Raw genomic sequence first — 62246 nt, 5'->3', positions numbered from 1 at the left:
GTGGCAGCAGTTTTGGAAGGATTGCAGGGAAAAACCATGAGCTTCTGCATTTTGTCCGATTTATCTAATTATTGTTTAACCCCTGCCATGTTCCACTTTCCTGACCAAGCCTAATTTTTGCAAATCTCGCAAGTGTCACCTTATGTGGTAATCAAGCGCTTTTAATTAAGCCATGATTTTCCATGACACATCGCACTTCATGTTAGGTCTCATGCACATGACCGTGGTGTGTTTTGCGGTCCGCAAATCGCGGATCTGCAAAAAACAGATGGCGTCTGTACACGTTCCACAATTTTCGGAACGGCACGTACAGCCTTCAATATAAATGCCTATTCTTGTCCGCAAAACACGGACAAGAATAGGACATGTTATATTTTTTTTGCTGTGCCATGAAACAGAGCAATGGATGCGGACAGCACACGGAGTGCTGTCCGCATCTTTTGCGGCCCCATTGAAATGAATGGTTCCGCATCCGAGCCGCCATTTTGGCCTAAACAACGGCCATGTCTACTTTATGGTGCAATCATTTTGTACATATCACTTTATTTTTTAGGACGTTGGCATAGAGTTTTAGAAGCTATTTTTAAAGAGTCACTGTACTTTCACAAAATTTAATTAAATTTACTAGATCATGATGTAACCAGCAAATTTCTAAATCACTTAATTTAAAAAAATATGCCTGCAAAAAAAAAGGCTGTAAAGTGAAGATCACTAGGGGTATCACTTCCGCCTAATTTGCAGTCCACTGCCTGTTGTTAGGCAATATCTAGCCCTGGTGACAGAGACACAGAAAACAGTTCATCGTAATTGGGGGCGTGTCAGCTAGCTTTTCATACGCATTTCATACAACTGTATCATCAGGAGCCTAGTATTTTAACAGTTAACACCAAAGGAATGATGTTACCACACGTATGGTGCGGCGTCCAGCGCTGTGATGGCCGTGAACGCGCACACCAGTGGGCCAGTTCATAAGGGAAAAGATCCACCCCTAAGCGTGGTGGGATGCGCCACGGCTGCCAATCAGGAGGCCGGAGCCGGACGAGCCCCATGAAGCTCCACCCTCCTGCAGACAGCGCTTCATGTGTGCGCTCCTGCTAGACGTGATTGACATGGTGTATGTGGGAATCAAGAAGTGGCTGTCAAATAACACAAAAGACCAGGTAGAGGTGAATTACAATGCGGCAAAATGCGTATCATCCAAATTGTCAGGTAATCGAATCACGAGACCAACGAGGGCATGATCCTAGAAATCACCGCAAATCCTGACCTTCAAGTCTGCTTACCAGCATGCACTAGGTGGTAACCGGGAATCACTATTACATCTGTAACACCCCAGAGTTGTGTTAATACATTCCTCTACCCCGCTATTATCTGTTAAGAGCTTTTATATTGTCATCTGATATGATTTTGCTCATGTCTTCACAACTATGCATTTAAAACTATGTTAAATGTAAATTTCCTTGTAATTTTCCATGTTCACCAGTAGGTGACCTAGGAGAAGCCATATTCCTCGACAGCTAGTCAGTCCCCACAAAGAAGAAGATAAAGAGAAGTGCAGAAGCTAAATTCCTGCCACAGTTTCAGAGCTACCAAGCAGATGTCTTTTCCTGCAAGCTCCAGATTTAGAGTGCAGAAGATTTATTCCTGCCAACCATTGCCAAAACCTGCTGGGCCCAAAGACCAAAGCTGTATTTTGCTTGGATGAAAGTCATCTTCACTAAAGACAAGTTTGAATTTCACCTAAAGGTCTGGACATCAATTTCTGCAGCAAAATCCCTCTATTACTCCTACTATCACTACACTCAATTTATTGCAAGTGAGCCAGGAGCCAGGAGTCCAGCCGTACCCAGGAAGGAGACACCGTTGACACCAATATTATCATCATACAGAGACATTATAGGCAATCACACCACTCTAGCATTCCTAACCTGGGACGTGCGTTATAACACCTTGGGAGGGCCCCGTGGCAGTACCCTGCGCACGCTGCAATTGGCGTCACAAACTACCAACTATTATCTACCCATATCCTGACCCACTGCATAAGTGGCGTCAGCGCGTACCCGTTCCTGGTGATTGCATTTTTTGGCGTCACGAACAGCATCGAACTGTGTGCCAACAGGATGGAATTGTATGCCTATCCCTGCTACAAGGCCTACAGACTGTACCAAAACCCTGAAAACTGACGTTGTTGCCTTTTTTGCTGTGCCAGAAAGCGCTACACGGTGCACACCGGCACTCCAAGGATTAATCCGCCATATTACTGTACTGGTGCAGCTTCTTCATGCCCTCTGGAAGCAAGGAAACACCCTCTCAGGAGCACAAAAATGATGACTTTGCCCCCCTAGAAGCGGGAAAACTCAAGACTGCCCACCAAGAACTCTGCAATGTGAGCCAAGGGAGTGAAGACTCCTCCCCATGGGCTCCACCCTCACTTCCTGTATTCATTCTGACAGAGGAGCCAAAGAAGATGGCGCAGCCCTCAAAGCCAAGATGGGACCAGATGGTCATCGGAGGAGAGCCTGTCTATGAGGACCACCTGCCAGAGATTAAAGTTTCCCAGCTGGTAAAGAGAAGTGGCCCTTCCGTATTTGCTGCGATCCTGGAGGCAGTGGATCCCTCTGCGGCTACCGAGCCCGCAGCCCAGATTGCCGCCAGTGCTGAGAACAAGATGGCCACCGCACTCCAGCCCGCTCCCGCGGAAGCAGCTGCCACCCCTGTCAAGACACTGGAGGAGACGACTGCATCAACCACCTTACCATCTGTACCAGCAACTGACGTCCCGGCCCAGAAGCAAGCCGCGACTCCTGCAGAGTGGACTTCAGCTTCAGAGACAGCCGCGATGACGTCACCTACCACAGAGGTCCCCGCGCAACAGCAGGAGGCATCGGAACCGGCCACCCTGCCGCAACATCACGTAGAAGCAGCCCTGCTCCCTGAGTCCCTGGTCCAGCCCGTAGCTGCCCCTGCACGGCGCTCTGTGGTCCCTGACCTGAACAGGCCCAGCTCCGCGGTGGAGGCAGACGGAGTTTCCACTCTGCCGCCCAGAGGAGACAGCCCAAAGCCAAGCCACCTTAACCAGGAGAGATAACTGCTCACGCCCAGACCCCATGGGAATATAAGACTGCCATAGAGGAATGGGTTAAACAAGTCTTAAATGACCCCCAGTCTGGCGACCCCAAACTCACCAGACGGACAGGGACTGTCCTCTGGTTTTCCGTACAGCAAGGAGTGGGCTTCCTCCAGGACAACTACTCTGGAGCTGAAATATTTGTGGGCCACCGTTCCGTTAAGCGCCCCTACTTGCCGCAGGCCCGACACAGTCTGTATGTGGGTACACTCCAATGCTGTCCTTTCAAGGCCCCTTTGCTGCAGGAGTGACTCTACTCGCCAAACCGTTATCCCCTGCCTTAACCCCAGAGTCCTGGCAGGAGGACCCAGGCTCTACAGGGAGAGTCTGTTCTCTTCAGGAGACCCCAGACGGCTGGATTTGGTTCAGGGAACGGGCCCAGCCAGAACCAGAGCCCCTGATCCCTGACCTGGCCACACCCCCCACACTACGGGTGGGCCAGATTAACAATTCAGTCCTGACCTTCAATCCCAGGGTGCAGTCATACATCCTACCCTAGAAGCTGCCTCAGGCAACCCCAGTTTGCCTGCCAGAACCCTTTCAGCCGGAGGTTCTGTCCACCTCTGCACCGGCTAGGTGATCCCGGCTTACAGCATGTTACGGCTGCATTCACCAGGCTGACTGTGCAGTCGTTACCAAAACACACCACTAGAGGGCAGTGGCCGCAAAGCTGAGTTATTAAAGGCAAGAGTGCCCCCTGATGAGCTTCAGCAGCTCCAGCAGCGAGGAGGACCTACACGTCCTTCTCTAAATGCCTTTCTCACTTTAAAAATAAAAAGAACTTATGGGAGCCACAACATGGACTACACTTGAAGGGTGGAGAGGTGTTGGCCATTTTCTCCGAGTGTGTTGCCCTTCTTTCTTCACCAGGATGGACATGGTTTTTGAGGACTCCCCCCAACTACTTTTACACTTTGCAACCAAGTTTTACATTGTTTTATCCCCTTTCTCAGGTTACTTGAGAGCAGAACTATGGTTCTCATTATGCTGCTATTTTATGTGTTTTTATGACATTTTATACAACCCTTTGTGTGACAATTAACTTTGTTGTTCCTGTGGATTACAATAGACTTTTACCTGTTTCCAGAGGATTCTACATCAAGCACTTCAAGAAAAAGGACGCAAGTTAGAGTTGAGCGTATTATTGCACTAATAAATGCATAATGTTTTGCATTGTTTTCCCAACATATCTACAGGTTATGCAACGTTACAAGCTTGCACCCAAAGAAAGGACTCAAACGTGTACATGAGCTCTTTGTGATATTTTTGCACTTAAATTTACAGGGTGAGCAATGTTCAAGTATTATATGCCCATTGTGTGTATTCTCTTCTAGGTGCCGCAATGTGACCTTCATGCACTTATTGTGAAATTGCACTTAACCTTTGCACTTAGCCAGATATGTAGTACCTTACTTCTGTGTGCCTTGCTTTATAGCTCTTGTTCTCTCCCCCTTTAAACGGGATGCCTATCTTTACACTTAATAGTAATGGCCTATACCGGGTGTTATATACCCATAGGTACCCAGGGTAGGACCAAGTTGTAAGTCCTGGCAGGTCCAGTAACTACACGGGTAACCCCGCTGCTTCAGGAATGGTTAGAGGAGTTTTTGACCCCTCCTTCCCGTTTGTTATTTGTTCAGGATTGCTCCCATCCTGAGGTGTCTTCCAGGAGTTCCATGGGATTACTATACCCTCCTCCTGTGACTGCCAGAAGTGCATGGAGAATCTGATACCTTCCCTTCTGTGCCTTTGCCTAAGGTATGGCGCCTCAAACCTTAGAACCACTTTTAGCTACCCATAGTCACTATAGTGATCGTGCTATAAGCCTTATATTTTGACTTTGGTGCAGGGAAGGGAATACAGGATAAAGTCATCCTTCAATTTGCGGGTATTTCATTACATAAGGGTGGGATTACAGAGTAAAGACACCCCCATGCTTTCTTTGGTATCGGTGGACAATACTTCAAAGCCAGTCAGTAGTAACTGCTTTATGCAGACTTTTGGTTCACTGGGTATACCGAGAGGGAAACTGTTACTTAGGACACCCTACTCATGCGAGCAGGAACCTGAGGGTAGCAGTTTTGTGTTTGTGTGTCTTATATGTATTACATGCAGCACTTTGTACTAATTTGGGTACCCCAGAGCTGTTTCCTCTCCCTCCTAAGCATAAACCGAGGGTGGCTTAACTCAAAGTAAGAGGGAATGTAACACCCCAGAGTTGCGTTACTACACGCCTCTACCCCGCTACTATCTGTTTTAAGAGCTTTTATATTGTCATCTGATATGATTTTGCTCATGTCTTCACAACTGTGCATTTAAAACTATATTAAATGTAAATTTCCTTGTAATTTTCTATGTTCACCAGCAGGTGGCAGCAATGCGTTAGTAAGGTATTAGTTTCAGTTTAGTATTTCTAGGCTGGAATGGTTCATTACAGCTTAGTGCCAACTCTGTGGAGGTGTGGACTGTTCCCACATCCTGCACTTGGGTGGAGAAGGAAGTTAGGGTCACTGTGCCAGCCACCCCTGTTGGGGAAGGCTGTATAATAGCCTTTAGGAGTCCCCCTGCATAGGGAAGAAAGCCAGGATCTTGTCTCGGCTGAGACATTGATCACCTCCCCAGCCTGAGAACCCTCAGCCTCGGCTGGATGAAGAAAGCAGACAATCTCCAGAGTTCCAAGACAAAAGCATTCCCTGTGAGCCTATCTGTGAGTAAAGTCCAGAGACCTAGGAGAAGCCATATTCCTCCTCAGCTAGTCTGTCCCCACAAAGCAGAAGATAAAGAGAAGTGCAGAAGCTAAATTCCTGCCACAGTTTCAGAGCTACTAAGCAGTCAATGACCTGCAGTTGCGAGCGCGCGATTCCTGGTGTGCGATTACCACATCTCCTGGTGCCCGATCATGTGCTGTCGGGAGCACAGGGCTCGCACCATTACGTCATCACCTGGCGCCCAGTCACGTGACGACTGGGAACGCCGGACACACTCGCTTCGCCCGACCCCTCTTTATATTCTGGCTCTCCAGCTATAGATGCTGCCGGACTATCTTCTTAGCAGGGACACCATCACCTTGGTGATCCCCAACCCCTGGTGCACAGCCATACGCTGACCACGGCCACTTAAAGTAAGTGTCACCTCCCCTTTCTCCTTGAGATGATTGGGTCTGAGTTTTTTTTTTACCATTCTTACTAGGTTTTTTTCTTATGTGTTCTATTTTTAGGTTATACAGCAGTGCTGTGCCATATGCCGCCTTGTGGTACTAACCTGTTGATCCGTTTGCCCCGTGTCCCCTGAAGAATCTAGGGGCTCATATAGATGAAATGCGTCGGGACACCACTTTTGCTTCATACTTTTCCTAGTTTTGGCCCCATAGCTGGTACCCCTACAGCCATCCTTTTACTTTGGATAGGGTCTCTGTAGGGTTTCTAGCATAGGTTCAGGCTCCAGCCGGGGCCACCCCTTGCAGGGCTTTGTGGACCCCGCACCTAGGAGTCTATAGGGTGGACTAGGCCAAGTAGGGTGTGGTAGGGTCAGCTCCCCTCCCTCAGGTCTTTTCCTCACCAGCCACCTGTTAGTCAGTGTAAGGTGCCATCCGTGACACTTTGTTCCATTGTGGAAACATACTTTCAAAAATGGTGACACAACAATTATGAATGTTTGTTTGTGTCAAGTAGTCATACTCGGTACCTATCCAGCCACTTTAACGGGCCACCCAGTGCTTTAGACTGTCCTATACCGACGGACAGTTAAGCTCTGGGCCCGCCACACAAGTATTTTTGTTTCTTTGTGTTGTTTGTCAAGTAGGGGCTTTATCTTATTCAGTATCTAAGAACATTATTAAAAGTTACATTTTATCGAGTCACTGTCCCCCTTTTCACGTGCATTTCTCTGTTTTGGAGCAGTATTCTGGGTTGGGCATACGTCTACCCCTCTTCCCTGGTTGACCCCTTCATCTGACCACTTCTAACCCCCACCATACACCACAGATGTGTTGCTACTACACAATGGGTGGCACACACTCTGGATGTGACTTATTTTCTCTACATACACGTGGCCCCATACTTTATACATCACCTATACAGACGTGGGAGCTAGGAGTAGAGAACTCACTGTACTTTGATACAGGCCTGTCCATTGGGTGCCCCCGCCTTTTAGTTTATTGGTTTCTAATAAAGATTGATTTTTTGGGTTCGTTTTTAGCGTCTTGAGCAGGCAGTGAGTTATTGCTGAATTAGCAGACGCACACCCACTCATTTGGTTTTCTGTGAAACATGGCACCTTTTTTCCTAACATCTATAAAAAAAGTCAGTCATTTTAAAAGAGCCTGTCGTTACCAAGGCGATGATAACTATGTCTATTGTTTGGGGGTTTCCCCCCCATTTTTCTTAATAGTAAATGGCTTGAGGGGAGAGAGGCCTTTTTTATACTTTATATTTCTGTACCACTAGAGGACTTCAACTGTTTTTGTTTCTGTGTGGGGGGTGGGTCTTTGATCCCTTTTACAATGCATTACAATACATAGCGTACTGTGACAGTATTAGACATCCAGTTGCCTCTGAGACCCAGCCTGGGCCTCTGTAGCCGGCAGGTGCTGAGGCGTTTGGCTGTCTTAGTATTGACTAGCACCCCTCAATCACATCACGGGGAGCCAATGGGGCGAGATGGCATTGACCGCGACACAAGCGGTTAATCTACAGCATCTCCGTTTTCAGCAATGCCTGCAGGAGGAATAATTACATGTGGGGCACCAAGGGGACTGGGCATGGCTTAGAAATTCCTCTTTGGGCTTTTCAAAACTTGAGAGCTATTCATTTGCATTTCACAGCAGGATTCTGAGGAGAATGAGCACCAGGCCCAGTCACACTGGATGACATCTCCTGAACGAGCCCGGCGCTGCGTCAATGAACACGTTGTGTTCCTTACTAATAAAGTTGGGAGGAGGAGGGAAAAAAATAATAAAAAAAGGGATGGGCGTGTCTACACAGTGCGTCTATAAATACGTAGGACGCCGGCGTGACACTCTCTCTTCAAGTCCAGTCATCAGGAGACAGGATGGTAAGGGACAAGCTGCGGCCTATACTTAATCAGTCCGGTATCGCGTCCATCCCGCCACCGATCCGTCTGTCACCCTCGCGCTTGCCTGTCCCCCCCCCTGGCCCTTCGTATGTGCGGGATTCTCGGGCTCCCTTTCTGGGGCTGTGGGAGCAGCGCGTGTGGCGGCCTGTACCGGAGGCCCGCACATAGCCGCGGCCTCTACGGGAGGCCTGGCCCTGGTTGTTAGCCGCCTTTCCCCCGCCACCTGCTCCAATGGTCGTCCTGTTCTCAGATGATGACGACGTTACCGCAGGGCTGCAGCGTGCAATGTGAACGGTGTCTCAGTCCTGTCTGGCTTATTAGTAATACTTGTGCTTCCCCTTCAGCTCTGTACTTGGCTGTCAGGATGGGGGGTGGTCTAGTCCTGTGTAGGTTCAGTGGTCTTGGCATAGGAGGGTGTATTGTGGTGATTTTCCATCAGATGCATTCATCTAGGTTTATTTTATTTTCCCCTTAGTCTCACCGGAAGTTCTCCGCTCCCAGGCACGGATCCCTGGGCTTCCTGCCACGCAAGCGCAGCAAGAGACATCGTGGCAAGGTCAAGAGCTTCCCCAAGGATGACGCAAGCAAGCCTATCCATCTGACGGCCTTCCTGGGGTACAAGGCTGGCATGACCCACATCGTCAGAGAGGTGGACAGACCTGGCTCCAGTAAGTGATATCCAGCGCAAGTGGTTATCTGGGTGGAGTGACCGATTATAGGGGTCTTACAGGACTAAAAGGGTGGTCTGGCCTTGGACATGAAGCTCTGAACCTATCAAATAAGACTTCGCCTGCCCGAGGTCCCACTGCTGCTCTGTGGCCGATTACAGGCCTCAGTGGTCACAGCAGTTATGTGATGGCTACAGCCGTCATGTTACCCAGCTATTTCCTGGGCAGCACAGATCCGGACCAAAGGGGCTGTCTGCTCCAAGGCCTGACCGCCTTTTATCTTAGGGGTAACGGGGTTGATCAGCGGGGATCTGACTTGTCGTTGCTGTGATCTTCCTTGGCACTCTGCCTACAGTTGTGGCTGTGCCCAGTTCTGCAGTTCAGTCCTGATTTGAGAACTTGGTTTTCATTGCTTTACTTCTGATCGTAATGTGCTTCTTGTACGGAGATCCATGTTCAGAGCAATGAGGTCTGCAGAAGCAGCGTTCTTAAAGGAAACCTGTCACCACCTTCTAAGCCTATTTATCCACTCACTTTTCTAATAAAATTAATTCTGAACGAACATTATTAATGTATCAGTTCAGAGAAAAACCTAAAATGTTCCCACCATATATGTAGATGCACCTTAGATGAGTCCTGTCTCCTCCATGCTTTGGAGAGGAGTCCAGCTTTCTGACTCTTGGTATGAAGCCACACCCACAAACTAATAAGACACACCCTCTGCGATTGCTAATCTCCACCCCTTCTCTTCCAAGTCTCTCAGCTGCGCGGTATACATTGTATGATCAGTAGTGGTGGTGATTGCGAATATTTTAATCGCAAATGTCGGCACTACGAAATCGCGAATATTCTAGATTATTTTCATCAGTGAGGTGACTGGTTCTGCACATGCACGGCATTTGGGACACAAGTTTGAAAGGAGTGTAGGATCTTTAGATTCTGTCACTCTTATAACGGGAGGTGGGTTAGGAATGGGAAGTGATGAGGTAAGCATTCAATTTACATAACTTGAAAAAAGCAAAAGTGGACTGTAAAAGTAGTACATGTAAGTGTTTAACAAAACAAAAACAAACCCTAGGATGATTAGGGTGGGGGGAGAACTCAGGATGCCGATGACACTTAGGGTTAAAACTGGTGACAGGTTCCTTTTAAAGCTGTAGAGGATTGGCACACAGGTCAGTCTGATGTCTTGTGGGTTCTTGTACAAGTCTACAATTTTCCACTGTAGGCAGTCAAGTGGCGATTTACTCACTTAAAGGGCTACACATGATGAAACTCTATCGACGGGCGGACTGATTGACATCCTATGGTTGTCTTTGCTGAATGTCGATTGCTGAACGTAGCTCTTGTAGTTTGACTTGTAAATCTGATATAGCACCTGATGTGTCCATTACAGTTCATATATCTTGGCTAACTTTAGGCAGTATCTCCAGAGCTGTTCCACATTAAAGGGGATTGCCTTGTACCAAGAAGAAGCAGGACCACTTGGGATAGACTTGTAATAAACTACTTATCTGACGGTTCCTGTCACCTTTCTAGTTCTCCTGGTCCAGCTCTGCAGCAATGACGTCACATAATTGACTGCTGTGAACAGTGCATTGAAGTGGCCAATGACTGGCTTTAGTGGTCACATGTTGTCTACGTGATGTCACTGCTGCAGCTAGGAGAATGGGAGTGGCCATATGGACTGTCGGGTAACCTGTTATTACAGGTTGACCCTGTGTTGTCAGATGTCCTCTTGAAACTGAACCCCTAAAGGGGTTGTCTCATCATGGACAATGGGGGCATATTGCTAGGGACCTTCACCTATATCAAGAACGGGGCCCAGCAAGTGAAGGAGGGCGCACTGCGTATGCCCAGCCATCCTCCAATTCATTTTCTATGTGGCTGGCAAAAATAGCCGAGCACTGCCTCGGCTCTTTCGGTCAGCCCCATAAAAATGAATTGGAGAGGGGGCTGCACATGCACAGTATGCTCCTATTCACTTCTATGGGGAGCCGGCTTAGTGGTGGCTGGACTGGAGTCCTCCAGCCACCACCTTGCGGGGCTCCATTCTTTATATAGGTGCGGGTACCAGCTTTGGGACCCCTACCTATAAGACACATTGTCCATGATGAGACAACCCCTTTTAAGAAGTAAATATTTTACAGCTTTAAGCAGGTGCATTTTATAAGTTGCAGAACTAAACCCTGAGAAACCTACAGTTTGTCAGTTCTTGAGGCTGTCAATAGTATATCTGCAGCAGTACATGAGTAATACTACAGATAAGGAGTCCAGACCGCCACAGTCCCAACAGTGTTTCAGTGCAGCTTTAAACGCTGACATCTGGGGGCAGTGAGAAAACAAAGTAGTGGGCTTCTAATAGACCCTAATCATTGTTGGGTGTTCATCTTCGGGGACCTTTTGGGCAGACCCTCCCACTTGGCCAGAACTACAGAGGGAAGTATTGTTACCTGCTCTCTGCCAGACACTGAAGTACTGTGTCAACATCTGCAGCGGTGTAAAGTCCCCTTTGCATCATATGACCCAATGTCTTTATGCAAGGAGGAATGAGTCACTGCTGTGGCCACTGATTAGCTGCAGCACCCATCAAACTGGATGTTGACATGCAGGGACTGAAGTGTTGCTTCTGGGGGAATGACAGCTGAAAACTCTGTGGTAGGGGGCAGTTTAGTATGCTTTTTGTAGGCCCTCCCATGATCGCAGTCTGCCTGAAGGACCCATGAAGATGTAAATCCCCGTAATGAACATTAATCAGTAGGGTAACTGTGCCTGGAGATCTAGAACGTTTGTATTGGCACAGCCTTTTACTAATGTGTTTTGTGAGCTGCTTCGGAGTGGCCCCAGAAATGTGCTGCTGCGGCCTTAGTGTTTGGCTTTCCTTGTGACTTCTATGGAGGTTCCTAATCTACTGCGGCCTGCAGTAAGTTCACACCTGACTTGTCTTGTATACTTTGTTTTCAGAGGTGAATAAGAAGGAAGTTGTGGAGGCAGTGACTGTTGTGGAGACTCCTCCTATGGTCATTGTTGGAATTGTGGGATACGTCCAGACTCCACGTGGTCTTCGCAGCTTGAAGACCATCTTTGCAGAGCACATCAGTGACGAATGCAAGAGACGCTTCTACAAGAACTGGTAAGGGGCTGCTGCTTCATGTTTTCTGGGTAGGGATGACTGAATTTCATGTTATGAAATTTGATTTGTGCTTCACTTGGTGGTAAAAGCAGAATTGCGTTGTGGATTCCTTTACCACCAACCATAACTCAATCCTATGATGGAATGACTTTAGAGGCATTCCGTCATAATGGAAGTCTAATAGTCTATGGCCTGCATAACGGAAACGGGACGGATCTGTTATGCAGGCCATAGACTTCTATTATGGCAGAATGCCTCTAAAGGCATTCTGTCATAGAATTGCGTCATGGTTGGTGGTAATGGCATCCATAACACATTTCTGCTTTTACTACCAAACAAAGCGCAAACTAACTTCAAAATATGAAATTGGCTTATCTCTAATTGTGGGGTGTAGTTAGGTTTGGGTATATTGAGACTATTTGTAGTCTCTGAAGTGAGCAGCAAAAAAATGTAGATTATAGTAATAATGTCTTACTTGGACACAGCTGTTAAGACAGTTTATTTAGTTGATCTTGGGCTCTTAATATTCAAATTAAACCTTTGGTGCAGTGAGGTAATCGCCCAAGCTCCACTCCTTTGTGGCCACCCACTGTTTAGCCCTGTCAATCAAAGCCGCCAGGTAGGAGCTGGCCACAAAGGAGCTTGGTCCCAACAGGTCGAACAGACCATCGGATCAACAAAAAAGAGCACTTTAATCAGGTGAACCACAGATATGTCTGTGCAAACAGTTGAACAGGGAGGCTGCTGCTCAGATTCCCCTTAAAAGTGGTCTTCTGGTTTTGTTTTTTTAGATTTCATCTTTTCAGCCTGCCTCTTGAAACAAATAACTCATCCTTGCCATGCTGTGTCCATATTTGGGTCCCTGGAGTGTTTACTTCTGTGCTCAGCTGCAGCCAATGACTGGCCAAAAGTGATTTTTGCCACAGGTGGCACATCACTGCTGGAGCCGGTCATTGGCTGCAGTGAAGCAAGTGACCATGCACTGCCTGATGTAAACACTTTGGAAAGCAGAACATGGACACAGTAGATGCAGCACGGAGGGATGGAGCTTTGGGGAACAGGTAAGGCTGTGGTAACATGTATGTTGGAAATGATCAGACACCCTGGTCTGGTATAAGTGCCGGCCAGACAGAAACCGCTACATGTATTTGTACGTCCACAGCCTGCCTTCTATGCTAGACAGCGGCTGTTTCCCATCAGTCATTAGGGCTTTGGCGGTGATCTGTTGTATCGGTGAACACTAGCAGGCTTTTCTCTGCCGGAAACGTTCACCGCGGATATTAATGTATTTTGTTTCGGGAGGCAGGCTGTGAGTAATTACCAGAAAAGCCATTTAAATGGCTGTCTTCCTAGCAGTGCTGATGACAGTCGTGAATGTTAACTAATGTGTTCTGACATTCATTTTGATAGTACTAAATACCTGGAATGAACATTGGTAGCTCCTCTCAGCTCTGGCCTTGCATGCCTTTGTCTGATGAGCTCCAGGCTCCGCTTGCTGGCTGAAAATCTCCTTTGAAGCCATGCAATGAGCCCAATCCTTGAAATGGTTTGGTGCCTTCCGCTCTTGTCCTTCTTGTGGGACATGATGAAGGTCCACTCCAACTGGCATGCTCTGCTATTAAAGGTATAAGTCCAAGAAGAAGGCTTTCACCAAGTACTGCAAGAAGTGGCAGGATGACGAAGGCAAGAAGCAGCTGGAGAAAGACTTTGCAAGCATGAAGAAATACTCCCAAGTTATCCGAGTCATTGCTCACACACAGGTATGTAGTAGTCATTGCATATTGGTGTGAATGTTTATTGCTTTGTAGTTTCCTTTAGTTTATTGCTATGGATGTTTTTTTGGGATCGCATATTGATGACCTTTGGTTATGTGGTGTGCATGCGCAGTAAGGGTTAGAGTGCCAGGCAGATGGGTAGACTGTTTCCATCTGCCCAGTCCTGTACTACACATGCTGACTGACTCTTGACTGGCAGACATATTGTTCCTTTCAATATTTGAATGTTGATTGCCTGAATTTACACACTTTTTTTTTTTTTTTTTTTTTTTTTTTTTTTTTTTCTGGCATTAAGATGCGTCTGCTCCCCCTGCGTCAGAAGAAGTCTCATCTCATGGAGATCCAGGTGAATGGAGGCACAATTGCAGAGAAAGTGGACTGGGCTCGTGAGAAGTTGGAGCAGCAGGTGGCAGTGTCTGGAGTATTTGGTCAGGATGAAATGATTGACGTCATTGGAGTCACCAAGGGAAAGGGCTACAAAGGTGAGACTGAAGGATGTAGAGCTTTTCTGTATTGTGGTTTAGGGCTAGTTAAAATCTTAATTTTAATGCTGGGGATCTGCTCTCAGTTCCATTCAATGGTATTAAACTGCAAGCAAACACCTGGCGTTGTTTCCAGGGGAGTTGGTGCAGATACTATGCTAAAAAGGACCTGTCCTTTCTTGGCATGACTATAGACCATGGCCACATGAAGTGCAGTGGAGGGCAGAGTCAGCGCTGCTGCTGGCATCTTCTTGGTGCAGAATCCATGCTAAATTCTGCCACAAATGACTCGCATGGACTGGGCCTAAAAATGCTAATGTGACTGACTTCTACCTTGTGAGCAGCCAATGACTTGTGCACCATGGTGGGTAGAGATGTTTAGAAATGCTGATTTAGGCTGTTCTGTGATGAGGTCATGGAATAAGCACTGGGCACAGTGCCTGACAACACTGGAGAATAATTCCATGCTGCCTTCCTTCTGAGAACAAGCTGTAGTAAGGTGACTAAATAACCCAGCATTGCTTCTTTCTTGACCTGTGTTATCTCGCCCAGGTGTGACTAGCCGTTGGCATACAAAGAAGCTCCCACGTAAGACTCACAGAGGTCTGAGAAAGGTTGCTTGTATTGGAGCTTGGCATCCTGCCCGTGTGGCCTTCTCTGTGGCTCGTGCTGGCCAGAAAGGTTATCATCACCGCACTGAGATCAATAAGAAGGTATGTGTAATCAGGCTTGCTGTGTTGGGGGCTTAAAAATACAGTTGTACTAAAATACTGCTGTCTTTCAGATCTACAAGATTGGTCAAGGCTACCACTCAAAAGATGGTAAACTTGTGAAGAGCAATGCTTCAACTGACTACGATCTGTCAGACAAGAGCATCAACCCATTGGTAAGTTCACGTTTTGGTATTGGAAGTGTAAGCCAATGGTTCTGTAGCAATCTACTGACTGCACTGGGGTGAGGGTTGTGATTGCCACTCAGTATAGGGGTATTTTGTATGAATAGTTGACCTTTGCATTTAGTACAGCCAACTGCAGCATTATAGAACTGGAGCCTAACTTTCAGTATAGCCCAAATGAACTGTACCGTATGTTGCACTTTTAGGCTGTCCATTCTGTATTTTGACTGGTCTGCCTGTCCTGTGATGAAGCAATGGAAATTGCACTGTACAGTGCCTGAAAACCATGATTAAGATTTCCATGCTGCCTTCCTTCTGAGGACACTCCTTAGCACTTGCTTGGCACCCTCTAGTGTAATAATTGTATTGCCTTTGTATACTTTTAGGGGTGCATGGTTTCTAGTAGCCAGAGTGGCATGATGTACAGCATTCTTAGATAATATGGCTGTATTTCAGCCTAACTAGGTTTAAACCTTCACATTCCTGAGGTTGGAAATAAGACCTTTTCTTTTACCTGTTGTGTAGCCAATCATTCAGGATTTTCATGGAAATCTGAGCACAGATTAAAATGAATATTTTTGAAGCCTCTTTTCATTATCTTTCAACCCCACTTAGTTTTTTTTTTTTTTTTGCTAGTTAAGACTTCTGCTTTTGTGTTGGTGACAAGGTAACCTCAGATTAGTGAACTGTAATTTTTCTGTTTTTTGTTAGGGTGGCTTTGTTCATTACGGAGAAGTGAAAAATGACTTCGTCATGCTGAAGGGCTGTGTTATCGGGACCAAGAAAAGAGTTCTTACCTTGCGTAAGTCCCTCCTTGTGCAGACCAGCCGTCGTGCATTGGAGAAGATTGACCTAAAGTTCATCGATACAACATCCAAATTTGGACATGGACGTTTCCAGACTGTGGAAGAAAAGAAGGCTTTCATGGTATAACTCAAATGTGTTTATAGCATTATTTGTAGGGATGAGCAAATTTTTACAGTAATTCAAAATTATACGAAGTCTCATGAGCCAATACATTCTAATACTGTATGGAGCTCATGCTCCATACAGTTACAGCAAAGTTTTATGCAAATGACTGCATAAGCGGCTGAAGTCTATTTAGCTCATTCCTAATTATATGGAAACACAACTAAAACATTGGATATGTCATGACTTGATGATCTAGAACAGGCATGCTCAACCTGTGGCCCTCCAGCTGTTGCAAAACTACAACTCCCAGCATGCCCAAACAGCCTACAGCAGGGCGTTGTGTTGTAATTTTGGAGGGCCACAGGTTGCGCATGCCTGATCTAGAAGTGTTGTGCTACCTGCTTGGTGATTAAATTTTTAGCAGATAACTTATTGTGCCACCTGATAAACCCCATTCCAACAGATGTGCAAATCTCTAGACGATGATATTTTCTGTGCTAATGTCAAATCTTTATTTCACAGGGTCCACTCAAGAAAGACCGTCTGGCAAAGGAGGAAGCATAAATGTAACTATCTTGTCCAATCTACCACCTGGGCCACATTGCTGATTTGATGCACTTCTTAATAAATTCTATAAAAAAAAAAAGTTTGGTGAAAGCAATTTAGGGGAAAACTACACATTTTGTAAAGCCAAAGCTAGGAGTGTATTAAAGTAGTACTTTCTCCTTCAGGGGTTATCTGGGAACTTATATTTGAGTAGGCTTGAGTAAACCGAGCTTCGGATCATAGATCTGAAGTCTATTAGTTAATCTTTTATTGCTGTTTCTGTGCAGCATAAAAATGTGTAGGCTCCATGTAGCCAAACTTTCTCAGCCAAAGTTTTGCACGACTGAGTACAGTATTCCTATTTGCAACTTTAAAAGGGGAATCCAAAGTCTGCTTTTGGTACTGGCTGGTACCAAAGCCCACTTCAGATTCCTATTTTAAAATTCTCTTTAAAATAGCTTGGTGAATGAGTACGGTATTACATCTGTATTTTAAGCGCATTTTAGAAAAAAAATCTGAAGTGGGCTTTGGTACCGGCCAGTACCAAAGCAAACTTCAGTTTCCCATTTCAAAAGGGTTTTAAATATGCAGATAGGAATACTGTACTCATTCACCAAAGATTAGTGCAACTTCGGCTGAGATTAAGTTTGGCTACATGGAGCCTATGCATTTTATTGGGTAAAACTTTTTTTTTTTTGGATCTCTGTAGGGGCAGGAATACAGAGCTTAAATTGCCCCCCCTCCCTCAGTGTTTTACCAGCCCCTACAGGGTTAGGATGCAGAGTTCTCTGGGTGGGGAGGTGAAGATTAGAAAGAATTTACCTTCATCCCCTGCTTCCTTCCTGCAGCATGGACTCTTGGCTTAATGCTGGGACCTGTGCTCCTTTCTGTCTTGCGGTCTTCCTTCCACTGAGTTGGAAGCAGACAGCTAAAGCCGGATGCGCGTGAGAGCTGGTGAGCTTTGATCTTACGGCAGGGGGGGAGGCAGAGCCGGGGCACTGAGCATGCGCCAGGATGAAGTCAGAAACCTGGAAGTGTTTAAAAAGTGGCGCTCATGTAGCTGCATCACTGCCGGTTCTGACCCCTCTCCGGCTGCTCCTACTGTGAGTTCCCCTAAGGGGAGTATGGTTATTTTTACATATAATGTCTAAAAAATATGCTGGTATGTGGTTGCTCTCCTTTTATTCATTAGGGAATAATAGATACGAAGTCTAAATCCCTAAAGTGCACAACCTGTGCCAGGAGACTCCCTGACAACTATAAAAAAATTGTGCAAACAATGCATTTCTGACGTCTTAAAAGGAGCAACCAATTATCTTTTGAGATTAAATCTTACTCCTAGTATGCCTATCCCGCCTGCCAAAAAACCTAGATTATTCATTCAATCCTTCTTTGAGGCTTAGGACACTGAGAATACCTCTGGATGAGTACTCGCAGGAGAACTTTTCTCAGAGGGTGAAATTGTAGAGGATGATAAATACTTTTTCTCCTCAAATGAAATGGAAGAATTACTAAAAGCAGTTAGGTCTACCATGGGCATAGAGGATATTCCCAAACCTTGTACGGTACAAGACGAGATGTTTGGGGGTTTATGTACTAAAAGAACCAAAGTAAGGAAAATTGAAATGTGAAAATATCAGAGATTGGATGAATGGATTGATCCTGAAAAGACTAGGTGTCCAAAGAATTCAGGAACAGACTGATTTGAGCAAGCTGAATGTAAGATCTTTAAGATGCCTAAAATTGATATTCAGGTGGCAAAGGTAGTCAAAAAGACAGCCTTAACATTCGAAGATGTATCGCAACTTAGCGATCCAATGGAGCGCAAAGCAGATTCTTAAGGAAGGCTTGGGAGGCATCTGTTTGGTGTATAAACCAACATTGCAGCTACATCCATGGCAAGGGCCATGTACTTCTGGTTGTCAGAATTAGAAGATCACCTAAAGAACAAAACCTCCAGAGAAGATATCATAAATTCCTTACCATTGTTAAAATCTGCAACAGCTTTTTGTGTCAGATGCCTTAGCAGAATCGGTATGCTTTGCCGCAAGAGATGCAGCAACTATCGCCTTCTAAGGGGAGTTTGTCTTTGGGACAGTGTTAGATAAAATACTGGAAAAGGCCGCTGATAAAGTGGTTTCCGAAGGGGAAAGAAAAGGCCCTTTTGTCAGTTCCCTTTACAATCCAGGCCCTACAGAGAAAGGTAAACTGGTTGCTGGAGCTATTCAAAAAGGTGAAAGGAGTAGAGGATTATTTCCCAAACCCCCAAAAACAGGTTACATCAAATCATAGCTCAGGGATACAGTATAGAATTCTCCTCAGCACTGCCAGAAAAATTCTCCGTTGCCACCCAAAACAAAAGTAAGGGAAAACATTTGGCAAGGTACTCAGGACCTACTCAGATTAGGAGTCATAAAAGTGCCAGGCTTGGAAAAGGAATGGTACTCAGGCCTCTTTCTAGTAAAAAAAAAAAAAAATATACAAATTCCACACAATAATAAACCTAAAGCCCTTAAACAAATCCATAATATACAGAAGATTCAAGATGGAGTTAATCTCACCTATGATTCCAAAGGGTGCCTTTATGACATCAGTAGATCTAAAAGATGCCTAATATCACATACTGATTCATCAGGCCTCCCAGAAATATCTAAGATTTGCAATAAGATATCCTGGGGCACTCCTCCATCCCTTCCAGTACGTAGCCCTCCCCTTTGGCATCTCATCAGCTCCCTGAACATTTACCAAACTAGTGGTGGAACCAATATCATCCCTTACCTAGACTATTTCCTAATTGGCAATTCAAAAGAAGAAACCTCCAGGACTACAGAAGAAGTTGTAAGTACCCTTTCGGGTTTAGGATGGGTGCTAAATCAGAAAAAGAAATCAATACTCTACCCATCTACAAAAATAAGGTTCATGGGCGTAGTTAGATTCTGTATCCCAAACAAACTATTTACCCCAGGACAAAGTAAGATCTCTCAGAAACAAAATAAGTCTCTTTCAAAAATCTCACAGGTGTTCCATTTGGGGGGCAATGAGCCTGTTAGGGAACTTAACTGCATGCATAAACTCTGTTCCTTGGTGTCAGGCCCATACTAGAATTATGCAGTCATGGATCTTGAGAAAATGGGACAGGAACAGGATGATACAAGTGCCATCAACAGTCAAGATGGATCTAGACTGGTGGAAGGAAGAGAAAAAGCTGCATAAAATGCCTCAGAATCCCAGAGGCTCAGGTCATAACAGATGCCGGCTCATCAGGCTGGGGGGCAAAGATAGGCAACCAGTTTTTCCAGGGAGACTGGCCAAACAGCCTAAGGCCGAATGCACCCGGCCGTGAGCGGTCCGTGGTAACACGGGCTGGATTCCTGCTGAGAGCAGGAGCGCACGGTGTCATTGCTTGCTATGACGTGCCGTTCCTGCTGCTGCCGTAGTACAGTGATGCACTGGTATAGATCATACCAGTGTATTACTGTACTGCAGTGGCAGCAGGAAGCGCACGGCGTCATAGCAACCAATGACACCGTGCGCTCCTGCTCTTAGCAGGAATCCAGCCCATGTTACCAAGGACCGCTCACGGCCGGGTGCATTCGGCCAAAGAAAGATCCTCAAATTTCAGAGAACTGAATGCAGTCCTTATGACACTCACAGAAGCAGTAGACCTATTAAAGAACAGGCATCTGAAGGTCCTCTCAGACAACATCACTACAGTGGCGTACCTGAAACTCCAAGGGGGCACGAGGTCCAATTCGCTGGGCCGCCCTTTGAGCCTGTGCCTGTCTGCAGGGCTGCCTTCCTTTTTTTTGTGTCTTTGACTGTCTGGCTGATTACCATGGGATCTGTGCCTGGCAGGCCTCATGTACCTTGGGAGCTATTTGCTTCTGTGTTTATGCTTGCTGGGATTACAGCTCTTGCTGTCTCCTGCTGCTGAGTTTATCTACAGGTCCTTCTAAAAAAAATTAGCATATTGTGATAAAGTTCATTATTTTCTGTAATGTACTGATAAACATTAGACTTTCATATATTTTAGATTCATTACACACCAACTGAAGTAGTTCAAGCCTTTTATTGTTTTAATATTGATGATTTGGGCATACAGCTCATGAAAACCCAAAATTCCTATGTAAAAAAATTAGCATATGAAAAGGTTCTCTAAACGAGCTATTAACCTAATCATCTGAATCAACTAATTAATTAACTCTAAACACCTGCAAAAGATTCCTGAGGCTTTTAAAAACTCCCAGCCTGGGTTATTACTAAAAACCGCAATCATGGGTAAGACTGCCAACCTGACTGCTGTCCAGAAGGCCATCATTGACACCCTCAAGCAAGAGGGTAAGACACAGAAAGAAATTTCTGAACGAATAGGCTGTTCCCAGAGTGCTGTATCAAGGCACCTCAGTGGGAAGGAAAAAGTGTGGCAGAAAAAGCTGCACAACGAGAAGAGGTGACCGGACCCTGAGGAAGATTGTGGAGTAGGACCGATTGACTCTGGAGTAGAAACATCCAGAGCCACCGTGTACAGGCGTGTGCAGGAAATGGGCTACAGGTGCCGCATTCCCCAGGTCAAGCCACTTTTGAACCAGAAACAGCGGCAGAAGCGCCTGACCTGGGCTACAGAGAAGCAGCACTAGACTGTTGCATGTCATTCGGAAAATCAAGGTGCCAGAGTCTGGAGGAAGACTGGGGAGAGGAAAATGCCTGAAGTCCAGTGTCAAGTACCCACAGTCAGTGATGGTCTGGGGTGCCATGTCAGCTGCTGGTGTTGGTCCACTGTGTTTTATCAAGGGCAGGGTCAATGCAGCTAGCGATCAGGAGATTTTGGAGCACTTCATGCTTCCATCTGCTGAAAAGCTTTATGGAGATGAAGATTTCATTTTTCAGCACGACCTGGCACCTGCTCACAGTGCCAAAACCACTGGTAAATGGTTTACTGACCATGGTATTACTGTGCTCAATTGGCCTGCCAACTCTCCTGACCTGAACCCCATAGAGAATCTGTGGGATATTGGGAAGTGAAGGTTGAGAGACGCAAGACCCAACACTCTGGATGAGCTTAAGGCCGCTATCGAAGCATCCTGGGCCTCCATAACACCTCAGCAGTGCCACAGGCTGATTGCCTCCATGCCACACCGCATTGAAGCAGTCATTTCTGCAAAAGGATCCCCGACCAAGTATTGAGTGCATAACTGAACATAATTATTTGAAGGTTGACTTTTTTTTGTATTAAAAACACTTTTCTTTTATTGGTCGGATGAAATATGCTAATTTTTTTAGATAGGAATTTTGGTTTTTTATGAGCTGTATGCCAAAATCATCAATATTAAAACAATAAAAGGCTTGAACTACTTCAGTTGGTGTGTAATGAATCTAAAATATATGAAAGTCTAATGTTTATCAGTACATTACAGAAAATAATGAACTTTATCACAATATGCAATTTTTTTTAGAAGGACCTGTAGTGTGTTGATCAGCGGACAGCGCCACATGGCCGACGGCTTCTACGGCTGTGTTGCATGAGGGACGGCTACTGGCGGCTGTGTCTGTATGGCTGGTGTCTTCTGTTGCCATGTCTAAATAGTGGACCACTCATGCAGCAGTGTCTGGATGAATGAACTTGGCTGTGAGTGAGTATCTGTGTCCAGCGGTGCCTGTGGTGCTGCCAAGTCTTTGTGGCGGTCTATCTTGGTGGCTATGCATGCAGGGTGAATTAGTTCTGTGCCTATGTTTGGTTGTCAATTTGTAGTTTTTAAACTCGTTTTATTAAAGTATAACAAGGGAAGTTGGCATGGTACATACAGTATATTAATAAACTACAGGAACAAGCACAAGTTTACATACAGGACCGATGGCAAGTCATATATAGATCACTTCAGAGTGCATTATTATTTCACTGTAAAGCCGAATAACAATAAAGGAAAAATAACAGAAGGCGTTGCGACTTTATTTTTTACTGTCTGCAATGTGTATACATTCAAGAAAGGGGGTTTCATTCTACAGAGTGCATATGAGCTGGTGATACTGTCAATGGCGAAGAACACCAGGATCCCCAAACCTTCTCAAATTTCTGAGGACATTTTCTATGGGAGAACGTAATTTTTTCCCAGGGAATTACTTGGTTTACTAAGGCTTTCCATTGAGCGACTGTAGGCGGTCTCTCAGCCATCCATCTGAGAGCCACTGCCTTTCTAGCCATGAACAGCGACTCCCTCAGGAAAATACATTTATGATGTGTTAGCGCCTCATCATCAATTACTCCCAGAAGGCACTTTTTAGGACACAACTCAAGGGCTCCTGGAACCAAAGAAGATAGTACTGACACTAGATCTCTCCAGTAGTTCTGAACATAGGTACATTCCCATATCAGATGCCAAAAGCCCGCACCTGGTTGTGCACACCTGTGGCACCCGCTATGCGTCAACCTGCCCATTTTTATATAACCTGACCGGAGTGAGGTAGCTCCTGTGAAGTATAAATAACTGAATAAGTCTATTGTTAAGGGAAGGTGATACCCCTGATGGAGCTTCTAATGCCTCATTCCATTCTTCTGTAGTGAGGTTTGTGATGCACTCCCTCCATCTAGTCTCCGACAGCATAGAGCTTGAGCTCATTTTGATATTCAAGAGGTGTGTATACAAGGCCGATATCATGCCCCTAGGGCCCTGGCTTTTCAAAATGCCAATGAGAGGGTATTTTGAAATGGATTTCTATAAGGATCTCAGTTGTGACTGAAGTGTGTATCGCAGCTGCAGGTATCTGAAAAAGTGAGGGTGAACCACACCCACCTTCGCTTGAAGCTGAGTAAAAGAGAACAAAATCCCATTCTCATAGAGGTCTTTCAGCGTGAGTACTCCATACCCCCGCCAAGTGCCCCTTCCCTCACACTGCATCAGCATAGGTAATGTTGGCTTATCCCATAGTGGCATCTCATCCGGAAGGTCAGAATACTGTTGGAGCTTTGCAGCCTTCCAGACCTGGTGCACCAACTTATGGATAGGCAATGGATGCCCAGAGACTACTGCTAGGTCTTCCAATACAGGCCACAAACTAGATAGCTGCAGATAATATTGTAGGTAGTATTCTGAGTTAGGGAGTTCTACACTTGAGACCCACAGTGCCAAGTACCTCAATTGCCCGGCTAAAGTACAGGAATAAATCTGGAAGGCCTGCCCCTCCCTGTTGCCAGCTCCTTTGTAGGGTCCCCAGTGCCAGTTTCCATCTCTCCTTCCCCCACACAAAAGCGGCCATTAAAGAATTTAAGCAACTGAAAAAGTTTTTGGGGGACTAGGGTACATGTGTGTTCAAGTAAATGCAAGGCTTTAGGCAGTAGTATCATTTAATCAGCAGGTCTCGTCGGACTCTAAGCGCCAGGTGTTCTATTGCTACCGCAAATAATAGGGGAGATAAAGGGCACCCCTGCTTAGTTCCCCTGTTTAATGGAAATGTTGGAGATAAAGACCCATTAACTAAAATATTAGCAGTAGGTTTAGCATATATTACAGAAATCCGCCTTATAAATACAGGGCCCTGTATTTATAAGGCGGATTTCTGTAATATATGCTAAACCTACTGCTAATCTAAGGCTTGTAGTTAATAAGGCCACTCAACTGAGTCAAACGCTTTGGCCGTATCTAAGGCCGCTAGAGCCCATCTTTCATTACATGCGTAACCTATTTGCGTGACAACTCTCCGAATGTTACTGGAAGTGGAGCGGCCTGGGATGAAGCCCGACTGGTTTTCATGTATTATGGAAGTTATTACCTTGTTCAACCTCTCCGCTAAAATTTTTGTTAGTATTTTATAATCCAAATTTAATAAGGATATGGGGCGATACGAACCACATTCCAAAGGTGGTTTATCCGGTTTTAACAGTATAACAATAGATGCCTCATATAATGATTCAGGAAAGAAACCACTCTCCAGCGAATTAGAATACACTCTGAGCAGCTGAGGAGCAAGTATGTCTATGTATTTGGAATAAACCTCCAGCGGGATCCCATCCGGTCCTGGAGATTTGCCTGAAGTTAGCCGTTTGACCGCTTCCTCAATCTCTTCAAGTGTAATTTCCTCATCCAGAAGCTCCCTATCTGGGACTGCCAATTGGGGATGTGTCACCTCCTGCATGTACTCCCTCAATTCGGCCTCAGTATACCGAGCCACAGATCTATACAGATCTCGGTAGAACTCATTAAATCTATCTAAAATCCCTGCTGGCTCATCTATCACCTCACCAGTGGCGCTAGCAATACTCAGTACAGGGGGGGCCCTATTATTTCTATTTACTACCTGCGCTAATACTTTCCCAGTTTTATTACCCTGTTCGAACGACTGCTGCTGCAGGAATAAAAGTTTACGATCTTCTTTCTCTTTAAGATGGTCCATATATGATCTCCCCTTTAACATCCAATCTACCCTATCTGTCGGCTCAGAAATGTACGTTCTGTCCGCATTCCTGCAAAGCTCCTCCAACTCCTCTTCTCTACGTTGCGTGAACCTTTTTATATATGAGATAGAAGACTGGAGACAGCCCCGCAGAAAGGCCTTCAAAGTATCCCACAATAGAGAGATGTTAGTATCCGCTCCATTCATCTCCAAAAACACCCGAATTTGATCTGGGACATGGTCTTTTATACCCATCAATGACAGCCAAAACGGGTGAATGCGTCTCTTAGTTGTACGCAGGTTCACGTCCGACGTGACGGACAGTGCTATGATAGGCGCATGATCAGAAGGACCCTGTGCACCATAATATATGTCTTGCAACAACATATGTATATTCACTGTACCAAACATGTAGTCAATCCTCGAGAGTGCCCCCTTAGAGGGTGTAAAGCAAGAATATACCAATTGGGCTGTTTTTTTCCCCCTCCACATATCCAGCCATCCCATCTCAGATACAAATCTCGCCAAGATAGTGCCAGACGATCTAACACCAACGTTCTGTGATGGGTTATGAAATCCGTCTAAAGATTCATCCAGCACCATGTTGATATCGCCCATACATATGACCCTCGCTGCAGGAAACTGGGCTGCAAAACCCGCTGCTGCTTGTAACAATGAGAGGTTAGCTGGTGGAGGATAATACAGGTTCAACACAACATAAGGGATACCGTTGGCGTGTGCCTAGGCAAAAACATATCTCCTCTCCGGGTCAGACACCACCTGGTGTGACTCCCACCTGACTGTACGATGGATTAACAGTGACACTCAGTATGACGTTCCATACACATTCTCCACCCATTGTACCCAGGGCTTATTAACTCTCCCTCCTGTGTCTTTTGTTAAGTGTGTTTCTTGCAGTCCTAGAATGTGAGGAGAATATTTTCGTATATGCGCAAGTACCTCCATACGTTTCCTAGGGCCTCCCAGACCCCTCACGCTCCAGGACATTACCTTTGGTCGCCATTTGGCACAATTAACAGTATGAGTTAATACCTCTCTGCTAAGTCGTGACACACCATACAAGTAATGTGAGCTGCCCGTCCCATGATAGTTGCATAATCATACCAATCCTCAACAATAGAACATAACATAGCAGTACAAAGGTACCCAGCTTCTTGAATATAGAACTGTGAACAAATAGTTAACTATAGTGGCCATATGCTCGGGGGACCTGTCCAGTGAAGATAGGTGGAAAACTGAGACAGGTAGTGCAGCATATTAAGTAGTGACAAAATACAATGCTATATCCCATAAGACAGTGCCTATAAACCATTTAACCGCCTCCGGACCGCCTAACGCAGATGTGCGGTCCGGAGGCGGCAGCGCTGCGCACAGTCACGCATATATGCGTCATCTCACGAGACGTGAGATTTCCTGTGAACGCGCGCACACAGGCGCGCGCGCTCACAGGAACGGAAGGTAAGCAAGTGGATCTCCAGCCTGCCAGCGGCGATCGCTCGCTGGCAGGCTGGAGATGTGATTTTTTTAAACCCTAACAGGTATATTAGACGCTGTTTTGATAACAGCGTCTAATATACCTGCTACCTGGTCCTCTGGTGGTCCCTTTTGTTTGGATCGACCACCAGAGGACACAGGTAGCTGTGCAAAGTACCAGAAAACACTACACTACACTACACCCCCCCTGTCACTTATTAACCCCTTATGAACCACTGATCACCCCTGATCACCCCATATAGACTCCCTGATCACCCCCCTGTAAGGCTCCATTCAGAGGTCCGTATGATTTTTACGGATCCACTGATACATGGATCGGATCCGCAAAACACATGCGGACGTCTGAATGGAGCCTTACAGGGGGGTGATCAATGACAGAGGGGTGATCACCCATATAGACTTCCTGATCACCTCCGTCATTGATCACCCCCCTGTAAGGCTCCATTCAGACGTCCGTATGATTTTTACGGATCCACTGATACATGGATCGGATCCGCAAAACACATGCGGATGTCTGAATGGAGCCTTACAGGGGGGTGATCAATGACAAGGGGGTGATCACGCATATAGACTTCCTGATCACTTCCCTGTCATTGATCACCACCCTGTCATTGATCACCCCCCTGTCATTGATCACCCCCCCTGTAAGGCTCCATTCAGACGTCCTTATGATTTTTACGGATCCACTGATACATGGATCGGATCCGCAAAACAAATGCGGACGTCTGAATGGAGCCTTACAGGGGGGTGATCAATGACAGAGGGGTGATCACCCATATAGACTCCCTGATCACCTCCATCATTGATCACCCCCTGTAAGGCTCCATTCAGACGTCCGTATGATTTTTACGGATCCACTGATACATGGATCGGATCCGCAAAACACATGCGGACGTCTGAATGGAGCCTTACAGGGGGGTGATCAATGACAGAGGGGTGATCACCCATATAGACTCCCTGATCACCTCCGTCATTGATCACCCCCTGTAAGGCTCCATTCAGACGTCCGCATGTGTTTTGCGGATCCGATCCATGTATCCGTGGATCCGTAAAAAATCATATGGACGTCTGAATGGAGCCTTACAGGGGGGTGATCAATGACAGGGGGTGATCAATGACAGGGGGGTGATCACCCCATATAGACTCCCTGATCACCCCTCTGTCATTGATCACCCCCTGTAAGGCTCCATTCAGAAATTTTTTTGGGCACAAGTTAGCGGAAATTTTTTGTTTGTTTTTGTTTTTTCTTACTTAGTCTCATATTCCACTAACTTGTGTCAAAAAATAAAATCTCACATGAACTCACCATACCCCTCACGGAATCCAAATGCGTAAATTTTTTTAGACATTTATATTCCAGACTTCTTCTCACGCTTTAGGGCCCCTAAAATGCCAGGGCAGTATAAATACCCCACATGTGACCCCATTTTGGAAAGAAGACACCCCAAGGTTATCCGTGAGGGGCATATTGAGTCCATGAAAGATTGAAATTTTGGTCCCAAGTTAGCGGAAAGGGAGACTTTGTGAGAAAATACAAAAAAAATCAATTTCCGCTAACTTGTGCCAAAAAATAAAAAATTCTAGGAACTCGCCATGCTCACGGAATACCTTGGGGTGTCTTCTTTCCAAAATGGGGTCACATGTGGGGTATTTATACTGCCCTGGCATGTTAGGGGCCCTAAAGCGTGAGAAGAAGTCTGGGATCCAAATGTCTAAAAATGCCCTCCTAAAAGGAATTTGGGCAACTTTGCGCATCTAGGCTGCAAAAAAGTGTCACACATGTGGTATCGCCGTACTCAGGAGAAGTTGGGGAATGTGTTTTGGGGTGTCATTTTACATATACCCATGCTGGGTGAGATAAATATCTTGATCAAATGCCAACTTTGTATAAAAAAATTGGAAAAGTTGTCTTTTGCCAAGATATTTCTCTCACCCAGCATTGGTATATGTAAAATGACACCCCAAAACACATTCCCCAACTTCTCCTGAGTACGGCGATACCAGATGTGTGACACTTTTTTGCAGCCTAGGTGGGCAAAGGGGCACACATTCCAAAGAGCACCTTTCGGATTTCGCAGGCCATTTTTTACACATTTTGATTGCAAAGTACTTCTCACACATATGGGCCCCTAAATTGCCAGGGCAGTATAACTACGCCACAAGTGACCCCATTTTGGAAAGAAGACACCCCAAGGTATTCCGTGAGGGGCATGGCGAGTTCCTAGAATTTTTTTATTTTTTGTCGCAAGTTAGTGGAATATGAGACTTTGTAAGGAAAAAAAATAAAATAAAAAAAATCATCATTTTCCGCTAACTTGTGACAAAAAAAAATATAATTCTAGGAACTCGCCATGCCCCTCACGGAATACCTTGGGGTGTCTTCTTTCCAAAATGGGGTCACTTGTGGTGTATTTATACTGCACTGGCAATTTAGGGGCCCATATGTGTGAGAAGTACTTTGCAATCAAAATGTGTAAAAAATGGCCTGCAAAATCCGAAAGGTGCACTTTGGAATATGTGCCCCTTTGCCCACCTTGGCTGCAAAAAAGTGTGACACATCTGGTATCGCCGTACTCAGGAGAAGTTGGGCAATGTGTTTTGGGGTGTCATTTTACATATAACCATGCTGGGTGAGAGAAATATCTTGGTCAAATGCCAACTTTGTATAAAAAAATTTGAAAAGTTGTCTTTTGCCAAGATATTTCTCTCACCCAGCATGGGTATATGTAAAATGACACCCCAAAACACATTCCCCAACTTCTCCTGAGTACGGCGATACCAGATGTGTGACACTTTATTGCAGCCAAGGTGGGCAAAGGGGCACATATTCAAAAGAGCACCTTTCGGATTTCGCAGGCCATTTTTTACACATTTTGATTGCAAACTACTTCTCACACATATGGGCCCCTAAATTGCCAGGGCAGTATAACTACACCACAAGTGACCCCATTTTGGAAAGAAGACACCCCAAGGTATTCCGTGAGGGGCATGGCGAGTTCCTAGAATTTTTTATTTTTTGTCGCAAGTTAGTGGAATATGAGACTTTGTAAGAAAAAATAAATAAAAAATCATCATTTTCCGCTAACTTGTGACAAAAAATAAAAAGTTCTATGAACTCACTATGCCCATCAGCGAATACCTTAGGGTGTCTACTTTCCGAAATGGGGTCATTTGTGGGGTTTTTCTACTGTCTGGGCATTGTAGAACCTCAGGAAACATGACAGGTGCTCAGAAAGTCAGAGCTGCTTCAAAAAGCGGAAATTCACTTTTTTGTACCTTAGTTTGTAAACGCTATAACTTTTACCCAAACCATTTTATTTTTTGCCCAAACATTTTTTTTTATCAAAGACATGTAGAACAATAAATTTAGCGAAAAATTTATATATGGATGTCGTTTTTTTTGCAAAATTTTACAGCTGAAAGTGAAAAATTTCATTTTTTTGCAAAAAATCGTTAAATTTTGATTAATAACAAAAAAAGTAAAAATGTCAGCAGCAATAAAATACCACCAAATGAAAGCTCTATTAGTGAGAAGAAAAGGAGGTAAAATTCATTTGGGTGGTAAGTTGCATGACCGAGCAATAAACGGTGAAAGTAGTGTAGTGCAGAAGTGTAAAAAGTGGCCTGGTCATTAAGGGGGTTTTAGCTAGCGGGGTTGAAGTGGTTAAACAAGGTCAATAAGGAATACCATTCAGATTGCATGTCAGTGGCGCTAGGCAGGATGCTGCGCCTATAACTATAACAGTCCTGGAGATAAAACAGGCAAACATGACCTTTTGGAAACCGCAATGCAGTTCATCTGGGAGGTGACCTTCTTGGCCTCATGGAAAGCCATTCTTCTCTGGGACTGGAGAAGAAAAGCGATTTCCTGCCTGTCGATCACTCTCAGGCAAGCCGGATAGGCCATGGAGTACTGGATGTTACAGTCCCGTAGACGTTTTTTTAATGCTGACAAAGGTCGCTCTCTTCTGTAGATCTGCCGAAAAATCAGGATAAAGGGATATATTTGCAGATCCCAAGGTTATAGTTTGCTTTATCCTGGCTTGTGCAAGTATGAGATCCCTGTCTCTCCAGTTAAGCAGGCGAGCCAGCAAGGGTCTAGGGGGTGCACCCGGAGGTGGTGGCATCCTGTGAGCTCTTTCCACTGCATATGCCTTTGAAAAGGATGCCTCAGGGAAAATGGATTTAAACCAGCCCTCCAGGAACGCTGCTGGGTCGGCACCCTCCGATCTCTCCGGCATCCCTAGGATTCTCACATTGTTGCACCGTGCACGATTCTCCAATTCGTCGCATTTTTGTTTCAGAGAGTCCACAGCACGTTCCACATCTGAAATCCTATCTGACAGAATTCTTGTTTTGTCCTCCAGCTCAGAGACCCTCTCCTCAGTGAGAATGGCCCTCTGTCTTAGCTGCTGCACATCATGGCGCAGAAGTCCCTAATCAACCCTCACCTCCTCTATCTTACCAGTGAGGGATGATTGACAGCCTGTGATCGCCGCCATTAGCCGCTCATGCGATGTCTGCAGGGTGACTTCTGGCACTTCTTCAGACTGCTACGCCGCCTGCCCTCTGGTCTGCTCAAACACGACCGGCCATGTCGGCAGTTGGCCACGCTTCCCGTCAATTTGTAGTTTAATAGTCTACAATAGGCATAGCACTCCAGCAAAGCCCTATAATACTCTTGATGAGCGAGAAAATGGGCTGGACCATATTGCTTGAATGTCCTACATTATGTATGGCGTATCAACAGAGCCCTATATGGCTCCTGGTGGGGAGTAATAAGATGGACTGGAGCATTTAGTCTTGATGGCCTACAGAAGGTATGGTGCACCAGCAAACTCTATAAATACTTGCCGCGGATCTAGAATTCCCAAACTGAAGGGTCCAGTGTGTTCTTTGGACCTCTGGCTGCAGACCCGTGAGCTCCCCTGGGGGATGGAGGCCACGGTAGATTTCCATCATGGATACAAGATTGCGAGGAAGGAGATTTGACATCTAAAGTTCTTCTGGTAGATGTAACACAAGGCCTCCAGTGGATCTTGGATCAAAGCATCTGTCTCGCAATATATTCTGCACCAAAAGAATCTGTGTTCACCAATGATCTTCAGTTGGTCATTCTTTGTCAAGATAAGTACTTCTCTAAGATGTTTTGTTAAAATCGGTTATGATTATTTTGATAAACACTTGATGAGAAACCCATTTGAGATTTCTATTATAAGATTATGCTAGATTTAAGTATAATGTCCGGTATTAAAAATTCCTAGAATGTTATTGATCTGACCCTTTTTTCCTTAGGTTCGGACCTCTAGTTAGCTTTGAGATTCCCTATGCCTCCCCCTGGGTATCCTTACCTTTCATTACTTTTCAAGCACTTCTGATAAGCCCAGGAAGACATAAGTTGCCACTGTCCGGACTTTTCGGAGATGCCTTATAAGTTACCTAGGGGTAACTATGGATTGGAGAAGTCCTCCGCGCTTTTGTTTCCTCTTTGGCATAAATAAGGGTAAGGCGGCCTCGGAGAGTTCACTAGCCAGATAGCTTAGGTCATTTTTTTCTCTGGCTTACATCTCTTCTGGAATCACAGCTAAGACAGTAGCCCGTAAGAGGGTCAGTATAACAAGGGAGTATAAAGTCAAGTATAGAGTATTCACAGAGTACCACCCTAATTAAAACATAGCCTTTATTCAAAGTGCTAAAATTACCCAACACAATATGCAAAACATAAAAGAAATATTAAATCAAAAGGCTGTGTAAACTCGGCAGTCACACAATATGGGATAGGGCAGATTTCTAGGCAGGATGGTGATGGTCTGATGGGGGACCTTTGCCTGATTCTCATCCTATGCTATCTCACTGCCTATAGAACGGAATTGCCGCCCCGATGGGGGAGATCCCGTATTCAGGAACCTCCTAAAAGCCCTTGGAAGGTCCTGAAGACAGATATTCAAGGCACCTAAATAAGGTGTCCTAAGGTGGGTCTATTAAATACCCTACTATAAATATGAAAAATAATAAACGCTGAGTACACAAAAAATATAAAAATGCTAAGTACATCAGAGTAAAAAAGTGCTGAATACATCAAGTTGAGTCATTGCTCAATACATAATGATGAATAGATATCAGTACAATTTCTGCAATATCGAGTTGTATCCTGATTAACACAAAAAACCTTCAGTTTGCAAAAGTCATCGCAATTAATTTATAGGTCCCTCTATTCCAACGCGTTTCCCTCAGTGTGTAAAGTGGGCTCATCAGGGGACATAGATGCATTATTTAGATCAAAGGTATAACACCAGTTGATCATAGGTAAAAGATAGATGTTGATCTTCATTCAGCAAAGGCAATAGTGAGAAGGTAGGGAAACTTTTTCTACTTGCGCAGTCTAACTCTTGGGAGGGGGGGGGGGGGGCTAATGTTTCTATTGTGCAAACCTGTTAGGCTGCCACGTGGTCTTCTCCATCTACCTTACCCGTCACTATTGGCTCCAACTAAATTCTGCCTCTGCTCTTCTGTCGGTAAGAAGTTCTGAAAGTGGTGCCCCCCCCCGGTAAGGAAGGGGTATTCTTCTCCGTAAATCCTCTCTGTGGTGCTGTCGTGGGGGAAGGGAAAAATGATTACACTTACCGGTAATCGGATTTTTTAGACCCCACGACAGCACCCTTCTTTATTTCCTCCCTGATGTTTCTGGTTTCTTGACTTGAGTTGCACAGGGTATGGAAAAAAATTAATAAAAAAAAAAATATATATATATATATATATATATATATACATAATTCGATGAACTAACCTGGGTCGGAGTCGCTCTCATGCTCTGTAAACCACTGAGTTTGGAGAGAGGCTCCACCTTTTTATTCTGCAGGTTTCCTGTCCCTGGGGGCAGATCCTCTCTCTCTGTGGTGCTGTTGTGGGGTCTGGAAAATCCGATTACCGGTAAGTGTAATCATCATTTTTTGCACCGGCCCATAAGATGCACCTAGGTTTTAGAAGAGGACAATAAGAAAAAAAACGTAATTACACCTCAGACCCTCTCATCAGCCCCATTGCCTTATGCCAGATAAAATAAATAAACCCCTTACCTCTCCTGCTCACGAAAACCGCCGCTCCTTCCTCCTGCTGTCGGCTGTGCTGTGAACTGTCGCACAGAACATCATAGCCAAGGACCAGGAAGCGGTGAGTACTGAGCTTTCACAGCTTCCTGGTCCTCCGGTACTAATGAGTGATTCCATAATGGAAGTGCTCATTAGTATTCGCCACATAAGACTCTGCAGCACTGCCCCCCCCCCCCAAAAAAAATGCGTCTTATGGGGCTACATTCCCTATTTCACTGCACAGGTAGATACATTTCTCTCAGAAGTAGTGGGTGTCTCCCTTCTGCCTGTACTGTATGCAATGACTTCACTGTTTCTTCTAGGGCAGGCATGCTCAACCTGCAGCCCTCCAGCTGTTGCAAAACTACAACTCCCAGCATGCCCTGCAGCCTACAGAAGGGCATTGTGGGAGTTGTAGTTTTACAACTGGAGGGCCGCAGATTGAGCTAGTTCTAGGGAGCTCAGATAGCTGATTAGGAGGGATGCATCACTTGCATAAAGTGGGAAGCTTATGTGATGTAGATAAACAGTTTTATCAGACTCAGCATCTCAGCTACCTCTGACACTACCCCCCACTTCCTTGTTATTAAGTGGCCCCATTTTTTAGGCAGGTCCTAATTAACATAAGGTGGGGCAACACAAATAGGCGGTGTCAACAATACCGTGGTGCAAAATACCATCAAAGCAAAACCAAATAACAGTGTAGCTCAATATAGTGCCCCAAAAGTTGGACCTCTGTGGTGGCCAGCAATAGCTACCATCTTCTGTCCTCTTCCTCCAGTTGTCTATGGAGCAGGGGGCTTAGGAGATGGGATGCTGCCACAGTAGTTGATTTCGGGAAGTCATGTGCGGTCGCTGGCAGAGTACACGAGTAACTGATTCTCACAATGTTAATTACTGTTGAGAACTCATTATGTACTGTCAGCGGCAGAGAGAACTTGGTTCGTCAGGAAATTTCCCTGTAGGGTCAATGGCCAATCTGCCCCCTGGCTACCTCCTCTGTTACCCTGGGGCGCCTTCTAGGGGGTCCCTCATCAGTGGATGATGAGGGGGTAGAGGAGTAGAGGAAAGTGGCACCCTCTTCTCCCTCACTGGCAGGATCAGTATCAGAGGCAAGCATGGCGTATGCCTCTTCAGCTGAGTACACTCGTTGGGATGGACAGGCCATTTTTATTTTATTGGGGTGTGACGTGTGAAACGTGTAAACCTTTATTTAGTGTAGGGTGTGTATGTAGTGTTTTCACACGTGAAGGGGCTTATAATAAGTTTGTGTAGCAATTTATTCTGTTTTTGCTTGTTTTACCTGCATGGAGAACTTGACCGCATGTTTACTTCTCAGCAAAATGATCAAAATGCAAGCACCACACCTCAAATCAACTCCAGGCCTTTTATGTGCTTAATTGAGAATGAAATAATGAATGAATTTCCCACACCTGCCCATGAAACAGCCTTTGAGTCAATCGTCCAATTACTTTTGGTCCCTTTAAAACAGGTTGCCACATGTAAAGGAGCTGGAACTCCTAAACCCTTCAACCAATTTTAATGTGTATACCCTTAAAGGGAACCTGTCACCAGGATTTTGGCCATAGAGCTGAGGACATGGGCTGCTAGATGGCCGCTAGCACATCTGCAATACCCAGTCCCCAGAGCTCTCTGTGCTTTTATTGTGTTAAAAAAACGTTTAGCTCCATATGCTAATTATCCTCATATGTGTCCTGTATCTGGAGATGAGTCCAGCGGAAAGGAGCCCAGCACCGCCCCGCGTCCTCCGAATCTCCTCCTTGCTGGCTGACGTCACAGAGCTGGAGCGCCGAAATCTCGCGATGCACGAGCTAGCGCATGTGCAGTGTTGGCATCATGTTCATTCCCTGTGCTGGCATCAGCACAGGGGACGAACTATGCATGCTCTAGCTCGCGCATCGCGAGATTTCGGCGCTCCAGCTCTGTGACGTCAGCCAGCAAGGAGGAGATTCGGAGGACGCGGGGAGGTGCTGGGCTTCTTTCCGCTGGACTCATCTCCTGATACAGGACACATATGAGGTTCATTTGCATATGGAGCAAAACGTTTTTTTTAACACAATAAAAGCACAGAGAGCTCTGGGGACTGGGTATTGCGGATGTGCTAGCGGCCATCTAGCAGCCCATGTCCCCAGCTCTATGGCCAAAATCCTGGTGACAGGTTCCCTTTAAATGAAGCTAAAAAGCTTAACATTTGTGTCAGTGTCCAAATATATATGGACCTTACTGTATATTCATTGTAAGGTGCCCGGGTGTATGGGTGGCATTTAATAGTATTGGATAACCCCTTTAAATTTACAGTATAAATCCCTTTGCAGTGAGCCCCCTCTAGTGGTGGCTGCACAAAATTAATTTGACTATATTAGGAAGCAGCTCAAAAATGGACCTTCCACCTCGGGCCCCGTAGCAGTCAATTGGTCTGCTTCCATACAAGGTGCACCTTCCACCTAGAGTCCTGTAGCAGTCACATGGTCTGCTTCCATACAAGGTGCACCTTCCACCTAGAGTCCTGTAGCAGTCACATGGTCTGCTTTCATACAAGGCACACCACTGGTTAAAGAGGTTCTCCAGGATATATTACCTCATACTTATTTCTTAGATTGTAAGCTCATGTGCACAAGGTCCTCATTACTCTTGAGGGTTGTTAGAGTTTTTTTTTTTTGTACTTAGATATTGATGATAGTTCCACTGTCAGATATGTGGGAGTCTGACACTCCCCCCCCATCAGCTGTTTTTGGCAACCGCTGGTCTCAGAACCTAAACAGTTGATGGAAGACAGTTTCTGGTTCCAGTGTTCTGCAGCTAAGCTCTCATTAACTTAAATGGAAGCTGAGCTGCAGTGGCACACCCATTACTCCGTGGATGGAACCTTGTGCTTCCAGTTCTACCCACTGCTTAGTGCCCAGAACAGTTAATTTGTGCAGGTGCCGACTGTTGGACCCCCACCAATACTACTGGACATTTTAGTGCTCCACTTGCTGCCTATACTATGCGTACAGTTGATATCTGGTCATATGTTCTTTATAACAGGATGCTTCTGACAGTATATTGCTATTCGTTTGCTATATATCTAATACAGGTTATATATATATATAAATTATATTTAGCATCTAATATTGTCTGTAACTTTTGTAGTATTCTTCTGCTGGTTTCTATTTCATTAGGCTTTTGCCACTTTGGGACTAGTCATTTTATGGTAACTTCTATTAGCTTCCAGCTCTATTTTATTTCAGCTGATAATGACCTTTCACTGTATCTACCCACAGCAACATAATTGAAAAAGGTCCACATGGACCAAACGCCTTGATTGACATGTCGCCATACAAGCAATGTTTAATGCAACACCACCTGGGGGAAATTAACCATTTCACTGTACAATACACTCTGCATCTTTGAATACGCAAGCACTTTGAATTAGCTTTTTGTCAGTTTTCTTGCTTCACAAACTTTGCATATGAATCCTCTGGAGAGTGCGTGGGATTTTTTGGGGGGGGATCCGCAATTTGCGGGTCCGCAACACACCACGGACGTGTGAATGGACCCTAAAGGGTAACTGTCATTTTTTTTTTTATGTAATTGGATTGGTCTGACTAAGTTTACCTTAGTTCCTTAGTTAATACTTTTGTATAGGTATTAATTACCTAGTAATTGCCGCATGTCCTTTCCTCCCCCAGGCATTTCAGTGGTGCGGCTAAAACAGCGTTGCTAGGTGTCCTCCGTCTCCTATCTTCTATATACAGAAGACGGAGAATGTAGTAGTGGGATAGTGCCGATAGTCGCGATAAAAATGTGCGATTAGAATATTCGCGATAAAAATTTGCGATTAGAATATTCGCGATCAACTACTCAGGAGGAAGAGAGTGTGTTTAAGTCTGGAGAAAGCCGATTGGTTGGGGTGAGGCTGCGTGTGTCACGTACGGGAGGAGTGTGTGCCGCCATGAGCTCCACCCTCACCTCTGTCCCTGCCTACTTGCAAAAACACAACAAACACTAACATACGATATGCTGGTCAATGAAATAAGACGAATCATAGGCAACCTGTGGCCAGCAGGCTGCTTGTTTAAATAGCCCTGGCTGGTGAGTCACATGACGTGGCCAGCGTCATGTGACTCACAGTACACAGCCCAACACAACTGAGCACCGATCGTCATTATCGGCACTCAGCTCCTCTGCTGCTTGCCTGCTGCCATGGAGACGAGGACGCAGGCTGCGTTCTTGACCCTCTCCTTGTGCAGGGTGCTGCGAAGGAAGCATGCGTCGCCGGCGCCTCGTTACAGCTTGTTCCCGAGATGAGCCGAATTAATTCTGGGTAGTTAGGGAGGGAGGTCTTCGGGCTGTTTCACACGAGCGGATGCCGTGCGTGACATCCGTTCTGTGAATGGCACGAGCATTAACATCGGTGGCCATCCTGAGAAGATAGTCATAAAGAAGTCTTGTGAGGAGCGGTTGCTATGGACTGAATCTTATTAACTGCCTCCGGACCGCCTAACGCAGGATCGCGTTCCAGAGGTGGCTGTCTCAGGCAGAGTCACGCATCTATGCATCATCTTGCGAGACGCGAGATTTCAGGTAAGCGAGTGGATCTACAGTCTGCCAGCGGCGATCGTTCGCTGGCAGGCTGTAGATGCGATTTTTTTAACCCCTGACAGGTATATTAGACGCTGTTTTGATAACAGCGTCTAATATACCTGCTACCTGGTCCTCTGGTGGTCCCTTTTGCTTGGATCGACCACCAGAGGACATAGGCAGCTCTGTAATAAGTAGCACCAAGCACCACACTACACCACCCCCCCTATCACTTATTGTCCCCTTATTAACCCCTGATCACCCCATATAGACTCCCTGATCACCCCCCTGTCATTGATAACCCCCCTGTAAGGCTCCATTCAGACGTCCATATGTGTTTTACGGATCCATGGATCGGATCCGCAAAACACATACGGATGTTTGAATGGAGCCTTACAGGGGGGTGATCAGGGAGTCTATATGGAATGATCACCCCCCTGTAAGGCTCCATTCAGACGTCCGTATGTGTTTTACGGATCCACGGATCCATGGATCGAATCCGCAAAACACATACGGACGTCTGAATGGAGCCTTACAGAGGGGTGATCAATAACAGGGGGGTGATCACCCTATACAGACTCCCTGATCACCCCCCTGTCATTGATCACCCCCCTGTAAGGCTCCATTCAGACGTCCGTATGTGTTTTACGGATCCATGGATCGGATCCGCAAAACACATACGGACCTCTAAATGGAGCCTTACAGGGGGGTGATCAATGACAAGGGGGTGATCAGGGAGTCTATATGGGGTGATCACCCCCCTGTCATTGATCACCCCCCTGTAAGGCTCCATTCAGATGTCCGTATGTGTTTTGCGGATCCGTGGATCCGCAAAACACAGACACTGCGAAGCCGCAAAACACATACGGACGTCTGAATGGAGCCTTACAAGGGGGGTGATCAATGACAGGGTGGTGATCACCCCATATAGACTCCCTGATCACCCCCCTGTCATTGATCACCCCCCCTGTAATGCTCCATTCAGACATTTTTTGGGCACAAGTTAGCGGAATTTTTTTTTTCTTGTGTCAAAAAATGTAATCTCACATGAACTCACCATACCCCTCATGGAATCCAAATGCGTAAAACTTTTTAGACATTTATATTCCAGACTTCTTCTCACGCTTTAGGGCCCCTAAAATGCCAGGGCAATATAAATACCCCACATGTGACCCCATTTTGGAAAGACGACACCCCAAGGTATTCGCTCAGGGGCATATTGAGTCCATGAAAGATTGAACTTTTTGTTTCAAGTTAGCGGAAAGGGAGACTTTGTGAGAAAAAAAAAAATCAATTTCCGCTAACTTGTGCCCCCAAAAAAATCTTCTATGAACTCGCCATGCCCCTCATTGAATACCTTGGGGTGTCTTCTATCTAAAATGGGGTCACATGTGGGGTATTTATACTGCCCTGGCATTTTAGGGGCCCTAAAGTGTGAGAAGAAGTCTGGGATCCAAAGGTCTAAAAATGCCCTCCTAAAAGGAATTTGGGCCCTTTTGCGCATCTAGGCTGCAAAAAAGTGTCACACATGTGGTATCGCCGTACTCAGGAGAAGTAGGGCAATGTGTTTTGGGGTGTCTTTTTACATATACCCATGCTGGGTGAGAGAAATATCTCTCTATAATGACAACTTTGTATAAAAAAATTGGAAAAGTAGATTTTTAGAGAGATATTTCTCTCACCCAGCATGGGTATATGTAAAAATACACCCCAAAACACATTGCCCTACTTCTTCTAAGTACGGCGATACCACATGTGTGACACTTTTTTGCAGCCTTGGTGGGCAAAGGGGCCCACATTCCAAAGAGCACCTTTAGGATTTCACAGGGCATTATTAACACATTTGGATTTCAAACTACTTCTCACGCATTAGGGCCCCTAAAATGCCAGGGCAGTATAACTACCCCACATGTGACCCCATTTTGGAAAGAAGACACCCCAAGGTATTCCGTGAGGGGCATGGCCAGTTCCTAGAATTTTAATTTTTTTGTCACAAGTTAGCAGAAAATGATGATTTTTTAATTTATTTTTCTAGCAAAGTCTCATATTCCACTAACTTGTGACAAAAAATAAAAACTTCCATGAACTCACTATGCCCATCACGAAATTCATTGGGGTGTCTTCTTTCCAAAATGGGGTCACTTGTGCGGTAGTTATACTGCCCTGGCATTTTAGTGGCCCTAATGCGTGAGAAGTAGTTTAAAATCAAAATGTATAAAAAATGCCCTGTGGAATCCTAAAGGTGCTCTTTGAAATTTGGGCCCCTTTGCCCACCTAGGCTGCAAAAAAGTGTCACACATGTGGTATCGCCGTACTCAGGAGAAGTAGGGCAATGTGTTTTGGGGTGTCTTTTTACATATACCCATGCTGGGTGAGATAAATATCTTGGTCAAATGCCAACTTTGTATAAAAAAATGGTAAAAGTTGTTTTTTGCCGAGATATTTCTCTCACCCAGCATGGGTATATGTAAAAAGACACCCCAAAACACATTGCCCAACTTCTCGTGAGTACGGCGATACCACATGTGTGACACTTTTTTGCAGCCTAGGTGGGCAAAGGGGCCCACATTCCAAAGAGCACCTTTAGGATTTCACAGGGCATTTTTTACACATTTTGATTTCAAACTACTTTTCATGCATTAGGGCCCCTAAAATGCCAGGGCAGTATAACTATCCCACAAGTGACCCCATTTTGGAAAGAAGACACCCCAAGGTATTTTGTGATGGGCATAGTGAATTCATGGAAGTTTTAATTTTTTGTCACAAGTTAGTGGAATATGAGACTTTGTAAGAAAAATAAATAAATAAATCTTCATTTTCCGCTAACTTGTGACAAAAAAATAAAAAGTTTTATGAACTCACTATGCCCATCAGCGAATACCTTAGGGTGTCTACTTTCCGAAATGGGGTTATTTGTGGGGTTTTTCTACTGTCTGGGCATTGTAGAACCTCAGGAAACATGACAGGTGCTCAGAAAGTCAGAGCTGCTTCAAAAAGCGGAAATTCACATATTTGTACCATAGTTTGTAAACGCTATAACTTTTACCCAAACCATTTTTTTTACCCAAACTTTTTTTTTATCAAAGACATGTAGAACAATAAATTTAGAGAAAAATTTATATAGAAATGTAGTTAAAAAAAAATTACAACTGAAAGTGAAAAATGTCATTTTTTGCAAAAATTTAGGTAAATTTCGATTAATAACAAAAAAAGTAAAAATGTCAGCAGCAATGAAATATCACCAAATGAAAGCTCTATTAGTGAGAAGAAAAGGAGGTAAAATTCATTTGGGGTGGTAATTTGTATGACCGAGCAATAAACTGTGAAAGTAGTGTAGTGCAGAAGTGTAAAAAGTGGTCTGGTCATTAAGGGTGTTTAAGCTACGGGGGCTGAGGTGGTTAATCAAGTGGTATGTGAACACAATAATTAGTGATTATGGATTATCACCACAGCAGCAACAACATATATGAAAATTGCATTTTGAATGAAAATATGACGGTTATCCTTTAAATGTACATCTGAATCTATAGTTCAGTCATTTCTGCACTGCCTACAGCTCTGCTATACCAGCAGAGATTAACCCCCCTGCTCTGCTACACCACCGCCACCTATATGTGCTAATGCAATATCTACAGTTCTACTGAATAAGCAGCTTCGTGGATCCACCTCAACATCTGGAGAAGAAATTCTTTGGGCAGTGACAGGTGAAGAATGATGTTAGCCATACATCATTATCCCCTGACATCTTCAGGGTGAGTCGGGACACCACCATACACTTTAGCTGGTCGCCCGTTCCGGTCCTGCTAATATAGTCACATTTAAGCTGAATGCACACGGCCGTGAGCGGACCGTGGTAACACTGCCTGGATTCCTGCTGAGAGCAGGAGCGCACGGCGTCATTGGTTGCTATGACGCCGTGCGCTTCATGCCGCCGCTGCACTACAGTAATACATTCGTATGATCTATGAACGGACATGTGCATTCGGCTTTAGGAAAGCCAGTGATCTTTTGCACCTAGATGCTACTTCCAATAGGAATTAATAGGTTTCCATAGTCTTGATGGAAAGAGAGTGCTTCATCAGACCCTTAAAAGTGTATGGAACAGAGGAGCGACACATGCACTACCGCTCCATTCAACGAGGGGACTTAGTGTCCCAGCGGTCGGACTCCTCTTGATCTGATATTTATCACCTATTCTGTGGATAGGTGATAAATAATTTTCATGGAATACATCTCTGTTAGGCTGCGTTCACATCTATTGCAGCAAATCCGGCAGAGAACAGCAAGATTCCCATTGTTCTGTAATGAGGTCTGGTGGTGATCCGGCCGCTTGTAGCGTTTTTTGGTCCAGCCGACATTTGTGCCGGATCAGGCAGCTTGTCATAGATGTGATTGCGGCCTGATTCACGATTACAGCACTCTTTAACACCTTAAATTTTTCTACATTGTTTTTTTCTTTTATACGTATACACATTACCACCTTCCATATACTTTTATACATTTTGCATTTTTATAAATTTTTTATATGTACTAAAATATCAATTTTTACTATTGTACTTTTGCACTATCATTTGCACTACTCTGCACTTTTTTTGCTGAATTCGGGGAAGACTGCATTGAATTACGTGCCCCTGGTTATGTGGGAAATATAATCAGTAACTGTATATCCAAAGATTACGCTATTTGATCACGTGATTTATTTATATGTATATGTGTACCTATATTCATATTCTATTATAACCCCTTTTTTAACTAAATAATTACTGCTCTGCATAAGGCCAGGTGAGGAGTGCTCGTCTATACAGTATATTATATTTCCAAATATACTGATTGGGTTAATCAGATAGATTGTGAGCACCCGACACATGGTAACAATCAGGTGAGCCATCCAAACAAAGTTGTGTTATCAATGTAATGTATACTTCCCAGAATTTATGGATGGTAAGTAACATAGTACACATTTCTGTAGGTATATCTGACATCGTCATTGTATAATAGTTTTTAACCACCAGATGGCAGTGTCACATTGAAAAATAAATAGGCTCTCCAGTGCTATGTGCTGTATTACCAAATCTTTTGGAATAGCTTTAGGGAAGGAGTCCAACCACTGAGTATAAAGGCGAGCATTGTGAACACTAGATTAATTGTAGCATACATTTTAGCTTCCTGTCCTCAGTGTACTTACTGTGCACCAGTTAAAGTTACACATTTCTTCATGTTATACACAATAGGATTAAATGTTTTAATACTAGTGGCACTGGCATGCTAAAGAAGTTATGCACCCCTGAAGCGATGGGTATTATAGAAAGCATTACATCAGAGATGAAACTTGCCTCTATTAAGTGTGAAGTTTCTCGTAGCTATTTTTACGTAACTTATGATTCACTATCTTTTGAATGATAGATGGTTGGTTGGGTCATTTTCATGTTCTACAAGATGCTGGCATTTTTCACACCTTGATTAGATGGAGTCTTTGCCTATGATGCTACATGCCTCTAGGACCTTTAACACGTGGCGGAGCCACGGGGACTTTGTTGTGGTATTGCACAAGCTTTGTGTGGTGCCAGTCATGCACAGCTGTTTCCATATTGGTTCTAGCATTGCTTCGAGGGGAGAAAAGCTGTGTACATAGGGCATCCACTGGAGCATGCAGTAATTATTTCTGTTGGGTTTGTACAAAATCCAGTACAAAGAACCTCCTTGTAGCTCTATATAAAATCAGAGGTTTATGCCCCATGCACTTATGGGTGCCGTATTGTGGCTCTATACAAAATGATGCTGTAATATGGCTGTGCATGAGGGCTTATATTTCTATTAGCTGATAGTGGGTATCTGATCTCCGGCACTCCAGTGGTTGTGAAACTACAACTCCCAGCATGCTCCATTCAGGTCTATGGGAATTCTGTAAACAGCCAAGGAAGTGTGCATGCTGGGAGTCGTAGTTTCACCACAGCTGGAGTGCTGAAGGTTGCTGATCCCTGTGATAGTGGGTATGGAAACCAGCTGCGGGCCTGAGGTACTCACACTGCAGTGCCTCATGCCTCCATAAATCCATACCAAGCAGGTTCCAATAATCACAAGCATAACCATAAGTCTCATGCCTCAGACCACTTCTCTTTATTGAAACCTCTAGCCCGAAGATTTTATACATGAACGAGTAAAGCATCGTTTTATCTACACTGGTGAGGGCCGCCTTTTCTATTGTTCTCCACATGGTCTCTTTATTGAATGGTTGCTTTTCTGTTGCCTGACACACAGCGCCTAATCATGGCGATCCTGACTCCTATCACCTACAGCTTCACGCTCTGAGGCTCCAGAGAGAAGACATGGGACGAGCCATCAGGATCGGCAGGCTGTTGTGTTACAGAGAAACATTATTGTGGTGGGGGACTGTGACCCTCCTTGGCTTAGGGGCCCGGTCACATTTGCTACTGCTGTGACCACTACAGCTATACTGCTGGCTGATGGTGGTTAAGGGTAGTTGTGCAGAACTGGGCCCCCAAGCTGAACCTTTGCCCATGAAGCTTCAGCTACACATCTGCATACTGTATAGATATATGGGAAGGCTGTTAACAGATCAGAGCAGTAGCTGCTCCCATAATCATGTACAAAAATACTTCTTCAATCAAAAAATAAAAACTGATTAGAAAAAAAAAGTTTTACTATCAAGTTTTAATAAGTGAAAAAATCTCAGCAATATATTCCCTTTAAGCTGGCCTGCAATATATTCCCTTTAAGCTGGCCTGCTGACAGCGATTCCGCTAGACTCCCCCGTATACATGCACACTTTGCTTTCCCATCATGGTTTTTATGATGGAAAAAGGAGTACAAACCACTACCAGACACCTCTGACAACTGCTTATCTTCAGCAGGAACAAATAATCTGCAATGTTGAAATCCAGCTGATCCTTCTTCCCCCACATCTGCTATAGAGGGAGTCACCCATACATTAGATAGTGTGTAGGAGGGTCAGTCCTTATGGTTTGCATTGGCCCTTGGCCTCTTACTTGCAGATGAATGGCTTAATGACTGATATAGACACAGCAGGTTTAACAGGAGCAGATGCTTAGACAACCATCATGGTGGTTACAGTTCTCTCCTTATGGGTATGGGCTTATTTGGTACATCACAACAGTTCCTTACAAAGGCACAGCCAATGGCAATTACACTTCCTGGCAGGGACAATACGCTTTGTAGTTACAACTCTTGGCATAGGCACTAAACGTGGCTGTTACAGTAGCAAACACTCCCAAAAATTGGTGAATACACTCAGATTATTAGAAGAAGACAGGGAGTGCTGCGGTATTCTTTATTGATAGTGGCAAACACTCTCTTATAACTCCCATTGCAGGTGTATCAGGTGGCAATCCACTTAGCAGGACTCACCCTAGTCACAGACTCCACAAGGTGCGCTACACATCATCCATGTATAACTGACCCTCTTAACAAAGCTTGCGTGGGGCCAAATGTATTGCTCCACATCTGACCCAGACTTAGCCAGTACTACATGCTAAAGCTGTAAAGCAACAGTGTATATGCAAAAATTGCATACAATATATTTACAGGTGTATGTATCACCCTGATAGCCTGCTGTGCAAGCAGCGCATCATGTAGCACTAGCAAGACATGACCATTGTCAAATATACACATTTAGCTCAAGGATACAGTGCAAGGTAAATAGGCACTATAGGGACATTGGCTCTCCTGAGCACACTAAGAGCAGGTATTTTTATACTGGCACACATTATTGGGGTATTTTTTTGTACTGACACACATTATAAGGAGCATAGTTTGTACTGCCTCACATTAAAATAGGTATTTTCTGTACTAGCCCACATTATAAGGGGTCATTTTTCTACTGTCAGATATTATAAGGAGAACTCTTACTACTGTGGGGGCATTATAGTGAGCTTTATTTCTACCGGGAGACTGTGGGGAACATGATTACTAGTATGGGCACTATGGGAGTATTATTACTTCTGGGGGGCACAGTGGGGTCATTAGTACTGTTGGGGCAATTGTTGGGGCATTATTACTACTAAGTGTAATCTGGCATAGAATTATTACTATTGGTGGGATTGGTTGGGAGCACTATTACTGTGCAGGGTACCTTGGCACAGTATCAGCTTAGCACAATTCTTTTTGGGGGACATTGTGTTTATACTGCAGTTATTTCTTAGGGCACTGTGTGACAATGTTTATTGAAGGAGGCACTATTTGCGTGGTACTATTATTTTCAGGGCCACTATCTGTCTCTGTAGTATAGTATTGAAGAGCACAGTGGACACAGTACTGGGGGAGGCAGGATGGGGTGTTCAGAAGATGGGATGATGATGGACACGTAGGAAACTAATATGTCTGTTTGTCAAACTCTGCAGATACGAGACACGGCAGAAGGAAAGCATCATGGCGGTCTGGTGTGAAAGGAGAAGAGGAAACAGAACATCTACATACGTGGAGAAGTTGGGGGTGGGGCGCATTTCAATTTTCGCCTCAGGCAGCAGAAAGGCTAGGTGCACCCTTGGCTGCCAACACTGCTGGATTGCAGGGTGGTCATGACCCCTGGAAGCAAGCAATTTATAATGTGATGGAAAAAAACGAATGAAGCCAGCAAAGACGCAATATGGACAATCACAATACATTTGTATATTTTTAGTATAACCATAAATGTTTTAGAAAAAGCTAATGTAATTTTGTAGTGTTACACTTACCCTTTATGGAGAAGTGATCTGCTAACACCCAGCCACGTTGATGCAATGACAGAATGACGAGCATGTTATACATCACTTTATCATAGGAAGTGATAAGTAATCAGTCTAACACTCTGCCCACCCACCATGTTCAGATATAGAAAGGCAGAAATGTCACCCTTATTGAGGACTCATTCTGCCAGTGGTAACGCTGCTGCCAAAGCTGTAGGATTGTATTTCTCCTGTCACAGTGCACTTTACTGTGCAACTGGTTTCATGCGCTCTCGCGTACTGGCTGCAGGCTGTGGCCTTCTAGTGTGTGAACTATGGCCTGTGAATGTGTGTACCCCTCATGTCTGCTGTAGTTTCTGACGCTGTTGCTGTGCAGTTTGGCTGCATGTGCTCTTGCGTACTGGCAAGACACAGGTCAGCTCGCGGTTTACACGTGTTGCTGCCTGCCTCTGCCCTTGTATACTGGCTGTAGGGTGACTCCCGTGTCTGCTAGTTGCTTTGGTGGTGCGTGCTTGCTGTTGCCTTCTGTGTGTGAAATTCAGTGAGCGCTGCAGCCTCTTCCTTGGCCGGTGATGTCACATTCATCAGTCACATGGCCGATGTGCAGCTCAGTTCTATTCAAGTGAAAGAACCTGAACAGCAATATTAAGCACAGCCACTATACCATACAGAGCACTGACACAGCTTATTAGGGGCAGTGCCAGGGGTCATATCCCCACCAATCAGATATTGATGACCTACCCTGAAGATAGGTCATCAATATTCTTCTCCCAGGAAAACCGCATCAAAACTGTATCAGAAAAAACGCAATGCCTATTTGATGCGGTTTGCAATGTGGTTGTGGTTTATTCACCTGTAAAAAGTGCAACTGCATCTTAAATGGCATCATTACGATATTGAGATTATTTCAATGAGGTTTAAATTTTAACTGCGCCATAGCCACTACTTGTGAACATACCCTATTTCTCTAAGGATAAAGTTACATTTAAGTAAATATGACCAGGCTAAACAAATACCATTTTCTTTAAAGCGTACCTGAGTTTTCAAAAAAATAAAATAAAAAATTGCATAATGGCTGTGCTTCTTTGTACAATCTTAACTGTGAAGGGACAGTTATGTTTGGGCTTCCCTAATGTTCTTTTCAGCCATATTATTCCTTGTTTCAGCTGCACAGCTAGATGCATTTCACTCAGAAGCAGTGGGTGCTCTCATCTCTTGAATGTGCCAGTACTGTATGGAATGACCTCACTTCTCTTACCACCCACTATGTTTATTTTCTTCTATGGAACTATGGAAAGGTAATAAGGAGAGATAAATCACACAGAAAGGCAGGAGGCTCCTGTGATGTTCAGAAGGAGTTGTTTTATCAGGCTCGGGATCTCAGTTAGCTCTGAAATGCCCCCACTTCCTGCCAGCCATCTTCTGAGTCTCTGTTACCAGGGACAGATCTTGCCTGGCAACAGGAAGTGGACTGCAAGTAAGGTGAAAGTGAGACATCTAGTGGCCATGAAGGTACAGCTTTTTTTCAAATGGATGCAGGAATGAAAGGATTTAGAGATTTGCTAGTTACACTATTTGCTATTTAATGAAATGAAATTGTGTGAAAGTTCACTGAGTCTTTAACGTTACAAAACATGGCGTATTTATTGTTTTGTCTGATAAACTACTTTGGAGCTCTATGGATACGGCCACAGGCATGGCCATGCTGCAGTTGGGAGGTAGCCAAGTACCGTGCTGCCATATAAGCAGCAGTGGGTTCAGATTAAAGGGGCTTTCCCATGAATAATGTGAAAAATAAAAATCTGACCTCATATAGTACATGACAACCAATTTCTAACAAAGCTAGAACCAGCCCTGTACCTCACATGGATCCACAGATCTCCACATTAATTGCTCTGATAGATTTATATGATGCTGGCAGCTCAAGGGGAATGTCTTTTCTGCTGAAGCTCAAGGAGCGTGTCCATGTTCTCCCTATCACAACTCAGGAGGGAGTTGAAGGATGAAACTAAGCATGTGCGACCATCTCTGTAAGCAGATTAAAAAATGAGAAATTAAGTGGCACCATACAGATACATGTTATTGAATAACTCAGTGGATATACAACATTTTTAATTACATGTAATTACAAAAGTATTCAGATCCAGGTGCTGGTTTGAAAACTATAGAATATTTTTCGTGGGACAACCCCTTTAACTAATTGGAACTGCATTTTTTTTATTTGGTGGTTACATAGTAACCCAGAAAAACACATGTCCGTCAACAATGGACGCCAAATAAACTTATAATAATAAATTCTTATCTGTGTGCCGACTGCAGCAAGGCTACGTCTTGTGGTCGTATCCTACTTTTGTCATCCTCAGGCCTTCAGCTTTATGTTGATATTGCCAATTAAGCAAGGCCGCTAATGCAGTATACAGACAGGCTGTTCAGGAAAATGCTTGTCCAAAAAGTGATTACTGAAATACAATAGTCCAAAAACTGTAATACAACTGTACAACTGCCTACCTGTATCCTGCACAAACTTTCTACATATAAGCAATTTGTCACTGATCATTAAATCTAATTATAGGGGTTTTCAGAGACTTTTTTACTGATCATCAGTATTTGATCGGTGGGGGTCCCAAACCCGGGTTCCCTGCCGATCAGCTGTTTGAGAATGCACCAGCGCTTGCAGTAGGGCCACAGCATTCTCTCAGTTTATCAAGCAGAGCGGTGTACATCGGATAGCGGCTGTGCTTGATATTGAGGCCGGCCTATTCACCTCAAAGGGACTGAGATGCACCTAGGCCATGTGGCCTATAAATGTGACTTCACATGGCCTAGGCAAAGCTGGAGAAGGCCTCAGCACTACTGTGAGCGCCAATATCTTCTCAAACAGCTGATCGGTGGGAGGCCCGGTGTCGGACCTCCACCAATCAGATACTGAGGATAGGTAATCAGTTAAAAAATTCTGGAAAACCCTTTTAAGTTACACAGACTACACCACAACTATAAAATGGTTGCCAAGCTTCTACACATGAAATAAAGTCTCAGCCATTGTGTAAGGAATCACAACCTGCTAACCCCCCACATATTAGTAGAAGAAGTAGCAAAACTAGTTAAGCAGCAGGGCTCTGACTGCTGGGACCACCACAAATCCAGTAAACAGGGTCCCGTTTCCCTATCCTGATGGAGCTCCATTCATTGTCTAAGGGACTGCCTGAAGTCGCCGAGCGCTGTGTTTGGCAGTCCCATGGAGAGTGAATGGAGCGGCAGTAGTTTATGCTCGGCCTGCTGCTCCATCAGAATTGGTGGGGGCCCCGGCATCTGGGAAATATTGACATTTTGCATTTTGAGCATAACTTTGGCGCATTCAGCGCCACTTCTAAATGTAAGCCAGCTTCCTAACAGGGAAAAGCTACAGACTGCGGCACAAACGGTTAGAAATCTGCACCTGAAATATAGGCGTATTTCAGGTTAATAAATCACCCCCATAGTTTTCATTGTTTTGAACAAATGGAATTAAAAATAAATCAAGCAATATCCTGTACACAGAACTTAAAGGGGTTGCTCAATTTTGGGGGGAAGGGGACGGTTGGGTAGACCTGCCAAAGGAAGCATACTTATCTGCTTAATGAAGCTGGCACCTGCTGCTCTGGATGTAATCATTCATTTTTTTATTTTTTTTTATAATACTTTATTATCTTCCTTCAACAGGACATACAATACATCCAGAGCGTACATCTCTGAACACACAAAATAACAAAAATAAAGAAAGGCACTACAAGTGCCGCAGACAGTACAATCACAAACATAGGGCAATATGTTTTCCTTAGTACAGAGCGGTCATAATACACAATCAATGTATAGTAGCATACACAATCAATACATTTGCATAGAATCAAGGGGAGCTGGCCAGTGTGAACAGCAGACGACCAAGTGTCCCTTTCAATTGACTCACCAGGTACCATTCCGTGAGTGTGAATGGCTTCATGATCAACTGTATCTCCGCATTTGACATACAATGCTCAATAAACGGTTTCCATTTTTGAAACAACCCTTTTGCCTGTCGTTCCTTCACTTCAAGAGAATTTAACCTTTCTCTATGTAAAACATGTTTTAGCTGCTCTATTATAGACTGTAACCCTGGAGTATCATCTTGAAGCCATTGTTGCAGGAGACTACGCTTCACTATCATGCATATCGTATGGAACAAGCGGGTTACCCCACCCTGTCCTACCTCTCCAGCCTCATAGTGGAATAAATACAATTTAGCTGACAACGGAAACTCCCTTCCCATGGAATAAATCGGGGAACCCTATCCCACACTTCGGGCAACTCGTAATCCTGTCTGGTTTAGCTGGATGAGGGGGAATATTAAAACCATAGATAGCTCTATACATGAGTCAAACCTGAGTTGTCCCTCCAAGACTCATTAACTATATGCCTCCTAACTACCTCCCACCCTTTCACTATCTTTGGTTCAATGTCACCATCCTCCAGTTGCTCCGCCCATTTTTCAAAACATTTATTCCTATCCCTATTCCCATCTTCTTTCCTCATAGCCGCGTAGATCGTAGAAATCGAGACCCTCCCACCCCCCAAGTCCAGGATCTTATCCAGGGTATTTCTACGTATCTCCTTCTGCACCAACACCAGCTGGTTCACCACCACCTCCTTCACTTGAGACCACCGAATAGTCTGAAATGACGACAAAGAGAACTTTGCAATCACTTCTTCTCCAGTCAGCCACCTAGGCTCCGAGTCATGTAATAGATATTTTACACACAAAATCCCTTTCCTCCTCCATTCCTCAAACAACTTGTTCCTAATACCCTGTGGGAATTCAGGATTGTCCCATAGCGGAAGATGCTTGGAGATTCTGTACGACAACCAGTACTTTTTCCTAAGAATCCTCCATGCAGCTATTGTGTCCTTAAACAATAAAGACTGTTTAATCCATATAAGGATCACCTGCAACCGCAAATGCAGCAGCGCCACAGGAGACCATGGAGCACAGAATTCCTTTTCCAACAGTGAAGCTGAATAAAAACTAGATCCATTAATCCAGTCACAAACATGCCTTGCCATGCACGCCAAATTGTAATTCCTAACATCAGGAAATGCTATCCCTCCCTGTTCGATTCTCTTCACCAGGGAACGCATTAATATCCTAGGTCTCTTGCCATGCCACAAAAAGAGTTTGAACGCTTTGACAAGTTTGGAGACATCTTTATGCTTTAACAGAATGGGGATAGTCTGCATAGGGTAAAGTAATTTAGAAACTGACATTATCTTAATAAGATGATTACGCCCCAGCAACGACAGCGGCAGATCATGCCATCTACGTAGTTCTTGAACTATTTTAGTTATTAACGGGTCATAATTAAGTCTATATATAGACTTGGGAGTGATCCCCACTTTAATCCCCAAGTAAGTTATGTAAGACCGAGCAATTGGTATGCCCCCCAGGTCATTACCCATCACCCTCTGCCCCCCGCCCTTTAAAAATAGTATCTCGCTTTTTGATTTATTTATCTTCAACCCAGAGAGAAGACCGAACTCCTCTAGCGCCTCCATAATCCTCCCAATATCCCTTTTAGGGTTAGACAAGAAAATCAAAATATCATCAGCAAACAAAGCCGAACGTAGCTGCTTCTTACCCACCCCTAAACCCTCAAATAAATCTCCCGAGTCCAGCCATCTAGACAATGGCTCTATAGCCAAGTCAAACAGGATAGGAGACAAGGGGCAACCCTGCCTAGTTCCCCTTTGCAACAAGAAAGAATCAGATATACACCCTGTACAGACCCTTGCCTTTGGGCCCAAATATAACCCATCTAAGAGCGTGCAAAACAACCCTTTAATACCCGCCGAATCCAAAGCAAGACCCTGCCATTTCCAATTAATGCTATCGAAAGCCTTTTCTGTGTCTAAAGTGAGAATGGCTGGGTCCTGTCCCCGGCATTCCGCCTTGCCGGCCACAGAGAGAGCTAATAACACTTTCCTCAAATTGCTGACAGCCGCCCTACCTTTAATAAAACCCACCTGTGCAGGGGAGATCAAAGAGGGAAGAACCACAGCCAACCTATTGGCAAGCAATTTTGATATGATCTTAAGGTCATGGTTAATTAGGGATATTGGCCTATAAGACGCCAAATCCTCCGGATCTTTCCCAGCTTTATGCAGTAACGTTATATGAGCCGTATTCATACGCTCCGGCAACAGAGTCCCCTCCACTATGGAAGAATACAGGGACGTCAAATAAGGCACCACCTGAGCATCTAATGCTTTGTAAAAGTCTGCCGTATACCCATCCGGGCCTGGGGCTTTACCAGAAGGAAAGGATTTTACAATTGCCTGAACCTCCGCTGCTGTCAATGGGGCGTTCAAAGTGTCCAACTGTTCCACTATCAGAGCTGGCAAGGAGATACGCTCCAAGAAAGCCCTCCCCTCCTCCACTCTATCCCCAGCATTTTGGTAAAATGTCTCCATATAGCGTTTGAACAACTTATTAATCTGTTGTGGTCTGTGCTCCCTGGTCCCATCTCCTCTCCTCACCACCTGGATGTGGTTCAGAGGACGCCTACCTTTGGCCAAAGAAGCTAGCAGCTTCCCAGACTTGTTGCCAAATCTGTGCAACCGGGCCTCTAGTTGAGATCTTTTTGAAATCTCTATTTTCTCTGCCCATTCTTCAAAGTCTCTCTTAGCCGAGATCCAGTGTTCTTTAGCAATCTGGGTCTGGGCCAAGAGAAAGTTACTATAGGCTTCCCTTAAACATGTACTAGCCTTTTCATACTGATTTCTGGCTATTTTCTTAATAGAGGACACATACGCCATCAACCTACCCCTCAGTACAGCTTTGGCCGTTTCCCAGAATAATATCGGATCATTCACATGCTGCCTATTGTCATCAACAAATTCCATCCACCACCCTTTCAAGGGTTTTACAAACCCGGCATCCCTCACCAAATAATTAGGAAACCTCCATATATACTCACCCCCCCATTATACACTTCCCTGATATCCATTAGGAGAGGTGAATGATCCGATATTACCATGTCCCCTATAACAATATCAGTCACTCTATGCACAATCGCTGCTGATACAAACAAGTAATCGATTCTGGACCAACTCTTGTGCACATGGGAATAGTGAGTAAACTCCCAACCTTGAGGATTGGAGACCTTCCACATATCCTTGAGAGACAACGACTCGGCAAAGTCCCCCAGAGAATGATGACGACAAATATCACTGGCAGTCCTCCTATCCTCAAACTGATTCATTACGGCATTAAAGTCCCCCCCTAACACTTTTGCACCATGCGTATCCTGCAACATTCTGGCACATAATGAATCAAAGAAGGCTTTCAGACCCCTATTGGGTGCATAAATATTGTAAAGGCTAAAGTCCCCAAACGGCCAGAAATATGCAAATGTATCACCCTGCCTGCGTCATCCGCTGTTGCAGAGTGAACAGTATGTGACAAGTGACGACCTATTAAGACTAAGACTCCTGCTTTTCTGTCCACCGCCGCAGAGCCATATACCTCCCCCACCCACAGCTTCTTCATCCTATGGAAGTCCGCCGTCGACAAGTGGGTCTCCTGCAACAAAGCAATATCCGCCTTTAATCTGCGCAAGTGCCTCAGAACTTTCATGCGCTTATTGGGAGATTTCAACCCCTTTACGTTCCACGAGATTATTCTCATAAATGGAATAGTTACGTAAGACCCACTTGTCGGCAGAGAACCCCTCCCCACCTCTCTATCACGGTTTGAATATTGTCCGTTGAAGCACTGCCTCCCAGCCCGACAGCACTCCATACATCATCATACATTGATTGCTCACATATTGCCCCAGAACAGAGAAAAATAAGCCACATAGGAACCATGGCTAAGTAATGCAAGTAAAACTAAACAAAGTAGAACCGCATACAATAGACACCACAATCAGTTTAAGAACTCCCTTTTTTCTAGCATTAGACGCTCACCACCACCGCCTATTAGCCGATACTATCCAGAGTCCCCAAGCATTTTGAAAGTCCCTGTAAGTATTCCTGTCACGACAGAGAAAGATCTCCCTCCCCCCTCCCCAAAGCCATGGAGATAAGTCCCAATATCCGAAACATAACCTGACGCTGGTATCACAGTCCTCCCGTCTGCCGTGCGAACTTTGCTCCCGAAGATTTTGGAATCTTATTCATCCTCTGTGGAAGAGACAAGGAGATTTGATGCACCCGGTGCCATCCATTACCTCCCTGCCGCGTGGAAGTGTCTTGACGGTCCTCCACAATATCGACAGCTTCCGATCTACGATCCACTTGGTTTTGCATAAACTCCTCCGCCTCCATGGGATCCGTAAATTGTTTAGAGCCACCATCCGACAACTGTATCCGCAAGGTAGCGGGATACGCTAACTGAAATCTGGTACCGTTCTTATAAAGGCTAGAACAAACAGGCCCAAAAGCCCTCAGTTTCCTCGCCACTTCTGCAGAATAATCGGCAAAGAGCAGGACTTTAGACCCTCTCAGTATTAGAGGCTCCCGTCTTGCTCGGTAAACCCGCAGAATGTCCTCCTTATTGGAGTAGTCCAAATACTTGCAAATCGCCTGCCTTGGCCTCTGGTCAGCTTTGGTGTTAGCAGAAAGCTAGAAGACTAAACTTGATCTCTCCAGGGTCCCACTCTGTGGGCCCTCTCCACCTTCCGCCCTGGAGCCCCAAGGCCTGTGGCAATTCAATTTCAAAGACCCGGCGTAGTTCTGCCACCAGCACCGATTCAAGCACCCGACCAAGCGCAGATTGCTGCGTCTGGACCTATTTTCAAGGTCCTCAACGCGGTCGTTCAATTTCTCTGCCAGCTGATATAGATCCCGCATCCTCTGTGCGGTGTCTGTCGCCTCCTCCTCCATGCAAGCCACCCGTTGTTCCACCTCGGACACCCTGTGGTCCTGTAAGTCCACCTCCTCCTTTAGTTTATTAAGCGCAGCTTGCAGGGTGGTAGATAGAGAGGCTATAATATCGGGGGCCAGTTGTTTCGCCACTTCAATGGCCAGAGTCTTAACTGCGTGTTAACGATCTGGGCATCTTGTTCTTCAGGAGACGCAGGCTTCGGCGAGGGGGGAGGAAACGGCGCCATCTTGGGACAGGTCCCGTCTGCGCAGTCAGTGTCGGCTGCCGCCTGGGGAATAGATTTCTGTCCACTTCTTAGCAGGTAACGCTCCATACACCCTCCAGGGCTCCACTTCACTAGCGGCGGCCCTCTAACGACTCTCAACGAAGCGATGTTAGCAGATATATTCGGCGGTGGAGCGGAGCAGCAGTCTCCAGCGTCTTTACATGCTCGCGCCGGAACCGGAAGTCGTAATCATTCATTTTGACGCTGCCTGCAGCCAGTTGCGTGCCACAGTGATGACCTGCTCCTGGTCACGTGATGGAAGGGAAGAGGTCGACAGGACTTTCTTTTCTGTCCTGGATAACGGAAACCAGACGGATCCGTTATGCTGCCTATAGACTTCTTTTATGATGGATCAAAACGGAATAAATAGAAAAGAAAATCCCACGGTGCTCCGAAAAGTTGTTCAAAAGTAGTGTTCTTTAACCCCTTAGTGACCACCCGTACGCCTTTTTAAGGCGGTCACTAAGGGGCCTTAGGCTGGCACAGTCTAAGCACTGCACAGGTTCCCTTTGCAGCGGGATGCGTGGGCCCGGCTCTCACATGAGAGCCGCGGTCCTGCTCTAACAGCCCAGACCAACTGGAGTGCCGATCCAGGCTGTTTAACACTTTCCATGGCGCTCGTCGCATGTAAAGTGCTGACAGAGGGAGCAGACTCCCTCTGTCTCCATCGGCACCCCGCAAATGCGATCGCGGGGTGCCTATGTGTGTGAAGACTTGAAGAGGTCTAATATAGGTCCAAGACCAGCCTTGAGTAATTTCCAGCAGGTTGCGCCTCTCTGGCGTAGCCTGCTGGTCAATGTCAGAATAGCACTGACATTAAAATGCAATGCACTATAGGGATAATGCATTGCATTTTAAAATCAATCAAAAAGCTGTCTGTTATAGTCCCCTTGTGGGACTATTACGTGGAAAAAAAAGTTTAAAAACACACATTTATTCAATAATAAAAATCCCATAAAACAAATTACGCTTTTTTTTCCATTGAAAATGCGCTTTTCAATCGAAAAAATTGCAAAAAAAAATACCCCTGTATGTTTGGTATTGCCGAGTCCATAATGATCCGGAGTACATAAATATCATGTAAATTATCCCCTACGGTGAATGCCGTAAAAATTAAATTAAAAAAAGGACAGAATTGCTAATTTATTCTTAGTTGCCACCAAAAAAACTTAATAACAAGCAACCAAAAAGCGCCATTTACTCCACAATGATACCAATGAAAAATACAAGTCGTCCCGCAAAAATCAAGCCCTCACACAAGGAAATATAAAAAAGTTATGGGTCTTGGGAAGCGGAAATGCAAAGAAATATTTTTGTTATAAAAAAAGGGGTTTTATTGCAAAAAAGCAGTAAAATGTAAAAAAAAACTATATGTATTTGGTATCAGTCTAATCATACTGACCCAAAAAATAAAGATATTATGTTATTTATAACGAAAAAAATGAACGCTGTCAAATTTATAACGTAAAAACGCAATGGCAGTATTGCTGTTTTTCCCATCTCCCTCCCAGAAAGAGGTAATAAAAGTTAATCAGAAAGTTATGTGTACCCCAAAATGGCGCCATTAAAAAACTACACTTGTCCCGCAAAAAAACTAGCCCCCATAAAGCTATATAGACGGAAAAATAAAAAAGTTATAGCTCTTGGAATGCGACGATGAAAAAAGGAAGAAAAACGCTTGGTCAGTAAGGTCCAAAACAGGCTGGTCACTAAGGGGTTAATCACCAATGCAACGTTTCAGTCCTCTTAGGCCCCATGCACACGGCCGTGTTTGACAGCCGTGTGCGGGCCGTGGAACCGCGGCCTGGATCCCTCCTGAGAGCAGGAGCGCACGGCGTCATGGGTTGCTATGACGCCGTGCGCTCCCTGCTGCCGGCACAGTACAGTAATACACTGGTACGATCTATACCAGTGTATTACTGTACTGTGCCGGCAGCAGGGGGCGCACGGCGTCATAGCAACCAGTGACGCCGTGCGCTCCTGCTCTCAGGAGGGATCCAGGCCGCGGTTCCACGGCCCGCACACGGCTGTGAACAACGGCCGTGTGCATGGGGCCTGACTGGGACTTTTCTCAAGCAGTATTTTTAGGCTACTTTCACACTAGCGTTTTTACTGGATCCGGCGGGGTTCAGCAAAAACGCTTCCGTTACTGATAATGCAACCATCTGCATCTGTTATGAACGGATACGGTTGTATTATCTGTAACATACTTTTCTTCACTGATCCCATACGGTACAAAAACTGGGTAAGGGGCAAGCAAACTATCACTGAGTATATCCTACTTTGCAAACTGCAAAACCTCAGGAGTGGTTTATCTCTGTACTTGCACCTGTCCACTCCAATATGTAGGTAAAACGAAGGAGGATAAGGGATCTAGGGGATATTAGGCACAAAAGGGACACCCCTATTTCTAGACACATACATGAAGTACATGGTGGTAACCCTAGGTCCTTAAGCTTCTGTGTCAGAGAGCAAATTTGTCCATCCCCAAGGGGTGGAGATACTGTATAGAGAAAATCATCTTCCAAAAAGAGACAGTGTAAATGTTTAGGTTAAAATCTGTGACCCCTGTGGGACTAAATGAAACTCCTTCATTTGTGAGTTTTTTTTGTGACAAACCAGATCCATATCTTTTTATTATTTATTTTTCATTCTTACTTTGAAGTTTCTTAATTTAAGCCAATCCGACAATACATATTTTTGGTCAAAAATGATGTATTGGATCAGTGATTGATCTAACATTAGAGATGGCCTTGCGGTTCGCCCAGCGGTCATTTCGCGGCCAACTTTGCGCGTTCGTGATTCGCCAAACATGCGAACATATGGCGATATTCGCGCCCGCCATATTCTTTTACATTGTGAATAACTTTGAACCATGACACATCCATTAGGTGGTACTGGACAGCCAATTGAGACGTTTCAGCACATGGACATACCCCCTACCTTATATATAAACCTGAACCCGGCGCCATTTTACATTCAGTCCTTTGCCAGTGTAGGGAGAGGTTGCTGTGTGGAGCAGGGACAGGCTGTTAGGGAAACAAATCGCTACCTAATAGGGCCACAAAAGTCCTTTTAGGAATGGTATAGGTGTACTATCGATAGGTGTGATATACTGAGGGGTGTAATATACTTATAATATACTTTCTAACATAGAAAGTATATTATAGTGCAATTGTATTGTGCAGCAGTTTGTGTGGCTGCAGTATCACAGCAGAACCGCACACGAGTGCCAAACGCTATTGGAACAAATAATTTCTACTGGTGTGATTTACCAGTTGCCCCCCCCCCCCAAAAAAACTACCAATAATATACTTTCTATATAATGCATTTAGGTAGTGCAGCATTTGTTTGCGGTTTTGCTGCGTTACTGCATCTACACAGAGTGAAAAACTGTATTTGAAGAAATAATTTCTACTGGTGTGATTTCCCAGTTGCCCCCCAGAAAAACTGATTGAAGCAGGGGTGCTATATACCAATAATATACTTTCTATATAATTAATTTAGGTAGCGCAGCATTTGTCTGCAGTTTTACTGCGTTACCGCATCTACACAGAGTGGCAAACACTGAAGAAATAATTTCTACTGGTGTGATTAACCAGTTGCCCCCCCCCCCCCCAAAAAAAAAAACAACTGATTGAAGCAGGGGTGTTATATACCATTTTACCAATAATATACTTTCTATATAATGCATTTAGGTAGTGCAGCATTTGTCTGCAGTTTTGCTGCGTTACTGCATCTACACAGAGTGACAAACACTATTGGAACCAATAATTCCTACTGGTGTGATTTACCAGTTGCCCCCCCCCAAAAAACTGATTGAGGCAGGGATGTGAAATCAGCACAAATACGAAAAAACGGCTCTGGATTCGTATAGAGATCCTCTAGAAACGTCTTCTTTATTCACAAATAGTATTTACAGCAGACATATCCACCAGTATACAGTTTTAGTTGACGCGTTTCGGAACTAAGTCCTTAGTCGTAACAACATAACAAAAACGTAGCACCATATTTAAATGTATCTCCAATCCACCTTCCCAAATTTTCAGGGAGGGGAAACTGACATTATTGGTTGCCTCATTAGGTTAACACCCCTCACCTATAACACATCTAATGAAATAGAAAATGTCCTTCACATTGTGCAGAGATCTACAACCGCTTAACCCCTTATAATCCATGGTCGCAATTTGCTACAATCCATGTAGAGGTGAAAATAATTGGAAACGCAGGAAAACCGCACAATGTGAACGACGTGAAATTAATAAAATCAGACGACAATTGTTAAAAATAGGGCCTTCCTTTCTTTTTACTTTTACTGCCTTTGCGATTGAAAAGGTATCTGCGCCCCCAAGAGGAGGTGATCATCGCAAAAAACTCCTGTTACGGGAGGCATTTTGGATCTTCAGATTGAGCAGTAGGGTCCCTACAGGGTTAAACCTAAAAAAAGGAGCTAATGTACATCTACCAATAACTAGCTCAATCTGAAGGTATAGTCACATTTTACATGTATAAGTTGGTTTCTATGTCTTCATTTTCATGCAGTAAGTTCTGTTTATGGTTATATGGAACCTTAGATTAAGATGTTATACAATATAATCAAATATATCTATATTGTGGAATAAGAAGAGTAAGAAAGAAAGGCCCTATTTTTAACAATTGTCGTCTGATTTTACTAATTTCACGTCGTTCACATTGTGCGGTTTTCCTGCTTTTCCTATTATTTTCCCCTCTACATGGATTGTAGCAAATTGCGACCATGGATTATAAGGGGTTAAGAGGTTGTAGGTCTCTGCACAATGTGAAGGACATTTTCTATTTGATTAGATGTGTTATAGGTGAGGGGTGTTAACCTAATGAAGCAACCAATGATGTCAGTTTCTCCTCCCTGAAAATTTGGGAAGGTGGATTGGAGATACATTTAAATATGGTGCTACGTTTTTGTTATGTTGTTACGACTAAGGACTTAGTTCCGAAACGCGTCAACTAAAACTGTATACTGGTGGATATATCTGCTGTAAATACTATTTGTGAATAAAGAAGACGTTTCTAGAGGATCTCTATACGAATCCAGAGCCGTTTTTTCGTATTTGTGCTGATTGCAGTGGGGACACACCCCAAGGCTCCTGGAACCGGGACTGCATTTACCGACAAGGGAGGTGAGTTGGAATTAATATGTGTGCTAAGGGATGTGATATACCTTCTTCCACAAATACTGTTCTTCTATAGGGACATTTGTCACAGGGTCATTTTAAAAATGACAGGCAGAGGAAGAGGCAGACCATTCCGCAGGGGTGGTAGCGGTCGGGCAGGTGCACCAGGCCGGAGCCTAAGTGGGAAGTTGCAGAAGGTGCGTGCGATTACATCAAAGGACGCCCCAGACTTGGTTGAGTGGCTCCGTCAGCCTTCCGCTTCTGCACCCTCCTCATTCTCTCTATCTGCACCCTCTTCACTCTATGCTGTGTCCACCCGCAAAGACACCACCACCACCATATCTCCTCCGTTCGAGTCAGAGGAATTATTTTCCCATACATTCCAAAACCTTACCTTGATGACGTGTCGATGGACGTCACATGGGTGCCCACAAGAGAGGACGGAGCAGCAGATAGGGAGGAGAAGCAGGCAGAACTTACAGTGCACAGGAGGCAAAAAGCAGACTGCTAATGTATCTGGAACGAAACATCCACCATGCGCGGTCACATCTGGTGCTCCCAGGACGCCGGCACATGGCTCCGCAGTGTGGGCTTTTTTTATGTGTCCGCTGCTGACAATAGTGTTGCCATCTGCAGCTTGTGCTGTCAACGCATAAGTCGCAGTAAGCCCAACACTCACCTAGGGACCACCGCCTTAAGAAGGCACCTGGCCTCCCATCACCGAGCCCAGTGGGAGCAACACTGTCAGGACCCACAAAGCCACACTCCCGGCGCTCCACGTCCTGCCTCTTCTCCTTCTCCTCTCTCACAGTTATTCTCCACTCCAACTTCCACCGTGCCGTTGTTGCGTTTATCTGGCTAAAGGCAGGCTTCCTTGCCCCAAATGTTCGAGCAAAAAAAGATGACGATGCCAGATAACCATCTTGCCCAACGGCTGACAGCTGGCTTGTCACTGGTCCCTGGAAGGAAATATTTCTCCCAGAAGGGCATCCCAGAGCTATATGGCCACGTTCAGCAGCAAGTGAATGTATCTCTGGCACACAGTGTTGGTGC

The 62246-nt window shown here is 44.8% G+C and overlaps 1 protein-coding gene and 2 non-coding genes across 3 annotated transcripts; all 3 read left to right on the top strand.

Annotated features, from left to right (window-relative positions):
* The first annotated feature begins 8115 nt into the window (after positions 1 to 8115).
* RPL3 (ribosomal protein L3) lies at positions 8116 to 16795 on the top strand. The gene is made up of 9 exons (XM_044300451.1): positions 8116 to 8179; positions 8676 to 8868; positions 11833 to 12001; positions 13626 to 13761; positions 14072 to 14258; positions 14811 to 14971; positions 15043 to 15144; positions 15865 to 16080; positions 16588 to 16795. The coding sequence occupies exons 1-9, from the start codon at positions 8177 to 8179 to the stop codon at positions 16627 to 16629; spliced, it is 1209 nt and encodes a 402-aa protein (XP_044156386.1). The 5' UTR covers positions 8116 to 8176; the 3' UTR covers positions 16630 to 16795.
* Positions 14655 to 14748, top strand: LOC122944298. The gene has a single exon (XR_006390975.1). It is a non-coding gene; the product is annotated as a small nucleolar RNA U83B (small nucleolar RNA).
* On the top strand, positions 15389 to 15479 carry LOC122944299. Its single transcript, XR_006390976.1, has one exon. It is a non-coding gene; the product is annotated as a small nucleolar RNA U83B (small nucleolar RNA).
* Positions 16796 to 62246: the final 45451 nt, after the last annotated feature.

The sequence above is a fragment of the Bufo gargarizans genome, chromosome 7, assembly GCF_014858855.1.
Source record: "Bufo gargarizans isolate SCDJY-AF-19 chromosome 7, ASM1485885v1, whole genome shotgun sequence".
Classification (NCBI taxonomy): Eukaryota; Metazoa; Chordata; class Amphibia; order Anura; family Bufonidae; genus Bufo; species Bufo gargarizans.
Note: the sequence above shows the minus strand (reverse complement) of the source record. Positions and strands in the feature narration are given on the sequence as shown.

What these genes read in the sequence shown, in the direction of transcription:
- RPL3 (XM_044300451.1), top strand. An exon ending in GAGTCATTGCTCACACACAG is followed by an intron (nt 13,762 to 14,071) that starts GTATGTAGTAGT and finishes TCTGGCATTAAG; the next exon opens with ATGCGTCTGCTCCCCCTGCG. An exon ending in AAGAAAAGAAGGCTTTCATG is followed by an intron (nt 16,081 to 16,587) that starts GTATAACTCAAA and finishes TTTATTTCACAG; the next exon opens with GGTCCACTCAAGAAAGACCG.